Raw genomic sequence first — 72,089 nt, 5'->3', positions numbered from 1 at the left:
ATGGTTGTGAGACTTGGACTCTCACTTTGAGAGAGGAACAGAGATTAAGGGTGTTTGAGAATAAGGTTCTTAGGAAAATATGTGGGGCTAAGAGGGATGAAGTTATAGGAGAATGGAGAGAGTTACACAACGCAGAACTGCACGCATTGTATTCTTCATCTAACATAATTAAGAACATTAAATCGAGACGTTTGAGATGGGCAGGGCATGTAGCACGTATGGGCGAATTCAGAAATGCATATAGAATCCTGCGGGTTCCTTAAAAGCTATTTGTAAGTAAGTAACCACAACTAAAGAGGAATATTCATCTAGTCTCCTACAGTGAGGAACTTTCTCAGGACACGACAGGTCTGGAGTAGTGCTGCACTCTGCATGGAATAAGTAGTCGTTCTGAATGATTTATTGTTTTCAGGTGTTGTGGGAAGTTCTTCGGCACAGCTCTTTGTACAGCCATAATGATAAACACAGATCTACTTTAACTGAGTAAAGTTTCCATTTGCTCTTATTTGGAATTATCAAGTTGACATGTTCATTTTATTCTTCGAACTCAGTCTTTTTAAGGTTATAAATCAACATAATTTAAAAAATAATCATGGAAAAATATTCTAAATGTTATTTTTCAATAGCATACCTGTTGAACTGCGATCAACAGTTCTTCTGTAATCATTAGTCAATCCCAATATGGTAAGATATCACTGCAATCAACTGTTGTTTTATTTATTGTTTTAATTAGTCACTCTATGTTTATTTATAAGATTCTTGACGATTGGTTGACACTTGTTGCCTTTTCGAGTTTAGCTAATTCGTCACAATTTTTTTCGCCATCATTACAAATTGTCACATTGAATTAGTAGCATTTCTTCGTCGTACAAGACCTATTAACACGACACATGTGGCGTATTAGTTGCATAGTTAAGTTTTCACGAACTTCAAATCATATCCATTCTGTAGTACGATTGGAGTAATCGGAAGAGCCCTTTGTCATTCTGTTGTCTCGTATGATACTGTTACAAATTGCGCACTCGCCATGTGATACGTAATGCCAAACTACCGTACTATAGGCCTACATTGAGGGTTTTATGTTTGGTGAACATGAAACCATTAATTATGATGGCCTCTTTCGGTTTGTGTATATCTGACTTTACCATTCATAATTTTGAAAAGTGCGAGTTTTGGAGACAGTTAACTGCGAAACTTTTAACTATTTTGGAAATGACAAAGTCATCCAAAATTATAGAAAAGAACATATTATTGTATATCTTATTGTGCAATTGTGACATAAGGATATATTATGGAAGTACGTGGAAAGTTATGAAAATGATGAATGTTAAATTTGTGACGAATTATAGCAGTGACGAATACATAATTTCTGACGAGTTCCCCCAGTAACCAATAAAAGAGCCGTTGAGAGCAGAAGTGGTGTAAGTCAAAAATGGGTAATGAGCGTTAAAGTAAACATTCTGTAAAATACAGCGCAAAGTAGCAATTAATATTCAATTTATTTAAACTAAGTTATTAGTAGTCAGTGGATAGCACGAAAGACATATTAATTGCTACTTTGCGCTGAATTTTTCAGAATTTTTACTTTAAAACTCATTACCCAATTTTTACTTACGCCACTTCTGCTCTGAACTGCTCAAATTATGACGATTTCCTTGAATTCTGCCTTTTCAACAGAAATCAGGTTATGAATCTGTTCTTCGTATGACAGGAAATTTTCGTCATTTGTAAAATATGGCTGGAAAAATTGGAGTATCTCCAGAAAATTCGCCAAAACACTGTATATTTTCTATAATTGTGACGTCAGAGTGACCGGAACACTTGCTATTTGGCTAACGGTATAAATCCAGAATGACTCTCCTTCCGATACCGACTGTACTGACGAGCGATTTCAGGAAAGAAAGATAACATTTCGCTTGGAGCTCTTGAATTCAAATGCAGACACTGAGTATGAATTGACCAATCAGTGCAGTGTCTGACCTATCTAATCCTTTGCGGAAAGAATTCGACGAACAGTTCCCACACTGGAGTTTCATTGTGACCTGTAGCCACCCAGCTAGTCGTGCAACAGGTGTCAGAGTAAGTTCCTTCCCTGTACAGTAGGCCAAAAAACACTCTCCGGTGAAGTAGCTCTTAACATTTTCCTCTGACCGCTTTCATTGGTTTTTTCTAAGTGTGCTCTAACACTCAGTGTTAAATTATTGTGTGTTTTTGCCTAAATTAGACTAAATAATAAAATTGAATTAAATATTCCAGTTAAGGAAATGTGTAGAACAAGTAAAAGCTGCTAACTTATTACTTTAGCGGGTAAAACTCCGTTTACATTTCTAATTTCTATAGTTTAAGAAATATTCAAAATACTACACTTACACTGTATTTGAGCGATTAGGAAAGCCAATTAGTCTGTGCCCATTATAATATATACCGTAAAGTGGGGTGACTTTGAACGCCGAGGTGACTTTGAATAGTAATTTAGCTCCTTTCTAAATTAAATGCTGCACCCTATTGCGAAAAAACTGAACTAATTTATTGACAACTTAAACAGTTTTTTCGCAATTGGGTGCAGCATTTAACTTAGAAAGGCGCTAAATTACTGTTCAAAGTCACCCCACTTCACGGTACATAAACACTACTGTAGATTACTTATTTGGAGAAATAAAATTTAATTAATTAAATAACATAACATAATATAAACATTAACATCATAGATCCAAGCGCATAATCTTAATTCTGGTACAATTGAAAGAAAATATGTACAGTAATTACTTCTCCCTCATATGTTTTAAATTATTTAAGCAAAAGTAACGTATTTTGTAAACTATTAAAATCTTCAAAATTTTCCAAACCAATGATGCGCCATAAGGCTGTAATAGGCATAGCTAATAGAAATTTTGAAAACATAATATAAGTTATGTACTTCGCGTGTTAAATTTTATGTTACCTTGTTAACATGTTTCGGTCTGCTGTTGACCATCATCGAAACTGGTCGTTGCTGGTCTTGGTTCCTTTTGTTTTGTTTCCTGTGGGAGAGTGTTTGTACAGTGTAATGTGGAGTCAAAGTGTGTGTGTGTTCTGAAATTGATTTGTGTGTTGAGAATTTCATTTGGATGTGTTTTTGTGTATTTGTATATTTCGTATTGTTCTCAACACACATACAACACAAACAAACAAATACAACCACACAGGCGTTTACAAACTCAAATGTAACACTTGCAACAACTTCTGCATAGGACAGACAGGCAGATCATTTCAAACACGTTACAAACAAAAACATCACAGCCATAACAAAATTACAAAACACTTCCACATATGCAGAACACATCACAAATGCTAACCACACATACAGAGACATCCACACAGACATGGAAATTCTACACATCTAACCAAAAAGACAGAAACTAAACACACTAGAACAATTTGTACATCACTGCGAGTAGGAGAAGATTCATTTGATCGTACATTAGACATCTCAGAAAAAAGAATCTCCCTGAACATGGAATCGCATGGCGCAGAGCCACTGCTGGGACATCATTGAGCAATTACAAGGCAACGAACAAATACCTGGTTGGTTATTTAACGACGCTGTATCAACTACTAGGTTATTTAGCGTCGATGAGATTGGTGATAGCGAGATGATATTTGGCGAGATGAGGCCGAGGATTCGCCATAGATTACCTTGCATTCACATTACGGTTGGGGAAAACCTCGGAAAAAACCCAACCAGGTAATCAGCCCAAGCGGGGATCGAACCCGAGCCCGAACGCAACTTCAGACCGGCAGGCAAGCGCCTTAACCGACTGAGCCACGCCGGTAACAAATACCTGTAATCGAACCTCGGACTTCTTGAATGGGACGCGCACGTGCCATCCACATTGACATAACACAGATCCACGTGTAGAACAAATTTAACACTACCTCCATAAAAGAGTAGTAAGTTACCTAATAGTTAAATTGTGGTGAGAGGCACATTTCCAAGTGTGCATTGCACTACTGCAGAAATCTCCATCACCTATGAGTAACGGATGTCCCTTAAAGAGCTTCTGTCGAAGTCTCCCATTAGATTGAGCATTAGACTTCCACAGCAGAGAACAGAAATACAGGGACATCATTTTATTTTTACCAACATTTTTAACATTAACCTGGCTATACTCGGAAACACTGTTGCCCCCTTCCATTACAGAAGTTTGATGTTACTAGTGCAATATGTAAACAAATCATTTTACTAGGTATAGGAGGAGAGAAAAGAAGTGTATCCATTTATGTTGTAGGGAAATACGATATTACGATTTTCAATTTGATCATCACTTTTACGGAATTTATCAAAATACAGTAGAGTAGTAACATTTTTTTTTTCAAAAACTCAACTTTTCAGGCGGCTATGTTCGTTATGTAATGTCTACTTTATTTAGCATAATTAATTATTTATGTTAACATACAATATAGAGAGTGCACTTAAATTGAGGGGGTCATAAGTAAAGGGCTGTAAGTGCACTTAAGTTACTTTTGAGAAAATGGGGTTTAAATATTTAAGCTTTCGTAAAATCGGTGAAATTTGTATTTAAATTTTAATGTGTGATGCGATTAAAATATTCCTTTGCCACTAAAATTTTTGATACTTAAGCTTACACTGGATGAACTTAACTCATGTTATTATTGTCACTAGCATTCCTTTGCTTCTAGCCACCTCAATTCAAAAAAAGCTAATCTGAATTTTTAAACAAGTTGCTGAAAATGGTTGCCGTTCATTACAATGCAGGCTTTAATTCAGTACGTATATTAGTAAAAACATTTTGAAGCATATTCTCTGAAATTGAATTTATCGTTTCTTGAATACAATTTTTTAGTACGATATTATTAATATAGGTGCTTTCTTCTATAGAAAACGCGATCATATTTATGAAACACACTATACACTGCAGTGTTTACTTCACTGCTTGAAGACTTCGAATGCAACAGCGGCCGTAAGTTTGTGTGTCTGACGGGAGCAAGGACATTAGTGAAGGGGTGGGAGTGAAGTACATTCAGAAATGCAGGTACAATAAAAATGCAAGTAAAAATAAAATGATGTCCCTGTACAAAAAGAAATAGTTACTCTTACTTGCTGTAAAGCTGCAGCATTCAAAACTGAATAAATGATTGTTGTAAAATTGATTAATCCTCGGCCTTCAGTTGCTAGTGCTCGCTCAGCTGGCTTATCCGTGGCTCAGCGCTAGCACGTTAGTCTTCAATCCAGTCGGTCCGAGTTCGAGTTCCGGCCTTGTCGTGATGGAATTTGTGTTGGAGAAAGCAGATATTGTAGGGGGATTGTCTCGGTATATTTCCGTTTTCTTGTTTCATTCTACCAACATTGTACACCTCCTAATTTCATCAATCGTATGGTATCTTCGGGTAATACCTGTCTCAAAACAGACAGATAGAACTGCGGCTCCATTTAGCTGCTTGTGTATTTTTTAGTAGGTTATTTTACGATGCTTTATCAACATCTTAGGTTATTTAGCGTCTAAATGAGATGAAGGTGATAATGTCGGTGAAATGAGTCCGGGGTCCAGCACCGAAAGTTACCCAGCATTTTCTCATAGTGGGTTGAGGGAAAACCCCGGAAAAACCTCAACCAGGTAACTTGCCCCGACCGGGAATCGAACCCGGGCCACCTGGTTTCACGGCCAGACGCGCTGACCGTTACTCCACAGGTGTGGACCTGCTTGTGTATTTTAAGTTGTTTCATCACTAGTAACTACTGTAGTATTATTTTTTCTGTTTATCTTGATAAGATCAGTACGGCAGTTTTACCTTCCTGAGTATGATTTTTTTTTTGTACGTACAATGTTAAATTTTACCTCCATTTCACTTTTGCTGAGTCATGTGCACGTAAGACAAGCAGTTGTCTACCGATGTGGAGTAACGGTTAGCATGCCTGACTGTGAAACGAGCGGGTCCGATTTCCAATCCTGGTTAGGACGAGTCAACTAGTTGACGTTTCTCCGAGGTTTTCCCCGAATCCATAAAGAGCAAATGCTGAATAACTTTCGGGGCTGGATCCTGGACTCGTATCACTGGTACTATCACCCTCATTTCATTCATACGCTAGATAACCATCGCAGTTGATAAAGAATCGAAAAATAAACCATTTAAGAAACATTCACTTTTAACTGTTTGCGCCGATTATCAATAGGAATCGCAATCGATCAATAAAAGCCGTTGAAAGAATGGCAGACCGACTTTTAAGAATTTGCTGTTTTTGGTTAAAAACGTAGCCTACACAAATTAAATCACTTGCTTCAATGTCTATTTTATTAATAACAGTATGAGACAATTAAGAAATAAATACAATAATAAAGATTACGAAGCACCCGAGTATGAACCAGGGGTCTCTCGATATGTGGTCGAATGCATTACCACTGAGCTACGCTATTGATTGGTTTTAATGTAATAATATTTCAGTATTATAATGAGGTGGAATACAGCAGTGGAAAAGTCGCGGTAAGTGTCTTTAAACCAGCAGTCTGGATGAAGCGACACATGTGGTTTCAACATTATATTTTTCCAGCATGTTTCACACGTTCATGCTCCTCCAATTGGACAATACACTGGGATATTACCGGGATCTTGTAACACTTGTTAACTCTATGCCGGGTCTCCACTTAAGACATCACAGGACATCAAATTTAAAACGATGAACATCAATTTCTACTGAGGAATTTGACATCATGGCTGTGGTTTCCACGAAATTTTAAAACCGAGTCTCAGCAGATGCATACATCACAACCGAAGTTAAGTAATATCTTCTTCTTTCTACTACGTATTAAGCCTGGTGGCCTGTTACGGTCTCACTCCATTGTTTCAGCGGACGGCCCAAAGATCTTTTTCCTTAAAGGGCGGTAATTTAGTGCTTGGCATGGTATCCTTGTTGTAGGCATCCTGAGTATATGAGATTTCCATGTCTGTATATAATTTTCGATTTTCTCTAAAGTTGGGTTAATATTTCATTCTTTCAATATATCCTAATTTTTCTTCTTGTCTAATCTACAATAAGGTCCGAAAGTCTTGTCACCCTTCCCCCCTTATTTGTATGTTGATGTGCAACCATTTTGAACATGTCATAGCAGATGTGTGACAATGGTTGATACTTTACGTTCCAGCTTGTTTAGTGATCCAGAACATCAGTATGGGACCATCATTGTCGCGGCACAAAACGATGCGGAGCCATGTCCTGTGTTAAATTTTCCGCAGCAAAGGCGGTGTGATTTCCCTGAATGCCTCCCCAACAGCTTGCTTCAAATCTTGAGTTGTCTGGTATCTGTGTTTCGAGACATGCTGTTCTGGATCACTACACAAGCTGGAACGTAAAGTATCAACCATTGTCACACATCTGCTATGCCATGTTCAAAATGGATGTACATCAACATACAAATAAGGTGGGGTGACAAGACTTACGAACCTTACTGTAGTATAGCCAGCAGTTAGTAAAGTAATATAACTCTGTTAAAAATGATTTTCTAATCGTCCGTATTAGATGCAGAATTTCGAATGCTTAATATTCTGAAATGCGGAATTTAAGTAAGAAAAGCTACTGTTTATATCAAGTTATCTCATTTTATAGTACGCATTCCAGTATTGGTAGTACAAATTTTGATTAATGGCAATTTGTACAAAAATAAAGAAAATAGATATTACTCTGATAGGTAACACAGAGTCCTCCGTGTAGATAAAACCACGGAACGGACAGAAACTTTGCCTCTCACAGTGCGTCCGTCAGAATTAAGACGAATATTGGCTGTCTAGTTTGACGACAGCTGGATCCGGGACGGTCCGTACACTTAGGCACAGTTTGACCCATTGTGCGCCCTTATAGGCGATGATTGTCAGACAGGTGGCCCGGATGGTTTTCGTGAATCCGACGCTGACAGGAGGGCCACCCTGCCTCCGCCTCTGATAGAGCCAGGTTCCGTCAGCATACGGGTAGCTTGATGAGCCTCAAGCCATTCCTATACCAGCATCGGAAACTCGTACTATCCCCAAGACTTCACCCCAGTCTATTTCTGCTATTGCAGATGATAGATTAAATGAGGGGAGGTGGAGAGTGTCGGTGGAATGATAGAGGGAAACGGAAGTATCCCGAGAAAACCCTTTGCAACGTCTTTTGTACACCACAAATTTCATCACGACTGGCGGGGATCGAACCTGGTTTGAAGACCAGTGCGCTAGCAGTGTAGTCACAGACGAAGTGACTAAGATTAATATTATTTTGCTCAAAAAAGTTTTCAACATAAGCAAACATCAATATTTGTTTTCTGTGGATAATAGAAACACACAAGCCGAAAACAAAAGACACTCGTTATTGCCGCAACACTAAAATTGAGAAATTGGCAGCTGGTCTGGCCTGCGTATAGGGAATTATAAGTATGGACACTTCGCGTCGGTACCTTTGATGTAGCATGACTGATTTCAATGACCTTCAAACCAGCTTGAGCGTGAGATTCTGCTTTTTCCCTAGAGTTGGCGCTGACATCACACCAGCTAGCAGTCGATACAGCGGAAATGTAACACATACAATTAATACATCTAGGTACATTATGTGCTCAAAATAAAATGGATCGATGAAATAATAAATCCGTCATTATCTGTAATGCCTAGCTCTAAAGTTCCTTTATAATGAGAATTGAGACGTTCACCCCATCAACAATTTTAAAATATGTAATGATTTGATAGCAGTGAAAAAGGAAAAAAACAAAACTCCTATGAGAAGTAAAACCATAATATGCCTACGAATTTGATACATACATTATTCTATGTATTACATTATTTTATAATATAATTTATTATATACAAAACATAAGAATTATTATTATTATTATTATTATTATTATTATTATTATTATTATTATTATTATAGCTAGTTTATCACTGAGAAATAAGGAAAAGCTGTTAACTTGAATTTATTAGAAGCAAATCCATTACTGGATTATGCAACATGGTAGGCGATGTTTGGATCCTGTGTCTCAACTCTTATATTCATTTATTATAGAGGAACTTTTGCGTGTGCTCGATTACACAAACCTCTAGCGCTTGAAAGTGGAACTAAACGCCAACGAAGCGCATGGTCAAAGACAAAACAGTAAAATGCGCTCAGTGTACCATTCTATATAATTTCTATTCGCTGATCTGACTGCATACTGACTGGCGAGTATTTATGGAGAACTTTCTAATGAAGCAATTGATTATTTTTACAAATTGAAAGGCGTACTACCGACCAAATTTCCGCTAAACAATGTTGGTACACGTACCACAATTTGAGAAACCCTGGTTTAGAATACTTTCTCAAAATAGAATCTGATCACCTGTAAAAATCATAGGTTTTTTTTTTTTTAATTCTTTGTCTTGTATGTTGCCTTCAAATTTCTCTGCCTTAACAGTGATGGTTTTGACTATATAAATATAAGAATAGAGAAAAATTTAGTGGCATCCTCTGCATTCTCGTCCTCTTGTTTCGCCCAAAGAAAACTAATATTACTGTAGAATTAGTGATGGATATGGAGAAATGACAAAGTATGCTATAGGTACACGTAGGTTGATGAAATATGCGAACGTCATAAATTAAGTCAAAAGACCAGGTTGTACTTAGGAGGAATTTATAATGCAAAATATAAATTCCCCCTTCACGTAAAACTAGAATTAGTGTTCTTCGTCCTATTCTATCTTGTAATTTACAAGCGTTACGTCGCTTGATTCGTTCCTGGCGATAACAGAGAATTGTATGAGTTATATAAATGCATTTGTTTTTGCTACAGTTTAAAGATCTAAGCTTACCTCCCACTTGGAAATCACCTCAACACAAATTCTGCTCTGCGCCTACAACTTTTACCATGTTCACTGTGCCTTGCCGTCGTTTTTTAATGAAATATATCTCACCGCCCAGGTGGGGTATTTTCTCAGCTGTGATCCAGATGCGATATTCGTGCACGTAGATCGTTGGGCTGGACGTGAATTCACGACCTCCAGTACTCAGGGTCAAGGTCTCACGCTTCACCTCGGAGTTGAATTGACATCACAAACGCCTTAAGATTGAAAAGAACCTTTTAATGCCACATTCATCCACACCCCAAACAACATTTAGTTCGATTTTTTTTTAATTGAAATGTGTTAGCCTCAGATTAAGTTCAATACCCTCAAATTTGTAGATATAATTTGCAATTCATGAAGTGGTGGGGAGTTCTTACCTATGTAGTACGCAGACCCGCCTATTGAGAAACAAAATGTTATAATCCACTTTAAAGTTTACTTTCTCGCTATATAACGTGAGGCCAAGAAGCAAAGATACTCTAATTGGGTAAGTGGAATGCACACTCTGAGACAAAGACAGTCATACGTAAAGGAAATACCTATTCATTTCGAACTTAAAAGCGATTTTCGTATTAAAATGTCATGTATTTAATTTATTATCCACAGTGGCGAAAATGGAAGTGTTTCCGAGCGCACCTGGGGTCGATTCTCTGAACGAAAGAAGAGATTTATCCCACCGTAATACGAAATTGATGTTTGTCATTTGTCTTATGATTGTGCTGTGTTGTCTTAAGTTGTAGCCCTTAATGTTTATTAAAGACACTGTTATAAAAATAATATACCCTATAAGGCCCTATTATATATGTATGAAGGGTTCAGAACCATAGTAGGCCAAGCGTCATTCACTAAAACCGTAGAAAACAAGTGTTAAAATGAAGTTATTGCCATAATTCAATGGAAATATATAGCAAGTAATATAAAGTATACACATTAAAACTAAATGATATGTCAATCTTCATTAAACTATGGTATTCACTTAACTTTAACCCTCGCTTTCTCCGTTTTTAATAAATGTCGCTTGGTCCACTATGGCTCTGAACCCTTCATATTATATAGTTATTTAGTCGGCCTGGTGCTTAAATGCGACAGGCTCATGTCAGTAGATTTACTGGCATGTAAAAGAACTCCCACGGAACAAAATTCTGGCACACCGGCAACGCTGGTATAACCTCGGCAGTTGCGAGCATCGTTAAATAAAACATAACATTTTTATATAGTTATTTACGTATATTACACCAATTAGGTGTCATGTTAATTGAAGTTGCCTTCTGTGGTACATAAAATTTAAACTTTAGTACTCAGATGAAATAAAATAAATATGCATATGTGTACGAACATTAAAGTATTTTTCCGCCCAGTAACTTGTGGTCTAAGGTGCCATGTCTTAGTCTATCAATACGGAACGCGCTGGCTCGAGTCCTCATGCGAGAAGAAAATTTCTCATGATTTTATGATAGTGTATGGGGCCGTACTCACTCAGCAGCGTGATGCATTTGGGGAGCTACATTGAGTAGCGAAATCTGGTTTTTTATGCCGGCTCTAAACGCCGGGAAGGGGGAGGAATCATCGTGTGGACCACACATTACCCCGTATTGGTTAGATGATCGTTCGCCTCTGATGAGGCATGTGAGCGTGAGGCCAGAAGTACGCTGGTTGTCTTTAGCCCTCTATGGGTTTTAATTAATGAAATACCAAATATACATTATTTTAGTAAACGTTCAAATAAAAGTAAGTAAAAATATTAGCCACGTATTTTTAACTTACCTGTTTACATAAAAATTATTTCACTTTTGGATTTAGGTTAAGATTAGATATGGGATGAGACCTACTAAATCATTGCGTAATTCGGCCTATTAACTATTTATGCGCTCCTGGAATGTTAAACCAAATTCTTGCTCTTTGTAAAATAGTGTGTATTTTGAATTACAGTACATATATTTTATTTGTTGTTTTAGATGTGCTTCCTGGCCAGTCAATACAATTTAAAAACAATTTGTTGAAAAAAAGCAACAATTTAATCAGACTAATTCATATGGAAGCTCACATAAAAGAAAGACAGCTAGCTATTACATTAAGAAACTAATTCTTAAATATAGTTATACATTTCTGTTTATGGTATGTAATTTACTCACCACCACCACCACCACCACCACCACCACCACCACCACCACACTCAAGAGTTATTTTCATTTTGCTCCAATTCATGTGTAAAGTTAGTCTGTCCAAGTCTTCTTTGGAAGATCCATCTATCTTTCACCCTTTGGTTTGTAGTTTGTTGTAGTCAATTTCATTCCATTGTTGAAACCTGCTTTATCCATTGTCGTCTTTAGTACTGGATTTTGGTGAGATTAACCCCATTCCTCAAAATTTTATCAGAGTGTCTTCATTTATTGTTAAATTATTTGTAGTATATAATTTCCTACTAATCTCAGGAATTATGTTTCGGACGTTCCTTAACATATGTTTTTTTTTTCATAGTGCAAACCTCAGATCCGATATGGGTTGCCATTATTTTATATAATCTTTTAGTGTACCTTTCCTGGGTGTGTTGAGATATTGAATTCTTTCTTTAAATAGCTATCTTAAATATAACCTAGTGTGCAGTACATCCAACATATTTTAATTCATAATATGTAACATTGATTTATTATTAATATTTGTCATAACCTCTAAATGTTCTGTACAATAAAAGATATTACATTTTTATTTCATGGTTTCATATTAAATTTCACACCAGTTATTGCAATTTTTAGGCTATGATTTTAAAACAATTCTAACAAACCAATACATATTACCGCACTATATACTGTAAATAGTTTTCTTTAATCTCTCTGTTAATTCTCAACTTACATTGCTTGCAGATAATTATGTGTACAAAGAATTCATGAATAGCCATTTTATTACATGACATTAAGTGAAATATTCATGAAATGATTGTGCGAGAATTTATTGAGAAAACTATGCAATATAACGTAAGCGTCACAAAATATTTGGTAACTCCACATTTACCTTAGTAGGCCTACTCTTCCGAAAGTAGTAATGAAAGAATATTTTTATTATATACTAAAAGTCAATTTTTCAGTTTTATTTATTTATGCCTATTTATTTATTTATTTATTTATTTATTTATTTATTTATCTATTTATTTATTTACGTATTTATTTATATTTTTTAAATCGTAAAAATATTTTTTTCATATAGCAGAACGGGCAGTGTTTTACACATACTAATTTTCATTATTGTACAAGATACAGTAATGGAGGAAAAAAATCTTGAATATTTCCAAAAATGTTACTGCTGTAAGTTGTACCTAACCTCTTAAGCTGTAACTTTGCACCAGGACTAAGATCCAATCCTTGAAACTAGACGATGAATCTGATGGAAATGATGCAAGTGATTTACTTTTTGTTATTGGTGTACAGTTTATTGAATTATGAACAATGATTGTCCCATAAACCAAAATAACTCATTTTTACGTAGTAAATGTCTCATTAAAATGTCTTTATCAAAATTAATTAAATTTACTCGAATCTTAAAACCATCAGCTGTCAAAAGGCACTGTCAATATAAATTTAAATTGTCAATTAATTTAACACAATTTATTTATTTCTTCTTTTAATACTTCTGTCATCGATGTGAACATGTGTAATAGATTACTGGAATTTATTATTAATTTATGAATATAAATTAGAGAATGTATTAAAATTAGTAACATAAATAAATATGATGGAATCACTTTCATTATAATCTGAAAACGTACAGAATATAAGTTAATTGTAATTTCTAAGAAGGATCGTGTACGTTCACAAGGAGTAAACAAAACATATTTAGCATTAATTGGACTCTAGTACATTATAGAAAGACTATGAACGGTCGTTTCAAGTTATTGCAACAGTGATGGAATTCATAATTCAATCATAATTTTTACGAGGTCCCTACTGCTATCCGTTGCCGGATACACCACAACCTCTTTGGCTTATTGTAGCCACACTCAATAATGTTCATATAATATGTCCTCCTTTGCCGTCGCCCCCACCTTAAAGAGACACATTTTGTTCTCAAACCAAGAACCTGATGAAGCGAGAAACAGTTTAATGGTAATCTTAAGTCTTAAGAGTCCCTCAAAATACGACACTGGACATCTACGACTTTGATTCATTTTCCAAAGACCGTCATGCATACTAAGGTTTTATCTATACAACTCATCGCTCGCAGTTGGTTTCAACAACATAGAATACATACAATTGAGAATAATTTCATTGTGAATATTTATAACAAAATGTATAGTTGAATCGTAATTTTATAATATTATTACTGAGTAATTTTAATAATATGAAGTACATAATGTAGTGCTAAATTGTATTTAAATAATTATAACGACGACAACTTTTTTTCTCTTGATTTCTTACTAGCTCAAATGTCTCGTGAGATATGAAGTCCTCATTTACATAGATCCTCATTTTGTGCCGAAAGAAAATTACGTTGTTTGTTGCTAAGGGTGGTAATTGTTTCATTATGTGGTAATTATGAAATAATAATGTTAGTTCAGTCCAATTATAATAAGGGAAACGGGAGTACTTCGAAAATATCTTCCCTACCAATGTGGTTATTCATAACAAATGCCACTTTTCCTTGCCAGGATTTGAGCTCTGGACCTCGAGTGAAAATCTGGTGCTTTAGCCATTCATCTTCGGCAGTAGGATGAGTTATATTAATACGGAAGTCTGCCTAAAATAACTTATAAGAGACATTGGTATTGCGTAACATTATTGTGAACATGTAGAATATAATATTATTAAAATTTATAACTAATTTATAAATTAAAGAATGTATTAAAATTAGTAACATAAATAAATGTAATAGAAATCGAATCATTTCAGTATAATCTGAAAACGTACTGAATTTCTAAGAAGAATCGTGGAATTCACAATAATTAGAAGACATATAATTTTAGTAGTATGCCATTGTTCTCTTTATTAATGCATTGGCGAAATAATCTAATACAATGACACGGTGCAGTAATTAAAATGCAGGAATAGTGATAGAACAGTGTGAAATAATTTTAACAATGTGTTTGTGCTAATGCTCAAAAGAAGAGGAGTGTATAACACACACTTCTGCCTTTCAAGTAATAAAGCAGCATGTATATACATGAAAAAGTGAAACAAATAGCGAAAAAAATAAGAAATAAATTAAATTCGAGTAACAACAACAAAACAGAACAAGAAGGTAAGTCCACAGCTCATTGGTCCAGATGCTTCGCTTGGGATTGGCTGAAAAATCTTTTTTATTATCTATCTCTTTTCTTTTTATTATAGAATCTCTTTCATCGTCTGTCTTTTTCTCTACCGTTAAAGATATCTTATGCTATGGAGTTAGCCGGTTTGCAGCAGCAGGCGAAGTTGTCTTGGTTTGGAGTCATAGCAGAAGGGGTCTGAGTGACTGGCTAGCTGGCTGCTGATCAAGGGCAATCCACAGTCTTTTCAGTCCGTCTCTAGACAGCTAGTCGGTTACCTCGCGCGTGGACATTCACAAGGAGTAAACAAAACCAACAGTCACGTTGTTCTGCCGGTGAAGGCTACAAAGAGATCCTACACGTTTATTAGCGCCAGTCAAATGTTTCTGTTCTCGTTTGTTTCGGCTTTAGAACTAGTAACTACATTATTTATGCCTTATATTGTAACAAAAAGTAAGGCAGATTATATTATACTTACGTTGGTGTTTCCTTCGCGGAATTTTTGCCTTCTTGTTTCTATTTACACTAATATTTCTGTATAACAACAATAATTCAAGTGTCATTTCATAGTGTTACAGATCAAGACCTTCGTTTGTTTTATTTTTTCTTATACCTTCAGTTATTTTTACAAGATAACTAAATTGTTGCTCTTAGTGCGTTGTTCATATCGATATGATATCGCTTAATGGAGGACTACTGTTGCATCGGACAATGATTGATTTGTGCTTCAGAGCGATTTGATGGGAACGTTTTGGTCTTCGAATTTTGATGGATCGTCAGCTGTCACTTGTCTTCGAAACGTAATAGGTAAAGTGTCTTTATTTTTATCTTAATTTTGATCTTAGATTTGTCTTCTCGTCCATATATATATTTTTTGTGTTCCATCTATTTTATATCAAATTGTGTGCATACCATAACTTTACGCAGTTGTTTATTTGAACTAATTTACAGCTATTAAGTCATTCACATTAACTCGTGACTTTAATAAAGCAGGCAATTTACTTTTATTGACTCTTATTAATTGCCACAATTGATTCTTATGCGAATATTTATTATAAGGTAACAGTTTATTAAATAGCATTTATTAGTTAATTAAATAAATAGAACATGTTTACCAAAACACATATTTTCTATAAAAAATTACTAATCTTTATATTTCACTTTTCACTTTCTTTAAATTTAACTCGTATGAGAATAAAACTATATTTGATTAAATAGACTCTTTTTTTCAAGTCGGCTAACAAATCTAAGTAATTCGTAAGAAATTAAATTTAACTTTTATTTTAGATTTATGCATCATACTGTAAAAATAAGTGACGAAGACAAAGCCTGACGTGTCATCAATTGTGTTAACTTAGTTGAATGTACGAGACTTAGTTGATAACAGGAAAATGAATCAGAATCTGCAGTTAAAATTATTAAAATAGCTTTCATTACTTTGTAGTATATTTCTCTGTACGTTTTCGGTTAAATTTGTAATGACGCATTAGAGAAGTGAAATTCTTATTTCCCACGTAACTAACTCGCCTACAAAACGTAAAATAAAAAAAGTCATTCAGTGGTATTATACCATGAAATAATACCTTTAATCGAAATGTCAGTCATGGCGAGAAAACCAAAGTAAAACACGTGTACATGGCGTAGCAAACCTTCAGTACAATTAATAGTGTACAGTCTGCGTCAAGGAAAAATTTGGCCTACAATTCCACGATAATCAGTTTTCACATCGTCATCAGCAGTCGCATGTATTTGAAGACAGATTTAAATGTTGCAGTTAATTTAGATACTTGTGTAGTATGTGTACAACATATTGTTAAGCACATGGCATTTCTCAAAAGAAAATAACATTTAATTGAAACATTTCTTGTCATCAAAATGCCAGATGGTAGATATCTCAGTAGGAAGTCCGTTTAAATATCTCAGTTTGTCGTATAACGGGCTGCAAGGAGACATACAACATTTATAAACTAGTTATATTTATGCTGAAAATGTATTGCCTTCGGTATTCATTTGCCACTGTGCTATCTACAGTATATCATCCTTTTTTTCCAGCAAGATCCAGCTCTTGAAAATTTATTCGCCGTTCAAGATACTTAGTTGAAAGAAGAGAAGGCACGGCTTTTAAGTTTCATCATATACCTGTGAAAACGAATAAAGAAACTTAATAAATTCATCAGCTGCTTCAAAGTGTGAGATGGTTAGTGTTAAGAAGATATGTGCTATATACTCTTGCTTAACAAGTACAAAAGCATAGCAAGGAAATTTAGATTACTTTTTGTGAACTGCACGTACGATATAAACAAAAAGGAACTGTCTTAAATTGAGTTAGCATGCGAGTATGAACATGAAAAGTTTTTATAAAGCATTTTATTATTTTTTTTGTATACAAATGCGGACAGACTTCATGGTGACAGCAATTTTGATTAATACATTCAAACAATGGCATCAACAGTCAGCGACTTGAGAGCAAGATAGTGACAAAACGAAATTGTACACCCTGAACATCAACCTAACCTTCAGACTAAAACATTCATACAACAGATGGACTTGGCCTCTATTCCTGATGCATAATACAAGTAATGAAGGGAGCTTATCCAGCCTGGAACGATGATGGATGGATCTGCAAAATGAAAGGTAAGGATTATTTGCCAAGCTTCACTTCTAAGTCTGTAGAATTATATATCTCTTTTAGGAGAAGACAACATAACCAATTCTCTAATTCATATTTTAAAATTGGAGACCATTACTAAGTCGGAAATTGATTTCTGATTTTCTTTCTATTGCCGTAGGGCTAAATACTATTAAATGTTGTATGCAGTTAATGGCAAAGGGGACCACACGCGCTGTTGGTATGTTAACTCATGTGAAATTAAGTTTGAAGTGTACGATGTGCACTTATAAATATGGGCATCTGTGTGTAATTTATAACTCACTTTTAATTTAATTTTTATCTTCAGATTGTTCATAAACACCTTGACAGGAAAATTATATTGTCACTGCGAAATATCTTCATTTTGATTATAATGTTAGCAATTTTTGTCTTTCAAATAATTGACGTAGGTATTTAATTGATGTAAGGTAAAATATTCTATTTTAAATCATTTGTAAGGTTCTTTTAAAACATGTTTAATTAATACAATTATTCCCTTAACTGTATTGATCAACGAATAAACCTGAACGCTATAGGGAAGGATATAATATGCCTATACGTATACATATAGTTTTCATTGCGTTTCTGAATTTGTTCTTATTTAAAAAGTATTAAAAGCTAAATTTTATGAATAGTACTTAGAATATGAAATGAAACAGGTTTGTTATTAGCCACAGTCTAAAGAAATAACTAATAATATAACTACTCCTTTAGTATTTGTTTCTCCATTCGCATTTTGAACTCTTTTATATCATTTTATGCCAAGATACATTTCGAGCTATTATTTTCAGTTAATATCTCAGTAATATGTAATTCTACATCTCAAGAATGTATCAGTCTCCTTCTTACTTTTTTCGTATCTCTTATATTTCCATTTTTCTCTTCGAAATAACAGTTATTTAATTTGGACTGAATAATGACGCGACTACGAAAGTTGAGAAAATAGTAATTATATCTTACTGTAAGTATTAACCGCTATGTCTATACAGAATTTGGGACAATTTATTGTAAATTCTCACAAAAGAAACAAACAGTCATGAGTTCGTATATTTTACCATTGTAGCAAGATATTTTGGCTGCTGTATATGTCTTCATTATTTTAAAATTATTACTGTTAACTAATGCAGTATCGGTTCTGGGGCGGAAATAACATTTTGTGAGAAATATTTTTGAAATGTGTCTGTTGAGATAGGATATATATAATAATTTTGTACTTTATTGCCTGTATTATTGCATGAAGAGGGCGACTTAAAATTACGTCCAGTATTTTATTTTAGCTTCGAATTTAACGTCAGTATTTTAGGTGTAACTATCTAATTAGGAAGCCATTAGTTCAGCACGAATTAATGGACAAAATGCATGTTACATTTAACATTATCTGACTATTATACCCTGGTTGGCGATTTGGCATGTATTTTGTCTTTATTATATGCATAACTCTAGAAGAAAAGTTTTTTAGTCTAATTTTTCTGTTAATACAAAAAGGTGCATGATCTTGGTTCTACTCCTATTAAAATTAGAATTTATTTTAACATAAAAATTTGTTTCACTATAAGGTAACAGCTATAGGAATAAAATTATTTTAATAACGCATTCTAAAATGTAGCAACCCTAACCTTTTTTAATAATGTACCGACATAATGAATCTGTCTAAAGGGATAGACTTAGAAATTTACCCGGAAACTATTAAAATTATATTCATGAATTATTTATGCAGCAGGAAAAGAAATTATTCTGAAGTGCGCTTCTGTCTTATAATTTCGAAATTGCATTTTATAGTTCATCTAGTAATTGTTCATAAATATTCCAATATTTGTTTTTAATAAATATCCAATCTTAAGTAGAAACGAAATTCTACTGTAAATATAATTGTTTGACATGATATCCTCTTGTAGTTTTATCCCTATAAGTATTCGTTGAAAATAGTTTCAAACATAATATTTTTAACAATGAAATATTTTCAAACATTTTACATAAATAATGAAGAGTTCACTGCTTTATAACAATAAATTAGACACGGAAAACAAGAAGGTAATGTATCCATGTTATCAGTATTCACGGTAATATTAATATCCCTTTGTGGTATTAATGATTTTAATGTCTGACTTGTAAAATTGTAGTAACTTTCGAAAATAACTGGGTCACACGGTTTCTCTAGTTTTCTATATCTACTTTCATAATGCAAGGAGAATTACTGTTATCTCTTGTAGATTTGTTGATACGAGGTTGAATTTGACAGTATTGGTAACGAAACAATGTATTATAGGTTATGTTTTGCGCCATGAAATGTACATTGCATATTAAATATGAAAGTGTTAACTGTATAGGCCTATTAGCATAGTAAATTCGTTTCTCAAATGTTACGAAGTTCGACAAAAAGCATAATTGGCAATTACATCAGTTTTAATTAGTAAAATGTATTTTGTTTCGAAATAAAATTAAATACTTTCTAAAATATCCAGTCAACTAGTACTTTCCTTGAATTCTTCTATTATACTAGAGTTTAATTCATTTCTGAACTAAGATCGCATTTAAGGAGCAATTATTTCCATAATAGAATGGTAGTCGACGTTAATAACTATTGACATAGGCGATAAACGATCCGTAAAATTTCGCGTAGTTTCTCTCATTCATACTCTTAATATTTTTGCAAGTTTAACATTAAGCACGACTTAAGTGTACTTTACTTCTCTTTCGAAGGAAGACATGCAAAATTTTTAATCTCCTTAAAATTCATTCCTCTCTGTGCCGAATTTTAATTCGAAAACCTCGGGTTTAATGGTGAACGTAGTAACCACTTTGCCATAATGCAGCTTTCAACTTAATAATATATTATTTTATTTAGAAAAAAAAAGATTTAAAGTAGCTTAATCTGAATTAAATAGTGAAAATGAAATAGGTTTTCTCATATGGAGTTACTGTACATCGGTATTTACACGAATTCTGCAATATAGCGAATATCTGTATTTCACTGTAGTCAAACTCATAGACTTACTTATATAAATACTTTGTAACTAAATATTCATGTGAAGTGGAAATTTTCTAACAAAATTAACTTCAATAAAAGAACCAATATGCTTATTAATACAGTATATTTCAACATTACGATTCTTCTACTTCTCATATCTCAACACGTTTTGTATCAGAACTAGCATAATAGGCTATTGTGTAGTCACATGTTGTGAAACAAAATGTGTTTGTTTACTGAAGTAATCTGATATATCAAATGAGATTTAATTTCATAATAAAATAACATAATGTATGAGTATCAAAAGATACGGAAGATGACACTTTATAAAAACGTCCTTTTTTGGCATAACTGACAATATTAACGGAATTGATGACGTAAGTTTCAAACTTGTAAAAATTTTTTAGTAGAACATGTGATTAAAATTTACTGATTTTATATTCTAATTAATTTGTGCTTCCGCAGGCATTACAAACGTGATACGATGTAATGTAAACAGGATTCAAAATAATGTTTTCTGTTTATTTGTGAAATGCTCCTACAAGGATGGTATGAATTCTCTCTTTCAGATGTAACTTAGTCGCCAAGCATAGCAAAATAATGATTTTCCACCTCTCAGATTATCAATAAAGTTTTATATTTTAATAACGTATAATACTCGATAGAGTATCCTAGGTCTCTATTACAATTTACGCTAGGTATCGGTGTAAACAATTTTTGCAATTCTAAATTAGGTGATAACGCTATGATTACTTTACACCCGTAGGTGTTGATTATAGTCGTTAAACTTAAAAACACGAAATCTGTATTTTTCTGTATTGTACCGTAGTTTTTTCTCAATATTAGTATCTAGATATTATTCCAAAATTTGGTTTATACTTGCCACCTTGGTATATTTATGATCTATTCTGTATTCTGAAGAAATTTAATTTTGTGCGTGAAATAGAAATTATGTAAAAATTCTCATTTGCGCTGCCTTTGTAATATGGATAGACTTGTAAAATTATTAGAATCAAACTAATTTAAAAAGTATGTCATTTTCTGTATTACAGGCATGTTATCTACATTTTATATCGTAATATTATACAATTGTACCATAGGCCTATGTTGTTTCATCAGCTGAAGTAAACAAGTTAATTTATGTACAATTTACAGACCATTTTAATTACAATATATCATTTCTTTGAATCTCGCACATTAAAAAGCAATAAATGAAGTAGTAACGTTTCTTAAAAGACTGAATATTATTGTAATTTGAAATAAGTACAGTATATCTGCTATAGTTGTTATTTTACGGATTGTTTGAGGTAAATATATCGAGAATGTAATATGAATTACCCATACGAGTATAGATATTCCGGTACGATCGCCTTAATGGAAATATACTTTTAACAGTCGGATCTTAAATGGCGTGTAGCACAGGACCTCAGTAGGAATGAAAAATATTTAAATTATTATATTTTGAAGTTCTAATATTTTCAATATTTTGTCCCCAATTAGTCAGGCAATAGTGATTGTGATTACAAATGCAAGTTATTAAAGACTAAATTGGGACGAAACCTCCATACCATAGGTACTAGGTGCGTGTTAATTGCTTTTGTGCGAGATCGTGCGTATTTGCTTGTTTTCCGTACAGAACCAATACGCGGTAAGTGTGAAATACCACATTCAGTATTCCCAACGTAACACACATAACAATTTCCCTCTTCTTACCGCTTAAGCGCGACATTCATTTTACTGCTTTAGGCTTTTAACATATTATTTTTAGAGACGTTTAACATAGTAATAATTATAAATTGGAAACTTACCACTGCAATTTCACCTAAATTGCAATGTTAATTATTGTTTTTAAATATTTGCAAAAATTAAGTAAAGTCTACTGCTCCACGAAACTTATTGCATTCCTGATACAAGTAACATTAAGGAAGCCGTGAAAAAATCAACAAGATTCCAGATGCCAATGTTATTACTGCAATACGTTATATAAATAATATTGTTAAAATATTAAAATGAAAAATAAATCATTACATAACCTTACCGTTTGTTTTAAGTTCGCACTTATACACTGGGGGGGGGGAAGACAGACGTATATCACGGCCTGCTGGAGTATAGTAAACACAGAAAACATTTTATAGCAACAATGTTGAAGAAAGATATTTTGGTGTTCCGAAGTTGCCGTCATTAAACATAAACCAACATGGAGATTTCATTGCAACTAATTAGAAATTCGTCTTTCAGGTATGTAATAAACGATTTTCGCACAAAATAATGTACGATACACGAGCGGTATGTTTGTTTTCATGTTCTCGGAAATTAAAAAAGCTCAACTACGTTTCGCTTTTTCAATCTTTTCCTCGACCATGAAAACGTCAACATACCGCTCTTGTAACGTATATTACTATTCATTCGTCGTGTTCTCTGAAGGCAAGCGGTATCACATGCCATGCAGACTAAATTGTCAAAAATTGCTAACTACGATTGTGTATATTTTTTACCAAGACGGAATGACGCATTTGTAATAATAATAATAATAATAATAATAATAATAATAATAATAATATGCACAAGGGATATAAGAACTAGAACTGTAGGTAAATTCTTGAACATATTAAATTCGGGTCAATGACATTCACTGGCAATACCATTAATATTTCTGTAGACGTAACCATGTTGTCAAAATTATACATATAAGTCTGGCCCCCAAACATAATCTCATTATCAGACTTCAAGTAATATATCATTAAAATTCTGAAGAGATGTTCGATTATAATGAAACTGTGTTGTAGTCAACAATAAGATAGTGGAATATATTTCTCCTTCGGTTTAAGAAAAATGGTTCATGCTATAATAAATGACGGTGCAAATCCAAATAATTCAAAAGAAACGAAAATTAATAACATTTTGTTATGTCAACATTTAACTATTTAAATAAAAAGAAGAAACTGTTGGAAACTTCAGAAGTTTGGAACAGTGACAGTAATTGTTACATTAATGAAGGGTACCCTTCTGAACGCCTGTAAGAAATGGTAGTCTTAGAGGACAATCCGCAATTTTGTAACATTTCACCTCGTGCAATAGTTCATAGCAAATGAAAGAAAGAAATATCTCAATTATTAATGAAGTGGTAATTGTTCTTGTTTTAAAATAATAATAATAATAATAATAATAATAATAATAATAATAATAATAATAATGATGATGATGATGATGTGAAAGAAGGTGTACTTCATGACATTGCCTAGCGTACAGATGATACAAATACATTCTTTGTCATTGCTGCAAATTCTGAAGTCTATTCCTTGTTTTATTCAAATATTTGTCCATTACTACAACTTAGCGTGGTTATAAAACTGGACATGATAATACGTTTAAATTTTATACGGTAGGCCTATGTATACACTGATTCAATTGAATTATCAGCAAAGGGAATGAAAATATTTCAGGAAAACTCTTAATGTTACCTAAGTGTAAACGTGCTTTAAATAAATGTTTCATTATTGGTCATACTTCATGAAACAGGGTACGTGTGTTTACATTAATAAAGTATCACTGAATTCTAAAAAAATATATATTGAAACATTTCTTCGCGTAAAAGTTTTCTTTCTTTACCTTCATTCAAATTACCGCCGTGGAAACTTGATAATATACGGTGTTTTATTTTTAAGTGTGATTTTAACATGGATTTGTAATCAATTTATCACGTTTAAAACTATTCAAGAAGTAGCATGCGTTTTATAAAATTTTTAAATCACAATGGTACTTTTTTTTTGTTTATCAGTATTTGATCATTTTAGCATTTCAAGATATTAATTTTATTCTGTTTTAGTAAGCTTAAATTTGAGTGTGAAGGGTGATTTATAAACCACTTTCTTGAATAGTGAACATTGCATGCATTCCATGCAAAATTACTGAACTTAGTCCCATAAAATAACCTATTTTATTTATTTACCAGAACTTCCTCAAAATTGCCAGCCAGAAGGCTGCCAATAGACAAATCGTACAAAACAAAAAAAAAACAAATAGACAATGAAAGATAAGAGTAAGAAAAATGACAAATAAGTAAACAAACAAACAATGGCAGTTAACAGAATAAGATAAGTTACAAACAAATAAAGAAACAATGAAAGCTAATAAGAAAAAGAAAAATGATAATGGTGAGTCAGTTTCCATCATACTCTCTTTATATTAGTTGAAAATATATCAGATCCACAAATTCAGCAAATGCACTACGTAGAAATGTAGATTTCTCTCATATATTAGCGTGAAAAATTCTTTACAGGAGACAGTGGAGATTAATTTTAATGGACGTGAGTTTTATATAAATTGGGCATTTTTTCCCCAATAACTCACATTAACCACTATACATAAATAAAACACATCAATGCTAGTATTATTATTATTATTTTTTTTTTTTGCACACCCAATTGCAGAATTTAACTTGTGTATTCACTTTGGGAACAACACTCCATTTGCACAAAAAATGACAACTCCCTTTACCCGAATACCATCGAAATTATCTTAGAAGTGGTCAAATAAGTTTATAAGACTGTTACAACAGCAAATGGAAGAAATATTTAAATAATCATTATAATGGTGGTGTTTATTTGACTATTAAGGGTTAATGATAATATATTCATAATAGGATACATGACATTAATATCTTATTGAAGGCAGTCCAGAAGAGTGAAATTAATAATAATACTTTCAAGAGAATAAATGGCTTAACGCTTTAAACTGTGTAATTTTTTTGACATCACAATATTTACTGAACGGTTTCTTTAGTGGAAATAAAATTACTGTTACTAATAAGTAAGAACACTCAGTCATTTAAAAAATATATATCAGTATACACGTGTCTCTCTTAATAAATTATACCTATGTACGGTATGTGTACAGGATGAACTGTAAGTAAAGTCATTAATTTCAAGGGGTTATTCTTTAAGATATTTAAAATAAAAAGTTAAATAAAATTTTGCTCGTTTTGGCTTCCTTTTCAAAATAAAAATTGTTGTATATTAAACATTTCATAGCTTGTTTTTGAAAAGCCATTGACTGAACTTCCAATATGCTCAGTCATTTTAACAGAGCAGTGTATTATGATGACTATTACACTCTTACTGCGTCATACTACTTTTGACCAATAAAACGGTACAAAAGGACGTATTTCAATCAATCATGGCTGCTTATCGCACAATTTTATCGCGTCCCTAGCATTTGTTTAATTTTATCGCGTCCCTAGCATTTGTTTCTTTGTTTGCCAACATTTGAAACTGCGCTGGTCTGGACGTAAAATATATATATATATATATATATATATATATATATATATATATATATATATATATGTATAAAATTACAAACCACTCCAGCCGATGCACAGCAGTTTCAAATATGACTCGCATTGGCATTCAAGAACAAGAATTAATAAAAATCACTGATCATACCTATGCTTCTTCTGAAATCCGATTTACAAATAAATGAAGAGCACCATTCGGAAATCCTGAATAAGTTGAATACACCATGTAGGCCTAAATCAACGAGTTCCACTTCTATTACGCACACGTCCAATATAACATCAATTGAACCACCAACCACATTCAAATTTTAAAATTGTACATTCAATAATTATTCCTTTTAAAATTATTCATGTTTATCTTTTATGTCATCGTCGTTAATTAAAACTTTTCTAACACTTGTGTACAGTATATTAGTTAGGTTATGTTATAGCTTCTGCTATATGATATTATGGATAGTCACGTATCAGAGATTGTTTAATATTAAGATTTATTGAAAATCATCTGTCAAGTGACGTTGATTAGTGGGATTCGGATAATTGAAGTGGAATGTTGTATTTTAATAAAAATGAAACTGAATCAACAAAGCCTTCTTGACTAGTAACATTGCTATCGTGTATAATAGATCGAGAACTTCTCGACGAGAAGGCATTGCACACTACTGCCATCTAGCATGCATCTAGCGTAATATTTGTAATGTTGAGATGGTGCAATAATACATTTGAAGACAGTGAAGACAGTTGTATTTTCGTAAGTCAATTAATATTTTATTGTATTGCAGTGCTTCATTACTTCTAATCTTTATATAATTTCTTCTAATCGTGTAATAGTCAATTAAATCCCACTCGAGTTTTGATTTTCTCTAGATAAATCAAAACGTCTAGTGAGATTACTGTTGATAAATGATTTAAAGAATTTTAGTTTTATCCTTTAAATATACAGAAATTCGATCCGAACAAATATAACATTTCGTTCTGCAAAGGAATTTTACAATGTTACATCTGTTCGGATAAATTTCTGCACATTTAAAGGAAAACCTAAAATTCTTTCAATACATTGCTCTCTTAAATTGACTGAATATATTGGAAATTCTTTAAATAGCTTTCCAAAAATACGCTATGTAAATATTTATTATGAAACCATTTTTATTTCGAAAAGGAAGCAAAAACGAGCAAAACTGTATTAAACGTTTTTGTTTGAAATATCTCAAAGGATAACCCACTGAAATTAATGACATTACTTACGGCTCACCCTGTATATATGTACACCGATATTGTATTATACATGATAGATTTTTCTTTAACATTCCAGGACGCATTTCATAAGTACAGTTTCTTCTCTTGTTTCGTTGCTTAAGTTATTAATGGCTTAATGTGTAAGCAATTGTATGTACTACTAATTAAATGGAATTGAATGTAAGTCGTTTATGTTATTAATTTTCAAATTTATAATCTATTAATATTTATTCATGTATAATATTAATTAAGCGTGCCGCACATGTACGTTTTTGTACTAAGGCCAATAGTATAGCAGGAATATTAAATAGGCTAGACTACTTGAACTTTTCAATACACAGTAACCACTATTACATCGAAGAGCGGATTTAATTTTATGGCTTCTCATATCTATAAACTAACTATATGGTTTAACTTAGTGCTTGCCACAAGTGGATCAGGGAAATAACATAAAGTCGTAATTGTTTGGTGCTTATACTCTATTAATTTTGGTCTCCCCACCATTAATGTGTAGTTAAGCGTTCTATCTATTATTCCTCTTTTAGGGAAGGCACGGACTGGGACTACCCTCGCACGCAGGACGCTCAGGTGGGCCCATTGGTGGCTAAATGTTAAAGCGTTGGGTTAAATGCTAATGTTCTTCAGTTATGTTTCAAACGATATTGTTTTTACCTAAAATCTAATGTACCCGCATTTGATTCTGATCAGGAAAGTGGAAATTTGTTTTCATTTCATAATAATTTTGTGTCCGTCTCTTGTGTCTCGTGGATTTGCACCATGTTGGCTATATAATTATAGGCTGTTCACTTATATTAGATATCTGATTTTGGTTCATAACGTCTGTATGAATAGGATCGAAAAGGACAAATAATAATAATAATAATAATAATAATAATAATAATAATAATAATAATAATAATAATAATGGTAGCCGGTTAGTCCAGTTGGTAGAGCAACTGGCTACGGACTGGAAAGACTCTGGTTTAATCCCAGGTGCTGACGAAATTTTTCTCTATTAAAAGTTTCAGAATCGCTCCGAGGTTCACTGGTTTCCTATCCAATTGAGCACAAGGGCGTTTCCGGGGGTAAAAGGCGGTCGGATTGTGGTGCCGACCATGCCACCTCATCTTAGTGCCGAGATCAAGATAGCATAGAGCCCTAGAGTTTTACCTCCATGCTCTCAAAGAGCCTTCATGACATACTATATAGGATATACCTACCTATAATAATTATAGGGCCTAGTTATTCAATTCTGTAATTGTCATTCATAATATTTAATATGCAAGAATAAAGAAAAACTTTATTTGCTTTGACTAATAATATTACAAAAAAATGGGGGTAGAAGAGATGGAGTTGGAGATAGACTGATGGAGACATAAAACACAGATAGATTATTTATCGCGCTCATATGACATCACTTCAGCTTTATCTATAAAACTATAAACTGAAGACCTGAATTGACAAACATCGAAGTCCATCGAAGTAAATTTTTCATGATAGCATAAAAACTTGTCATATGAGAGTACTGAAATAAATATTTGTATGATTAAAAACACAGGCATAGAGTTTTAATTGGAATATTCTTTTTTATAGTAGCTATGGTAGCCTATGCAAAACATAACATGTCAGGTAAAAAGTTAAATTCGGTAAATATTGGCCTAGGGATGTTTGTCATTTCAGGCCTTCAATTGTAGACATATATTTGACTTCCGTAGACAATAATCTTCACAATAAAACACGAAGAATATAACAATTCGCAATTTTCATAAAGCAGCCTATAATGACGCATTTACTGCATAATTTAAGTGTGAGTTCAAAGCCTTTGAAGGAAGAGAACATAGCTACGTGGCTTGCTTACATGTGTCGATAAGGACATTACTCTCTCTGAAACATTCCAGAAACCCCAGTCACATACTGCATGCCCATATATTTGTCACTGTATCCACCAAACTACTACTATCTCTTACCTGCCGCCGCGTTCGTTTCTCTTTCATCCCCTATTCATTCTTGCATAGACTTCTTTAAATTACATAGATTTCTTGCGTTTAGATTACCGGTTGGTACTAAAACAAATTCAATATAGACTTTCTGCGACACTGTACAGTGAACTATATCTCTCTACTCATTCCAATCCTGTTCCCCTCGTAATTCAAGTTCAAAGATTTATCATTTACAGTTATAAAAAGAGCAAGTACCATGTTACTTACTGTGGAATCTACGATGTCCCCACCCATCTCGAAGGTAGCGTTAGATATATCTTCATGAGCAAGTAGAACAAAGAGAGAGGCTCTGTGTATAGGATCTGTACTCTGATTTTCTTGGTAAACTTTTAGAAGCCCATAGAACGGAATAATAATAGTAGTAGTAGTAGTAGTTGTAATAATAATGATAATAATAATAATAATAATAATAATAATAATGCTGCACTGAAATGTTTGTGTGTTTAAACAAAAATATGTAGTCACCATAAGCGACAGTAATCGGAAAATATTATGTTGAAATAAGTAAAGAAATTGGAACGGATATTATATCAAATTCTCTTGCACCAAAAAAGGAACTGAATTTTAAACACAGGACTTAAATTCTTTTAGGATTCACACTTCTTAATACTTACAATATTTTGAGAAATTTTAGGCTCAATACATCTTTAGTGGACTAAATCTGTAATTGGTAAAGTAGGCCTAAATGTAATTCTATAAGAATTATATAAAATGTAATAATAGTAATATATGTTTGTGTTTGTGAGTCCACACCTGTGGAGTAACGGTTAGCAAGTCTGGCCGTGAAACCAGGTGGCCCGGGTTCGATTCCCGTTCGGGACAAGTTACCTGGTTGAGGTTTTTTCCGGGGTTTTCCCTCAACCCAATATGAGCAAATGCTGGGTAACTTTCGGTGTTGGACCCCGGACTCATTTCACCGGCACTATCACCTTCATCTCATTCAGACGCTAAATAACCTAAGCTGTTGATAAAGCGTCGTAAAATAACCTACTAAAAAATATATGTTTGTGTTTTAAAGGATAATATACGGCTAACAGAAGCGATAGCAAACGGAAAATGTATCAAATTCAAATACAGTAGAACTCCAATTATCCGAACTCCAAATATACGGATCACATTTCAGGACAGTTGGAAATTGTTTATTCAAAGAAAGTTGCATATGTTTAGGTTTTTTATTTCGTGTACTGTACTATCATACATAAGTAAAGTTCTGTTCTATATGAAATATGGAGAGTTATTATAATTTTAATCCATTTAAAATTGTATTTTGTTCGAATATGGTAACTTTGTTCATTATAAACTGTAGGCCTATAGTCATTTTGCACTTTTAATACATGCAGTAGCTTACTACTGTTGTTTCTAGACTCTTTTCATTTCCGACCCAATTATCCGGATTCCTGCATGTCCGGATCATACACCCCCTATTAGTCCGGACAATTGGAGTTATACTGTGAGTGAAGAAATCGGGATGGGAAGTCAACAAGATATAATGAATATTAATTCAAAATTCACTTCTACACCAAAAGACTGCATTTAAGACGCATAGTTTAAATTATATTATTTAAGGATTTGCTCTCCTTAATACTTACCATATTTTGAGGAAATGTATGCTGAGTAAAACATTAGCCGACTAAATCTTTAATTATTGGAAAATGTCATTCAATAAGAATTGCATAAAATATAGCATAATAATAGTAATAATAATAATAATAATAATAATAATAATAATAATAATAATAACTTGGAAACACAAAGAAGTTGCAGAATTTTATATCATTTTCTTTCAGTGGAAGTAATATCAGGTAATTTTAAAAACACCGTCTAAAATTATACTCGTAACAAGTTTCCAGATGACGTGCAAAAGCAATATCTAATAGTGCAAATCGACGAGCCACTTTAAAAGGGGGAAAAAAAAAACTAAAAATTTAAATCTACATAAAGATTAATTTTTTGGCCCTACAGCATACAACTGTTTATACGTCAATTAATATCAATCAAAATTTAAAGTTTTGAGGAAAGTAAAATTTAAAGCTTCATGTTGCTGTGAGAAATCTAATTGACGTACACTAATTTGAAACTTATAGTAGGTCTTTGTAGTATAAAATATCGTTAACAGAATTTGGAGTAACATCAATATTATCCTTGGATTTTTCTCAGCAACATGAAGCTATAAAATGCAGGTTTATCAAAACTTGAGTGTTTGCCTTTTGAACTCACCCGTCGAAATATGCCACATTGGAAGAAATTTTACAGTTTTTTTTTCTGAAAATCTACTTGTTCTAAAAGTTCTAATAATAAACGTAAATAATGTACTAAGAAACTGATGAACGACTGGAGACCGTGAAATTAATAGGAATAAAGTAAAATATTAAAATAATAATAATAATAATAATAATAATAATAATAATAATAATAAATGTAAAGGATATCGAAACAAGACACATAATTTCTCACAAAACATATACAAGGTGAACCAATGAAACGGGTGATTTTAAAACTTTAATAATTATTGCACTGCTTACTTTGAAACGAAACTTTCTCTTTAAATTTAAAGTATACACAGTAGCATTTACCTATACCTAATGAAATTCTTATTTTCTAAACACTACATTCCGCAGGTGGGACACATTTCGTTGCACACATTCTTCAAGTCTAAGTTGTATGTTTCCAATTACACGACGAAACATGTCCACGGAATTTCAACAACTTCATGGCGAATTTTTGCTTTGAGTTCTTCGATGCTCTGTGGAATTGAATTTTTGAAGACCATATCCTTCAAATATCCACAAAAGAAATCGCTTGCTGTCAGATCTGGAGATCTCGCAGGCCATGAAATCTCTCCATATCTTGAGGCAATATGGTTTGGAAATAAACGTCTGATTGCATCCATCGAGCGTCTAGCCGTGTGACTGGTCGCACCATTCTGTTGAAACCACGAGTCTCTATTGATGAGAGGATTATTGGCAATTTGTGGAGACAAACATTCTTGAATCATTCGGACATATCGCTGTGATGTTACAGTAACAGATGTCCCATTATCGTCCTCAAAGAAATAATGACCGATGATTCCAAATGATGCTATTCCACACCAAACTGTGACTTTGACACGTGTAATGGTTCCTCATGCATTTCATAAGGGTTAGTTGGTGACCAATATCGAAAGTTGTGTTTATTGACGTATCCAGAGAGATGAAAATGAGCTTCATTACTCATCAGCGTATTGCAGACAATGTCTTCGTTAACATTTAGATCCAAGAATTGTTGGCAAAAAGTCATGCGGTTTACTTTATCAGCATCTTTTAATGTCTGCCATTGTGTAGCAATGGAACTATAATTATTTTTGTAATGTGTCTTAATAGCAAAAGCACGTTGTTCACCTGTCCAACGATCTATTATAAACAAATGCTATCGAATGAAGAATAGATTGTTGCATGTAACAATTAAAATACCCCGACAACAGCCGAAAAGACACGAATCTGAAAATCGTCCGTTTCATTGGTTCACCTTGTATAACAAACTAGACACAGCAATAAACAGATAAACAAAATACTACTTCATGATTGACATCTCTGTACCACTGAGAAGCACCTTCGAGAGAAATGCTCAGACACAATGGACAAATATTTACATTTAGAGAATGGAATCAAATATATGGCATGAAGAGAATGCTATTGTCATTCAAATGAACAATAATGTAACAATTATTATTTTATTTCAGTTTATTAGATTGTAAGACATATTGATTGCAGATTTTAGAAACCGAAGAATTTTTATATTGTGTTACATCTGAATACTGGTTGGAGGTTTTGCACAGCTACGTACAACTTTCCGTTTATGTTGCTCTCTGCTGCAGCTATGCAGATAACTCTGGAATACAAATTAGATATTTAAATCGAAGGTTGTAAAATTGGCACAATTCGTTTGATACACCAGTACGTTCATTCTTTCAGAAACTGTTCGTTTGATGGAGGAGAAATTTTATGCATTCACTCTCCAGCTAAGTTTTTCTGTCATTTGGCTGAATTGGACATAACTATAGCAAAATAATTGTTACTGGTTTTTGGTTTTGCTAATTTGAAGTAGGTACTAAATGCGTTACTTTGTTTCATTCTGCTTTATTGCAGTATACACCGAAATATTGTTAAGGATTTTAATACATCTGTTAGGTCCGTATTCACAGACATTCTTAGCACGGGCTTCCGGTGGATGATCAGCGAACTAACGTTTTTCGTATTCATAAATCAGTATTAACGATATGATATGAAATGAATCCCATACAAGTAATCAGTCGATAGCCGGGGCTAGTTTAGCACGCTCGTAGCGCGGGCTAGCGAAATGTCTATGAATAGCATCCATAGTGTTTTACTGGAACCTCAACGATGAACTTCTCTTTCCTAAAATAAAGCGCAACGCCTGTAATTTAGATTTGGCATGACGACGAATTTCACTATGACAACACAGAATATTACATGAACTTACAGTAGGTTTTCATCCTTTCCACACTAGCGGATTGGCTGAAGACAAATTTTGGTGAGTGAGGGAAGCAGAAACAGAATCTTTCGGATTTTTCTCAGCATTTAATCTTGCAAAAATACTCTGTAATGATTGAATACGCTCTATGTTCATTATATTTCCTATTATTTTCTTAATTATATTAATGTAAATTCTAGTGATGCACCAACTCTATTATTTTCAAAGTCATGAACGCAACGCCGTTTTTGAAAACCATAGTAGTGCAAAATCAAACTGAATTCGGATCTTGCACTTTGTTGCAGCTCCCGCGAAGGTTTGCTTACATAAATGCTAAAAACGTTACCAAATGTTTCATAATTTTGTCACTTGATGTTATGTTGCAATAATATATTTATTAGTATTTAAAATACGTCACAATATCACTAATTAAAATGGAGTCTAAATGTAAGCGTTGAATAATTGCCTAATGTTGTGCCCTGCTTTTCCTGTACTACAAATATTTGGAATTAGATCTCAGAAGAAAGAGCAGCAAAGAAATATAAAATAAAATGCTTCAATTTGATGTCTGTTGACACGAAATCTTTAATGAAATTTTCTAAGCGGTGTTCTATTTTAGGAGTTTTTGGAAAAGACCTATTCCCGCAACGTTTCACTGAATCCTAATCCGTTTCCAAATTATAGGTCTATGTTTTTAGTGCATATTACAAGGGAATTTGATTAACGTATAGCTTATTCTCAGTTCTCGTAACCGATATTAGTAACCGGGATAAATATCTAGCAAATAAACTGCATGTATGGGAATCGACGATAATGATTGTGAGACCTGAATATCCGAAAAACCCTTAATTTATATTTATCAGCATATTAATATTCATGTTAATTTTTCTGAAGTAAATATTTCAGTATGTATATATATGCATATATATGTATATATATATATATATATATATATATATATATATATATATCTATTTGAGTTCTACGAATTATTGTCCTTTTCATCAGAATTTAATCCAATATTTTTTCTTACCTCAGCACAATGTCAATGACACATCCAGGTAAAGCCATCTGATCTCACCGGCCACATCGGATTATCAGAATTAAGATGTCGTGTATGTTTTGTCAGTACTCTTATTTTTAACAATTCACTATCACAAATTTTGGAAATAGAAATTATTTTACTTCCGTTTATAAATCGACTATTCCTTGAAAGTGCATGACATACTGGCACTCCTCTTTATGAAGTAAATAGCGGCAGTATAAGCAAAATACACTCAACAGTTAATCTGCTTCTAAGTTATTCTTGATAATTTCCCACATCTCTGACCTTTATAATATTACACAGTGAACGTAGCGCTATTGAGATCAGAAGTAATAAAATAATGAACTACTTGTATCTATAAATTTCTCTAATATTATAATGGAAAAATAACAGATCTGACAGAAATGTGTAGGCAAATAAAGTAAAGCTGTCGTAGACGGCGTCATTATTTTCTTCTGGAAAATGACCGTTCTCATTTAAATTAAGGTAAAATAATTTTTGCAGAGTAGGAACTGGTCTTATTTTATCATATGATTAAGTTGAATATATCATAACAGATGTAAACATTGAAGTATCAAGTTACAATTTTCAATGAATATAAGTATGCTATTAATGAGTTTTTAATGTTAATGTTGTTGAGTGTTTTTGATACAATTTTATAGTTTTTTATGTCTTTGTTGTTAATTTTCATGTATAAATTGACTCTGTCAATTCAACAATTTGTGTTCACTGACTGTACCATATTCAATATACTCAACAAGAGAAGAGAAGGCCTGATGGCCTTAACTACACCAAAATAAATAAATAGATAAATAAGTAGATAAATAAATAAATAAATAAATGAGTAAATGAATAAATGAATCAAGGAAAAATGAATAAATTAATAAATGAATCAATACATAAATAAATAAATACATACATAAATAAATAAATAAACACGCTAGAAAACATTTAATTTATTTGGCTGTGAAAAGAACACTCATGTATCTTCAGCAGTATGATTTTTCATTTTTGAGGCAGTTGAAAGTTCATAGGCTGTGTAAAATCTGCATGTAAGTATGTATCATCTCAAAATTAATAGGCACTTTGTCGCTCATTATCGCGTAAATTAAAGTCCAAGTTGGTAGATAAAGTATGTTCAATAACTTCGGGTGCAGTTGCAGGACAAAGCTTTAAGCTGCGGTGCCATAAAAAGGAAATCACTATAAGAAATAGTCGCAATCTAACCTCTTTCATTTTAGGCACAGTTTTGGCAGGTTCTGTAATTTGAAGCAGTGAGGTTTTACATGCCAAGATTGTACAGGGAAATATATTAATCAAATAGAGGTGAGTACATAAAAGTTGCCTGGCCGCTAATCACGATCGGAGGTGACAGCGTCAACGGGTATTTACTCCGGCTTTCTTGGAAATTCAGTCCGCCTCAGAAAAAAATGAGTTTAGCGAGATGGCCTCCGCATGCAAGTGTCTTTATCTGCAGGTGTCATCGGTATGATGCTCAGCCAAAAAAATTCGTACAGCTGAGATGAAAGAAACGCGTCATAGTCTAGTGCTTAACATTAGAAATAAATCAATTTTTCATTTCAGTACGTGTGCATACATATCACAGATAAATATGTAAAACTAATAATATTTCGAATTTTGAACTGTAGTATTAGGCCTATGGGTAATATAAGGGCATAAAGGAATTTAAGAACGGATATCAGGTAAGGGTAAATGTGATCAAGGATGAGAATGGTGACTTGCTTGCAGACTCTCATTCAATCCTGAACAGATGGAAAAAACAATTTTGAGCAACTACTAAATGTACATAGGCCAAATAGAAATGCACAAGACGAAATTCAAATAGGAACTGCTGAGCCACTTACATCCGAACCCACACTTTTCGAAGACGAAATTGCAATAGAAACATTGAAAAAGTACAAGTCTCCAAGTATCGATTAAATTACAGCAGAATACAAGAGGGTGGAAGCGCATTATTTAGCGAAATTTATAAGCTTGTATTTGCTATTTGGGAAAAGGAAATTGTACCAGAACAATGGAAGGAGTCCATAAATTCTGCCTATCTTTAAGAAGGAGGACAAGACTAACTGTAGTAACTTTCGAGGAATATCACTTTTGTTGACGTCATACAAAATGTTGTCCAATATTCTTTTGATGAGATTGACTCCATATGTAGATTAAATTATTGGGGATCACCAGTGTGGTTTTAGGCGTAATAGATCGACTATTGATCAGATTTTTTGTATTCAATAACCATTGGAGAAAAAATGGGAGCATAAGGGTACAGTACATCAGTTATTCATAGCTTTCAAAAAGGCATATGATTCGATTAAGGGAGAAGTTTTATATGATATTCTCACTGATTTTTGTATTCCCAAGAAACTAGTTCGATTAATTAAAAATGTGTCTCAGCAGAGTCCGCATAGGTCAATTCCTGTGGGATGCTTTTTCAATAAATTCATTGTGGGCTAAAACAAGGAGATGCACTATCACCTTTACTTTTTAACTTCGCTCTAGAGTATCCCATTAGGAAAGTCCAGCATAATAGAGAGGGTTTAGAAATTAATGGGTTACATCAGCTGCTTGTCTGTGCGGATGACATGGATATGTTAGAAGAAATATCCACAAACGATTAGGAAAAACACGGGAATTTTACTTGAAGTAAGTAAAGAAATAGGTTTGGAAGTAAATCCCTGAAAGACAAAGTATATGATTATGTATCGTGACCAGAATATTGTACGAAATGGAAATATAGAAATTAGAAATTTATCCTTTGAAGAGGTGGAAAAATTTAAACATCTTCGAGCTACATTAACAAATATACTGTAAATGACAACACAGGTTAAGGGAAAACTCCGGAAAAAACCTCAACCAGGTAACTTGCCCCGACCGGGATTCTAACCCTACCTGGTTTCTTTCGCGCTGTTCTGCAGTTGGCTCCCAAACAAAATATCAACAACGTGAGTTGGTTCCCCGTGTTCAAATATAAACAACGTGAGTTGGTTCCCCGTGTTCAAATATCAACAATGTGAGTTGGTTCCCCATGTTCAAATATCAACAACGTGAGTTGGTTCCCCATGTTCAAATATCCAAGGCTGTGATTTTGTAGCAGGCTGTGTGGGACATGGATGTTAATCGATCATGTAGCAGAGTAGTTTTTATTGCCTATAACGTATTCCCTAATGCCAAATTGAAAGGTTGTAGGTTCCATCTTGCTCAGTCTTAGTGGAGAAAAATTCAATCCTTAGGTTTGAGTGCGGAATTTAAAAGTAAGGAATCTGAAATTGGTCAGCTTATAAAAACTATATTCGGACTGCCTTTATTGGCTCCTCAAGAAGTTGAAGATTGTTTTTTAATGACTTAATGGCTGTCAAACCTATAGACGATCGATTGGACCAGTTCTTTGATTACCTCCTCCATACTTATATTACACCAACAAGTGAGCATCCACCTCCAATATGGGCTGAGTTTATTTCTTCCTTATAGCGAACAACCAACTGTTGGGAATCTTTTCATAGTAAACTTAATGCGCACTTTCGTGCTCCACACCCAAATATATTTGCACTTGCAGATGCTCTGAAGGAGGTTCAGTGCGATACTTACATCAAGTTTAGGAGTAAAAATAAATGTAGGCCTAAGATAATGCAACAAAAGGAAACTTTTGTGAAAGATTGGATGGAAAAGCTTTCTGATGGCAGTGTAATTAGATATGCATTCCTGCGACACGTTTGTTTCAAATTTTTACCAGTACAGAAATAAAATTGTGAAGTTATTCGACGTAGCGTGTCCGCCAAGAACAAAACATTTTTAACCTACCTACTACTGTAGACAGTAGTTTACAGTCTATATAAAATGGGAAGGGAAATGTTTTCTGTCTTGATCTAGCGCGGGAACCAATTGCAGTACACAGGAGAAATCAATCTGGAACCAATTCGGGTATAGCTCTGGGACGAACTGGGAACTAATTCACAGATTTGGGAACCAATTCCAGTACAGACTGGTTTCGCGGCCAGACATGCTAACCGTTACTCCACAGGTGTGGACCTCCATCGTCATTAAATAACCAATTTAAAGGAAGTTTTATTGGAGTCATCGAACATAGGGAACTTGTATTTTCTAACCTTATTTTCCTTTTCTGCTAGATTTGATATCAAACCTTTACTTGTTTAAATGAGGATAGAAATTATCACATTTTATTTTAATTCCGTTATTTTACAGATGTTATATTTAATATTCTCCATAACGTTCTTTGAAACTAGTCTATTTTTTTTCTTATTTTAGACAATACAGTATATTAAAACCATTCTCCAATGTGACTCGCCGGTAAATGTTTCTAACGACATCTATAGCGGGCTCGGATCCGATTTCCAATAAAGTGGAGGTTTATCTCTCTTACACAGGAATTAAATATGTCCTTGTCCTGTGTTGTCTTGAGCAGTAGTCTTGTATCGTGTCATTATGGATCCCTGCCATTTGTGAATGTCAAAAATCTGTTCGTAGTCCTCACACGAATGAGTCCATGTTTTTCTTTTTAAATTTATTCTTCTCAAAGTTTTATAAACTGTAGATTCAAGTACCTAAAATCACGAAGTTCAATTTATTTCTTTGAAGTCTATTTCATTTGTTGGATAGAAGCTCCAATTATATAAGTACTAGTGGCTTGTGCAGCAAATACTGTTGCAAATTAAGTTCGTTAGACGTTCAAATAAAAATTTTTCAGATTTATTTTCAATGAAGAATACTTGTCTTTTTAATAGTTATTTGCTTCCATAATAATGAAACATACTCCCTCTGAATGGATTTTTTTAGGCCAAATACTTTTTCTTGAACCTATTCACCTTCAGTTTTTGAGTTTCAACGCGAAAACAGTATCAATGTCAGGACGATAGCAGTAGCTATTTCAGGTCATTGTGGATTGTAGGCAAAAGTTAAAAAAATGTCAGGTTTGCTAAGCTTTCGAACAATAGCATTTTCGTATAGCTCCTGCATGTAAAACTTGAAATGTAGAGCGTAAAATCATTTTATCCTACTATGAGATCTTGCTGAAATGATCTGGAGACTACAAAATTTTCTAGGCCTCTTATTTTATCAGTAAGTAATACCTTTTCATCTTTTCTTAGGAACTGTAATTTTTGCGCTCTCTCGAGCCAATACTGAAGACAATGACACATATCAATATCCACACTACACCGCCATTAAGTATATGAAAAAGACCCAACCCACTGGGTTAATAAGTATAAAAATATTTTATTTTTAATAACAATATTATTATCTTACTTAAGTTTTGTAGTTATATATAGCAGCCACTCAGTAAATTATAGAAATGAAGATCTAAATTAAGATATTCTCTACATTTACTTACATAACCACAAAACGTTTCACTTTCATGTCATCAATATAGCATCAATATTATGTACAATTAATGAAAAATAGATGCATCATGATATTAACTATAATAATATTTAATTTGTAATGGTAATAATGTCATCAAACCACCTCAAGTTTCGTAGATTTGAATATCCAATACACAGTTGTACTCAGAAAATTATACATTGCAGAATCAGTTTTTAATAATAAATTGAATTGTGCTCTAAATATGTTGGCAATCCTGCAGGTCATGCAGGTCATGGCCTTCGTGTAATAGCCTATTTGTTTATTGTAGTGTGTGTTTTGATCTGAAATTCAATCAAATCGGCCGTGATTCGATAAAATTAGTTCTCAAAACTGACAACAGATGAATTTTGGAAAATAGGAAAATTATGTAGGAAAATTGACATTCCACTGAAAACTACTACTTTTCCGAAAAACTTTGGATGCCAGGCATGAAAATGAGGGGTCACTCATTAAAATCCGTTCAGCCGTTTTCCCGTAATTTCCATTACCAGTTCAAATTATATATATATATATAGATTTTATATTGAAAGGGCTTAACAGTAATTTTTGGAAGAGTATCTAAAAAAAACAATAAGCCCTGACATATGACTTAAAACTTATTTTGAAATTTGGCGTCGCACTTCTCATAATTACTCAAAAAGTCAAATTTTACTCTCTGCAAATTTATAAATGCATATCACTAAAATCTGTCTTGAAGACTTGATAGTTTAAATAAATGTAACTAGATAATACCAACAATAAATAGCCTAAGAAGATATAAGAGCGAGGCGGTTCAAGTTACATGTTTTTAGTATTCTGTGCTGCTCTTCAAACTTTTTTATTTTTTCAATTAATACATATACATAACAATAATTTGAAGTTGGAGTGTGACGCGTATTTGGTTAGAATTCTTGTTACTATGCAGATTTAGTTGGAAGTTTGGACGACATTAAGATTGCAAAGCACAAAAAAAATAAAATAAAATTCTGACGTAACCTGTCTTATTAAGCAAACGAGTTGGGAAATAGTACCACAGTCAGATAGCATACATTAAGTATCTTTCATACAGTAGACGTTAAACGTATTAATGAAGTCAGAGAAGGAGTTAAACTTAAAAATCCCTTAGAGTTTTCATTTTGGGACTTTGTACGTCATCTGAGCTGTTTCAACTTACAGTGCTTAATATCATAGACCTATCCATTTTGTCCTAGCATTCAGGTTTCACGATCATACAGCAGTAGTGACACTCACGTCTTAGTAGTCAGTTTTACTTTATCAATTTTAATCTGAGTGCATTATAAGTACTGTTACATCAAATGTTCAAGCCGAAGTTCAATCAGCTCTTGGGTAGGAAGTTCTGGATTAGAAAATTACCGAAATCTATCAATATCTAAGAGTTAAAGCTATCCTTTGTATGACTTACTAATAATGTTGTAAAGCTGCGGTGGACTACGTAGAATGGCAGTGTAAAATGCTGCAGTTTCCCTAGCAGCATTCAGGTACATCAAGTTTCTGCTAATTGCATAATATACCCGTACAACAGGCGATATTATCGATCACTGCCACTACAACCAAATCTAAAGTGATGAAACAAAATAAATTATTATTGAAATGACTATGTCTCGCATTGATATTTGTTAAACCGGGACGGACTGTAAAGAAAACTAACGTAATGTTTTATATTGTTTTATCATTTTGCTGAAATTTGTAGGTTTGTTATTTTCTTACCAATTTCTTTTCTGTCATTTTATTTAAATCTATACTAATAATAAATCTGTAGCCGAAATTTTTCTGGTAATTTTCGATTTTCCAAAAATAATTGGTCCTGACATATTATATAATTAACCACCCTGAAACCGGAAATCGCATTTTTGAAATTTTTGTTTGTATGTCTGTCTGTATGTTTGTTACCTTTTCACGCGATAATGGCTGAACCGATTTATATGAAAATTGGAATATAAATTAAGTTCGTTGTAACTTAGATTTTAGGCTATATGACATTCAAAATACTTTATTTAAAAGGGGGGTTATAAGGGAGTTTGAATTCAATAAATCGAAATATCTCGCTTATTATTGATTTTTGTGAAAAATGTTACATAATAAACGTTTCTTTAAAAATGATTTCCGATAAGTTTTACTCTTTACAAAATTTTGATAGGACTGATATTTAATGAGATAAATGAGTTTTAAAATTAAAATAACGCCTTCTAAGACGGTGCAATGAAATAACAAATGACTTCGTCTATAAGGGGCCTTGGACAGCAACAATCGAAAAAGGGGCCTTGGACAGCAACAATCGAAAAAGGGGCCTTGGACAGCAACAATAGAAAGCTATTAAACTAAGCCTACAGACAATGTTTCTGTGTTTGTATGAAGTAAGCTAAATTAACCGATTTGTATAATTAATTATTATTTCACCATTGGAAAGTGCCGTTTCTCTAGATGGACATACCGCTATAATGTTATTACAGTAACGTCTTAGTAAATTGAGGACAGGTAAGATTAAAATAGCTTTCTATGCACAGAAAATTTGATAGGCTTTTTTTTTGTACATTCGTTTTCTGTATTTCTTGAAATAATATTTATGTACACACTCATTTTAATCTCAGAGAATTAACGAACAACGAGAGTATTGATTTAGTATGCAGTAATAGTACGTTAGCTTAGCAATCCATTATTTTATAATTCAAATTTTAACTATGCTCAATCGAATCGTGTTAAAATACATAAAATAGACTATATATGCAATAAATGCAATGCAAAAAAATTGGGTAATGAGCCAAGCAGAATATGTTGCGCTGTTGTAAAAGTTGTTGCTTCTTAGATTCAAGAGCCCCCACAACAAATTAAAAGCTTTCTTATCGGAGTACACCCGTTATCAACGCACTTTTTATATAATATATAATATAATATAATATAATATAATATAATATAATATAATATAATATAATATAATATAATATAATGTAATATAATATAATATAATATATACTAATAATAAATATGTAGCCGAAAATTTTCTGGTAATTTTCGCTTTTCCAAAAATAATTGGTGTTAACATGTATAATTATTCATCCTGAGACCGAAAATCGCTTTTTTGACATTTTTGTTTGTATGTCTGTCTGTCTGGATATTTGTTACCTTTTCACGCGATAATGGCTGAACGGATTTCGATGAAAATTGAAATATAAATTAAGTTCGTTGTAATTTAGATTTTAGGCTATATGGCATTCAAAATACTTCATTTAACGGGACCTGAATTAAATCGAAATATCTCGCTTATTATTGCTATTTTGTGAAAAATGTTACATAACAAAAGTTTCTTTAAAAATGATTTCCGATAAGTTTTATTCTATGCAAAATTTGGTAGGTCTGATAGACTTTTAAAATAACAATACAATACGTTTTCACCGCCGCCTCAGATTGTAGCTTTGTTGTTCCTGCAGTAATTCCCATGTGCAAAATATAAAATTTTTGAGTAGGAAGAAAAAACACATTTATTCATTCCATGGCAATGGTACATAGGGGATCGTGAATTCTTACATTTTCGAAAGAAATATAATTACATATCACTGTTTATGCAGTATCACTATTTAAGTTATTTGAAGGTTTCAGAACCATAGTGGGCCAAGCGCCATTTACTGAAGACTTAGAAAACAAGGGTTAAAATTAAGTTATTACCATAATTCAATGGAACCATATAGCAAGTAATATAAAGTTTACACATTAAAACTAAATGATATGTCAATCTTCATTAAACTATTGCGTGTAATAACAAATAAGAAGCATGTTAAAGGAATTGTCATTGCACCATATGAGTGCTCTCTGGACCAAAATGATCGCAATTTAATTATTTAAATACAATTTCAATTAAGTAACATATTAAACGATTTATCCTTCTAACAAACACGAATGTTCCCTGGATCAAACGTCCTATTTTAATTATGTAATTACTTTATATTTATTTCTAACAGGTGCAGCGGAGCGCACGGGTACGGCTAGTTATTGCATAAATTAAAATGTTGCATCCTATAGGATAATTTGTCATTTAAGGGCTAAGAGTTTGTATAGGAAAAAACAGGTTAGTGTTGCCTTATTAGGAACAGAGTTAATTAGAAATGAGGTATCAAAGTTAAAGTTTTAAATTTATAGAAATTATGTTTTAGGTCGTCAGAAAAGTATTGGATTATGCAATATTCCTTGTTAAAATAAATTTGATTTTATTTTCAATCTCAGGTCCATCATTTAAATTAATATTGAAATTAATTTCATTACAATTCGAATTTACTGTCTAGTTGATTTATTTTCTTATATTCTTGAAGTAATGACTTAAGTTGTGCAGAATTACTTTAACTTTGTTTTACCGTATATGCTTAAGCCAGTGTGTCAATAAATTCATGACTACTGATAGAAAAATGCCTGTAATCTGTACTGTTTAAGATAAGTGACTTAAATTAGGTCCACAAGTCTGGAACTACTAACTATACAGTAGGTATGTTTCACATTTTACACATAGGTCTAATTTACCATTCACAGCAGTTATTATTTCAGCGCTCAATAACCGGCTGAGAGCCATATTTGAGTGTCTTACAGAGGCTTTTTGTTGGTTTTTATATGATTCTGTAACCTTTAATTAAATCAAAAACTTAGATTTCTATACATGCATTTAAAGCGTTTCTGGCCAGTGCTACCAATTCTACAACGATTAATTAAATAAAAAACTTAGATTTCTATACATGCATTTAAAGCGTTTCTGACCAATGCTACCAATTCTACGACGATTTCTACCATAAAACACCTGATATTCGCATTCTACCAAAACTCCCGGACTATTATTATATTACAAGGTCGCAATCTACTTCCTTCGCAAGAGATTTAAAGGCATGCTTCTTCCGTCGTAGGTTTATGGCACATAAAATAACTTTGTCGCTTCACAATGAGATCACAGACATATTAATAAGTAAGTTATGAATTTGCATTTTTGATAACAAGAGGTCACTTTCCGTAATCGTAATAAATATAAATGCACCAAATATTTAACGCAGTTGTCGTAGGAAAACTTGACTCCGTTTTGTTAAGATCTACTGTATGTAATTGCCAATCTCCAAAGTTAAAGTTACTAAGGTAACCGTAATTTATATATCATTTTGTTCACCAATTCACGGACATAAGATCGTTCTTAGGCGCTTCGGGCATTGCGAGAATTCTAACCTCTCCCAACGAAATGTGCTGGAAAACTTACCTCATATTTTGAAAGTGTGCGCTCACAAAGTGATTAAGTCGTATGGAGATAATTGGGTAGGACCATAAACTGGAAAAGCTTATACGATTAGTTTTTGAACGTTGCCAAGAAACGGTCGTAAAGCATCCGTGACGTAAGAGATTACTAGTCATGTCAAAAGAAGGGGAACGTTGATGTGAAATATATAACTTTAAAGTAGTCTTTTTAAGAAAAAGAATCGCTCTCTTTCCTTTCTGCTATCTTCAAAATGAGGTTGAGGATATAAATTATGGCATTTTCTCACATTCTCGGTTGTAAGAATATCATCTCTAATCCTAACTAAAAGAAATAGCTTTACTAATAACATTATCTAAATATTGGTAAATTTTAAATACAGGTGTTAAATATGAGAACATTATTATGAATTTATACATGAGGACTTTTTAAAATCTATATAAAATTAAGGATTTCCTGGAATGGTTTTGAAAACTGCTTGATCAACTTCTCATTTTCCATGCAATAAGCTACAAAATCCTCCGCAGTCTATATGACGCCACGGAACGTAGAGAAACGTGTCTAGCACAGTGCGCCTGTTCTACGTTCCCAAGATGAAGGCATTTGTCGGACGTTGCATGCGTGCAATTCACCTTAGTGTATTATGACCTACTGCCCAATTTACATTACATTAAAATACGTTATTTTATGGGCACTCTATACATTGAAATTCTTTACGAGTAGGACTTCAAGATTTATTATTAGCAGAGTGCTAACTCTTTTTTACTAAAAGACTGTTTCTAATTACAGCTTTTACAAGATTCATGCAACTAAATCCTAACTCACAATTTATGGTATGCGATGGAATTGTATAAATCAGTTAGAAGAAATTGTTCACTTAACTTCTTAACTTACATGAATAGTACCAACTCTTTGAAATCCATTCCTGAACATCTATTGCTCAATATTTTCTTGAAAATTGCCCGTGCCATTAGCATTTCATTTAAATTCAGATTCGTTCATACACACCTTTGATTTCATTTTCTCCATTACCATCTTCGTTTTAATCATTGGCGTAGCTCAGTCGGTTAAGGCGTTACCCTGCCGATCCGGAGTTGCGCTCGGGCGCGAGTTCGATTCGCGCTTGGGCTGATACCTGGTTGGGTTTTTTCCGAGGTTTTACCCAACTGTAAGGCAAATGTCAGGTAATCTATGGCGAATCCTCGGACTCTTCTCGCCAAATATATCGCTATCACCAGTTTCATCGACGCTAAATAACCTCGTAGTTGATACAGCGTCGTTAAATAAGCAAGTAAAAAAGAATATTCGTTTCTGATGTCCAATGTGGTTGTCGCATTTTTGCATATTTACATTCAAAGTTTGTTGGATTTCTGTAAGTCGAGTAGCAAAATGCGACTGTGGCTTGAACCCTGATAGAAATATAGAATGACAGTTTTTGTATGATTTATTTCTACATAATAATTAATGAAGATTCGTTGTTCAAATGTGTACTGAATTTTCATGAATTAAACTAAACTGCTCTGAACGGAAGTCAGCTGTATACTAATGCTGTTACTTTAATGTCCCTTCAGCCTGTGTTATCTTCCCATACTACGAAAAACACAACCGTCCTATGCTCAATTTAGGGGAAATGCACATACAATTTCCTCGGCAATCGCGTTCTATCCATAACAGTAAAAGGTTCACGGCAGAATTATATCGAGCAAAACCCGGTTTGTGACGAATGCTATCTATAAACAGACACTTTGTTGGTTTGGAACTGAATAATCACTTGAATTTAAAAACACACAAAATATATTCATCTTAATTGAGCTCTGCCTGTTACGCATTAAGATACTTATCCTTTATAGGTGATAAAACGCCTATAAAATATCATATTTTGCTTACCTTCATTCTAAAATCGAATATGGATTAATATTCTGGACGAACACATGTAGCCTAACGCTAAACATATTTTTGTTTTATAAATATAGCACTAAGAATAGTGCATGCATAAAAGTTTATCACATAAAAAGATTTAAAAACTTATAAATTTTGAACTTGCTTTGTGAGTGCATTCCTTCCCTGACAACATTATATGTTAGAAATCAAGATATATTTATTACTAATTCATACATTCGTAATATTTTAATACATGATACAAATCAGATCTCCATCTACACTCTGTTAGTGTCGATGATATGTAAAGGAATTCACCATTTGTATATAATCTTCAAAGCATTGCCTGATTATCTCAACAATTTGAAGGGCTAAATGAAGGACAGAAAAGAATTAACAAAATTTTTCCGCATCCATGCCTTCTACTTAACTGATGAACTGTTAATGCTTGTAAATTACGTTAATCTGCTTACTATATTATGTTAATAATTGGTATGCATTATAATGATATTTTTATATGATTTTTTATTTGTTACATCCTATATCAGAGTTGCACTGTTCATGGAATTTCTTTGCAGTACAGTCAATGAAATTAAATTGTAATTCTGAGTATAAATATTCTTTTAACACGTAAAAATACCCAGAGAATCTGTTTACAAAGGTAATAGTACTTGTTTTCAGTTTTCTATTCTTGTTAAACTCTGCAGTTCGTTGCATTGGATTGCAATATCAATAAGAGAGTAACTTTGCTATCTAAATTAGTTATGTAAATTTCTGAGTTCTTTGAATTGAATGTTAGAGGTGTAATATATGTTGCATGTCACCACATTCTAATCAATTAGACAACGACGGTAATGTATACAACAACACGTACTTAACACAGCTTCCTCGGTTAATGCTACTTACATGTAAGAAGTGCATTTGCACTTGGTATATTCACAGGAAAGTTGTCTTCGGTTTTAGTTCTGCTGCAAATAAAGCTATCACAAAACGCAGCTGCTTTGATTATGTCATAACTATTACGGCAATAAAATATATTAAAGATAAAATTCTATATAGCGAATATTATCAAACAAAATTCAAGATTCATGCAGTTACATTCACAAGTTTATATACCTCACTCCATATCCTTCACACATATGTTGAACAGTAATGAGCTAGCTGTCCACGGTGGTCTTGTGGTTATATGCTTGCTGAGGTTCACGAGTTCACACTCGGCGGAAGGCGATGGAACTTTAAGAGTTATAAAAATACAGAGCATGACTAATTTGATATGATATGATATAATATTTATTCATCTATCATACATCTGTAAGACAGACCTGTTACAATTCTATATTACCCCAGATCTGCCTTACTTTACAATTTTAATCACCTATGCAAAGTCTCACAACCAAAAAAAATAAACAAAACAATAAAAACCACACACACATACACACTACAAGATCAATTTAATACACCATTACTTTTAACCTTCTCTTCCCATTTCATCTTCACTATTATAAAAAAATTTGCCCAATTTATTTAACTCCCTTATATTAGTTATATTACATATTTTCTTATATGTTACATAACTATTCACATTAAAAAAATTACTATTTATCCACTTTTTCCTTGTATGTCTGTTTCTTGACATTCTAATAATATATGGAACGCGTCTTCTCCCATGCCGCAAAGGGGGCAGATATCCTTCTCTATGGTACCCCTTTTGTTTTTCAATTTCCATATTCCTAGCCTCCACCAAGGTAAGCCCATCCTCACTTTCCTACTATTTATTCTGACATATTCTTCTTGTTCCCATGACGTTTTATTATCCTTATAGTTACTTAATTTTCTTAATTCGTTGAGATTTTGATATAATTCCTGTCTTGTGCTTTCATTACACCTCTCTTTTACGGTTTTACAAATTACATTTAAATTCATTACTCCAATTTCATTCTATAACCATCCTAGACCTAATCTACTCATAAAGTTCTTTAAATATTCTAGCTAATTTGATTTCAAATTCGTGTCCCGAAGAAACTGCAAACACTTCTTTTCAATGGCACTATCCTCCTTCTCCATAATATGATCTAAGAATTTTATTTTCCTTACTAGTATCATTTCCATAATACTATCTACCCCCAGTTCGAATCTGTATGACTAATTTAGAAAGGAAAGGAAAGTGTTCACCGTTGTGGAGCAATGATTAGAATACCTGACTATTAAACGAGCGGGCCCAGGTTCAAGTCCTGTTGGGACAAGTTATCTGTGTTTTTTTTCTGTGGTTTAGTGCAAGAACTCTGTAACCCCCACATAGCTTGTTCTGAGTAAATTTAAGTTAAAGAAAAATATTGTAAGCATTGTATGTAGGCCTATAGGCCTATAATGGGAACGCGGTATGTTGTCTCTCTTCTATCTCTGAAGTGGTTACTTAGACCTTCATGACAGTCACAGTAACAGGAGTGATAAATAAGAGGTTTAGATCCACATTAATAACATTCTCTTTTTTTTTTTAGGATTTCAGAATTATTGTACTGAACCGCAGAATTGCTGTGTATCTTTCGTCGTTGGACCTAGGACTCATTTCGCCATCAGTTATTTACATGTCATTATAATCATTACTATAGTCCGATGCACAGAGCAGCGTGCTTATACGAAGGCCTATAATCTTATAGAAAAAATTACCGGCTACCATACGCCAAGTCTTCTTCGGAAGATTTCTTTTGATTTCGTGATAGTTTGTCTTCGCCTGAAAGAAATTCTTGTGCACTACTCCGCTTTTTTTTCCTATATTTTGTCTGTTTGTTGTTTTTTATGTCTGATAATCACTGCTCAACAAAATTAAACATAGGCCTTACTTACTTACAAATGGCTTTTAAGGAACCCGAAGGTTCATTGCCGCCCTCACATAAGCCCGCCAGCGGTCCCTATCCTGTGCAAGATTAATCCAGTCTCTATTATCATACCCCACCTCCTTCAAATCCATTTTAATATTATCCTCCCATCTACGTCTCGGCCTCCCTAAAGGTCTTTTTCCCTCCGGTCTCCCAACTAACACTCTATATGCATTTCTGGATTCACCCATACGTGCTACATGCCCTGCCCATCTCAAACGTCTGGATTTAATATTCCTAATTATGTCAGGTGAAGAATACAATGCGTACAGTTCTGTGTTGTGTAACTTTCTCCATTCTCCTGTAACTTCATCCCGCTTAGCCCCAAATATTTTCCTAAGCACCTTATTCTCAAATACCCTTAACCTATGTTCCTCTCTCAGAGTGAGAGTCCAAGTTTCACAACCATACAGAACAACCGGTAATATAACTGTTTTATAAATTTTTGGACAGCAGACTGGATGATAAGAGCTTCTCAACCGAATAATAACACACATTTCCCATATTTATTCTGCGTTTAATTTCCTCCCGAGTGCCATTTATATTTGTTACTGTTGCTCCAAGATATTTGAATTTTTCCACCTCTTCGAAGGATAAATTTCAAAATTTTATATTTCCATTTCGTCAATATTCTGGTCACGAGACATGATCATATACTTTGTATTTTCGGGATTTACTTCCAAACTGATCGCTTTACTTGCTTCAAGTAAAATTTCCGTGTTTTCCCTAATCGTTTGTGTATTTTCTCCTAACATTTAAACATAGGCCTATATTTTGTTAAAAGATAAAGAATGGGCGATTCTTATAGAATTTTGCGTTCTGATTTCGGATCTGTTTTCACAATTTTTCTATCACCCAGGATGTTTTAGTAATTATATGAAATGTACTTCAGATTGTTCTAGTATTGATACCTTGTAAAAGTTTACCTAAAACCATATTTATTTACCTAAAATGTATGTGAAATAGATTTTAGACTATACTTCGCTTGAGAAACATCTCTTTTAAGTGTTCAGCTGTAGTTTGACAGAATATCTGGGCTCCAGTTTTCCTAGTAGCGCCTTTCCATTTCAGAAAAATCCTGATGAAAACGCTCCCTATTTTCATCACTCACTACCCGAAGATTTTGAGGAAATGAAAAATAGATGAGAATCCAAGAAGTTATTTTGAGAGATATGACACCCCATCACGTTATGGTTCTGAATCAGCTCTCTAACAAGTTCTCTGTAATCTTCTAAACTGTGCTTCCTAGAAAGTACCAGTCTGTTGAATGAACCTAGGTTCCCGGCATGTCATTGGAACTGGAAAAGGAATATGACGGGATCCTTTTAGCCAACCAGTTAGGCCAATAGAATTACATGGAGCATAACAGATTTCAGGGGCCCAGTTCATGTCCTCATTTATTTTGCAACCAAAAGAACACTCGTAAGCCCTTCTAACTAGAGTAGTAAAATTCACCTGTTTGCTTTGAAAGTTAATTAACCACAAACGCAACAAAAATAATTATTACACAGTATTTTGAGGTATGTTTCACTTTATAAGATACTTTTACCACACTTAAAATTAGGACGAAGAAAACACGGGTTATGAAACTTGTTTCATGAATGTAAATTTCAAATTAACTGAGAATTAATACTAAATCTCGCAGTCTTATGAGGAATAAAATTAATTTTTATGAATTCTGACTTCACAGGCAACAGTGATTAAAATTATAGGTCAATTGTTAAAGCAATGAAAATGAAATATTTGAAATATTTTCTTTCCATTAGCATGTTAAGGACTTTACATAGCAATAAAAATGAATCACTTTTTCTAAAATAAAAAAAAATTGTTGGTGTTAGAAAAATTCTGACTTCATTTTTGGAATCCGCAGGTGTTATTACATAAAAAACAGTAGAAATTATACATTTATCAAAATCGTTGTTGACCAGTGTAATAGAAGAAGTGTGACATATAATATATAACAAAGATATGTTCAAGGGATAGATTAGGTGCAGAATACATATCCTTTCCATAGTCGTGTGAACCAGAAGCTCTGTTGGTGAAGCTCTCGCCTGTGATGACTGCGGACGAATTCAAATTCTGGCGGAGTCGTATTTGTAGCGGACAAAGCCAAGGTTCCGCAAGATTTTTTCTCGGGATTTTCCCGATTCCCTCCATCATTCCATCACTCACCGTTTCGGGTCGCGTACCATAAGATCATTTCATTAATGCATTTCAGTATTATTATTTTCATCTGAAGTCTAACACGACATTTTCTCCAGATGGCAATGCTTCCTTCACCAGAAAATAAAAACAGCTTCCACCAGACATACATAGGCCTACCATACACACATAAGTGTTCTGCCCATGGGCAGGTCTTTCATTGCAAACTCAGCATTCAGTAGGTAATTAAATAGTCGATATTCTCTGCTGTGGAATTATTCATGAATAAGATATTCTCATGTTTTTGCGTATAAGCATACAAAGTGCGCTGAAGAATTCCATCCGTTTATAGCTCGTGAAAATAGTAATATGCGTTACAATAGCGGTATGTTGACGTTTTCATGGTCGAGGAAAAGATTGATAAAGCGAAACGTAGTTGAGCGTTTTTAATTTCCGAGAACATGAAAACAAACATACCGCTCGTATATCGTACATTATTTTGTGCGAAAATCGTTTATTACATACCTGAAAGACGAATTTCTAATTAGTTTCAATGAAATCTCCATGTTGGTTTCCGTTTAATGACGGCAACTTCGGAAAACCAAAATATCTTTCTTCAACATTGTTGCTATAAAATGTTTTCTGTGTTTACTATACTCCAGCAGGCCGTGATATACGTCTGTCTTCCCCCCCCCCCCCAGTCTATAAATGCGAACTTAAAACAAACGGTAAGGGTATGTAATGATTTATTTTTCATTTTAATATTTTAACAATATTATTTATATAACATATTTCAGTAATAACATCGGCATCTGGAATCTTGTTGATTTTTTCACGGCTTCCTTAATGTTACTTGTATCAGGAATGCAATAAGTTTCGTGGAGTAGTAGATTTTACTTAATTTTTGCAAATATTTAAAAACAATAATTAACATTGCAATTTAGGTGAAATTGCAGTGGTAAGTTTCCAATTTATAATTATTATTATGTTAAACGTCTCTAAAAATAATATGTTAAAAGCCTAAAGCAGTAAAATGAATGTCGCGCTTAAGCGGTAAGAAGAGGGAAATTGTTATGTGTGTTACGTTGGGAATACTGAATGTGGTATTTCACACTTACCGCGTATTGGTTCTGTGCGGAAAATAAGCAAATACGCACGATCTCGCACAAAAGTGCTTTATGCATCCTAATCCTCAGAAGGAAGAGATGAAATAAGTGATTGATTTTACGATTAGATTTCAGTCCCACCTAGGTGGTACCCGACGGAAAAATTGTCGTTTTACAGGTACTAGTAAGGGGCTCCACAAACAGTCGTAGATTTACCACTAGGCATACTGACTACACTTGATTAGCCAGCAGGTACCGGTTAGGGGCAATACAGTGAACATTACACGTACACTGTGTTTCTGGTTTGCTTTACCGCCCTACGGCATGTGGAGCGGCCGATGCTAGTGTACCGTCTACAGCGCACTTTGCTCTCCGATTCCCCTTAACGTAGGGCGTACCCAAGCCTGTTACGCAATTGTGCCATTACTGTGAGTACAGCTTCATTTGAGATACCGCATAGAATGACTCGCTGTTTGACTCTAGAATAAAAAGTGTTTATGTGCAGGACATATTATATGAATAGGCTCGCAGACTCTGTACGGAGTTCATTGCGAAATTTCCGAAAACTCCATCGATGACGAGGCAGGCAATATATAAGATAATGAATACGTACAGTACTCATGATTCAAACGTAACTGTTATTCATTCCAAATTCCATGAATTAGAGTACGCATTTAGGTGCACTAAAATTTAATATTGTTTATAGGCAGGCAGTACATGAACTGGTGAATAAATTTGAAAACACGGTGTCGGTATTGAACAAAAACACGCCCTAGAAACATACAAGTATTAATAGAGGTCAGGTTAGATGAAATTTTCACTATTCTCGAGCACACAAAAATCCCTAAAAAATCAGCGCAGCAGACTGGCGTGTCTAAAATTTGTAAGAAACTAAAACGTTTATTATATCTTAAGTCTTATCGCTATATCTCTGCATGGTCTGAAAGAAGGCCATTCACGTTTTCAACTGAATTATTGCATTTGGTTTTAGGAACCGAAATATAACACAGAGAAATTACAAGAATTTCAATTTAAAAATTAATTGGTGAGAGTGAAAGGGAACATTAACGCGATATTCCACTTGTGTGGGGCGACAATTTTCAGCATCTAGTATAAGATAAGTGTTTCTTTACAGTTTAATTGCGCTGTTACGGTACTAATTCTGGCGGCCGCAACCGCAGTTTTCGCCGAGGACCCGCGCGCTGGTACGTCGGTAAACCAAACAGATAACAACTCTGTAGATACAGGCCGTCCTCACTCGATATTACCGAAGCTCGTACATTTCGTCTTGGAACAATTGTTTATATGAAATGAAGTGAAGGAAAGAAAATGAAGTGCAATTTTGGTAGAATGAAGTGTGTAATGTCGCGATAAACGGGAGAACTCTGAAAAATATTCTCATCCCTCCCCCGAGCGTGTCTACCACAGTATCATTCAATAAACTTCAAGAACTGAACTTGACTTTGCGGAATGATAAGCTCGCGTTAATGATTCTCTTACATATCGTCAAAAAATAATGAGATGTGCAGACTTGAGAATACGACGTTCATAAGGTAAAAGAATTTATGTGATGTGTAGAGGTGAATAAAACTGAAAATAATGCAGGATGTTAGAAAAACAGAGAGAGTTAAAAGGCGTGGCATTGAGAAAAACTATAATACAGCAAATTTTATAGCCTAAAACATTTTATAGTACTACTTTAAAGGATTTCTTGGGGGAAAAAATTACATTTTCTTATTCTTGTCTTGAACACGGCATTACATCTTTTAGTACTAACGTACTCTCAGCATCGCTATCAAAATAGCATCAAGATGGTTACTCTATATAATATCCACATGCATTGTATTTGTCCTGTCTTCTTCCGCGCTGGAGTCGGAGAGATAAGTGAGATGTTGCAGTGGAGTTAGTGAGGTTAGGATGCTTCATCTTCTACATCGTAAATGTCACCGTTTTAGGAGAGGAAATACAGCTACATAGCTAGAACCGTGGCAGCTCCACTATAATACGGTCGCGTATCTTACGGTGCTGGGAGAGAAACTACCGAGCTACTCGTAGGGTTGTTGAACGATATGGAACAATATATCGACGAATTTCTTACATTCTGGCATCTACTAACTTGTTCGATTAGCTTACGTCATGCAGAGTTTATTGAACTACAAGATAGAGAACTGTGGGAACTGCACTATTACAAGGAGAAGAGAAACGAAAAATTTAACCAAGCACGTGGACAAATATTCATGTATGAGAAGACTATGGTACATGTTTGCTTTGTTTCGTGATTTTTAACGATTATAAATTTAATGTCCCTGTGAGAGCATAGAAGTCATTGTAATACTGTATAGTCGGTAAGAGGACGGTGGTGGAATAAAATAGAGGAAACCCGATGTATTCTTACATGTGCATGACTGTTTTGTCCACCACAAATTTCACGTTATTTCCCGCGATGCTAAGCCTTATTCTTCTGATAATAAGATGTCAGCGACAAATGTGGAATATATTTTTCTATAGACAAATTATTTTACTTTCAAATTATGCATTATTAACTATTCACTTAATATGCAGCAATAACACATTTGCAATTACAATAATATCTAATAAATATTTTAATAGAGTCTTGTTAGTAGAACAAATAATTACATTATCATGAAAATTATTGCTATAAAGTAATTTTAAATTTTTTTGGGTTTTCGCGATGAATGTTATCGGAATTAGTAAATTCGGATTCTACAAAAGGCCAAGACAAAATTGGAACTACAAGTGATATTTTAAATAGTGTTAAAGTTACGTTTTACTCATTATTACTTGTCTGTTCTCAAATTCGAATTCTGCAATGAAAGGACAAGACAAAATTGAAACTACAACAAGTGACATTTTTAGATCAGTAGCAGGTTTCGTACAAAAGAAATACATTAGGAATAAGTTAATAGAACAGTAAAACTGTTTAAAATGTAGATAATAATGCATGTTATATATTATGATGAGACTGGGTGACGCAAGAGTACTTAGGAACATTCAGTATAAGGTGATCAAAGCTCCGCTATACCGACATCGTTGATTGCTGTCGCACTCTGCAAGGCAGCCAAGATACACGAAAGTCATTTGTGCTTAGCACACAAAGAATATAGACCATGTGTCTGCGTTTGTTGTATCAATGCCTCAGCCGTTGGAAAACGTATGATGAAGTTTTTAAACCTGTGTTATTACAAGTCCAGAAAAAGGAGTAAAAATCGGGACGAAGACGCAGGTATCAGTTATAACGGTACAGTTTTGGAATGGATCACAAGATCCAGAACTGGAATTTTGCTTGATGATAATGACTGTCATTTATTTAACCATTCCAGACATTTGCAATTAACTGTCATTAATCGGATCTTGTTTCTCTTACTCTCGTTGCAACTTGCGTTTAGTTCAAGCGTTTTAAAATATTGCTAGTAATGTTAACAGAAAAAATAAGAGAAATGTGACATTGATATGTGACAGCAATAATGCTTAATATTTTTGTTGGTATCAGTTTAAACGTTTTGCAGTGTTCTTCTAACTTTAATATAACAGCTTGTTAGTAATGGTTAATTAAACTGCAATTACAGCAGACACAGCCAGTCGTCACGCGAAACGCAGCAACAGCACACACAGTAGCAGCTCCCTCGTCATCTGTTTGCTTTGTTTTTCTGTTAATTACTCTTAGTACCAATGTTGTCGAGACCCTTGTCGTACAGAATCGCGCGCGCTGCAATGCAAGCAGTTGTGTTCCAACCCTTCCCACTCAATTATTGCACAGTCAAACGAGTTACTTGCAGTTCTAGAAATTGCTGTTACCACGAAAGCCAAGTATTATTTTCATTATCCGAGTTGTAATAATAAGAGACATGGAGAAAGATCTCCATTCTTAGATATTTCAGGTTTTCATGATTCATGGTTTTGCAATTAGTGAGGTACAGTTTCTCCAACAATTCGGAGCTACTTGTAAGTTCAGTCCCGAGAATAGTATTGCTGTAGTCCTGAATGGATCGCCTACTGTCGAGTCCGTTAAATTAAGCTTGGCGTTTTTTTTTTATCTTTTGTTCGTACTGTACGAATCATGACAGAGAAAATATTATGATTCTAAAGACTCTATTCAGAGATTTTCTCGAAAAAATTTGTTTAGACATATTTCTGCCGGCCTGTTTTTCTGCGGTGATTTCTTCTAAGCTATTGGTCTGATTTTGTTAATATTCATTATCTACTAGTCAATTTTTGTTAGGCAACGATGTATATGGAATATAACATTTTTAGTTTAAAATTAATGGATTTTTATTTCAAATCAAAGACTGTCAATGACGCTCAAATTCAAGTATTGTCACAAGATGTTTTCTCTCTGATTAGTCATTCATTCATTCATTCATTCATTCATTCATTCATTCATTTGATGTTCTGTCCAAGGGCAGGTCTTTCACTGCAAACTCAGCTTCCTCCAGTATTTCCTATTTTCTACCTTCATCTTTGTTTCCTCATATGATCCATATATCTTAATGTCGTCTATCATCTGATATCTTCCACACCGAATTCTTCTCCCGTTCACCATTCCTTCCAGTGCATCCTTCAGTAGGAAGTTTCTTCTCAGCCAGTGTTCCGACCATTTCCTTTTCCTCTTCCTGATCAGTTTCAGCATCATTCTTTCTTCATCCACTCTTTCCAACACAGCTTCATTTCTTATTCTGTCTGTCCACTTCACACTTTCAAATTCTTCCCCATATCCACATTTCAAATGCTTCTATTCGCTTCTCTTCATTTCGTCGTAATGTCCAATGTTTCTGCTCCATACAATGTCACACTCCATACAAAGCACTTCACTGGTCTCTTCCTTAGTTCTTTCTCCAGAGGTCCGCAAAAGATGCTCCTTTTCTTATTAAAAGCTTCCTTGACCATTGCTATTCTTCTTTTGACTTCCTGGCAGCAGCTCATGTTACTGTTTATAGTACACCCCCAAGTATTTGAAGCTGTCTACTTGCTTTACTGCACGCTCGGGCTAGCGTCTCTTACCCGCGGACAAGACACAGCCTTAGCGTGCAATCGTCGCTGCTGGCGGGTATGCTGCCTCTTTATCCCTTGTGCACGATGGAGCAGAGTTCCTTACCCTTCATGCACTCTACCCAATTCAGCGAGTGCTGACGACCACTGTTATACTGCCTCATTCAGAATTTGCAAGTATATCTCCTGTTTTTTTTTCCTACGACAATGCTCTTTGTCTTATTTGTATTTATCTTCATCCAATACTGCTCACAGCTGTAATTTAGCTCCAGTAGCATATGCTTTAGTATCAATTCCTTTTCTGCTAACAACGCCATATCGTCAGCAAACTTTATCCTTGAAAAAAGTTTTCCTAAAATATTTTATTTATGTCAGAATTATCTCTACTTCCAGTTGAGAATATATTGAAGCCCATACTACTGAGCAGGTAGAAGGTGAAACAGTCTCTTGTCCCGCGTATTGTTAAGGGGATTACAGTTGACAGTAATAAAACATTTGTTACTCGTCAATGAATCTCTCGAAGACAGATTATTTAGAAAATAGTTTTCTTTATAATATATTTTAGCATTCAAGTCAATTTTAAGTCCAAATTTTCTTTAGACAAACAATATTAGAAGTAATTAGAAGTAAATGGCTCTTTTATTTAGACCTATTTTTATGCAGAATTAGATTATCTAGAGCCAAATATTCCGGCTTTTTCACATTGAATTTATAGACCTAATTAAAATTGGGCAAGCCCGTGGTAAAGGCACCACAGGGATTTTCTCCGGGTACTCCAGTTTCCCGTGCCATTCGAATAATCCTCGATCATCGTCATTAATAATTAAGAGTGTAATGCAGACCCACCGCCTCTGGTGCACTCTGAATAGTCCCTGACGAAATAAGTGGTCTACGCTTCTTGGCACTAGCGACATCTATGTTCCACGCTCTTAAAGTCGGGGCGATTAACGGCTAGTTAAGGACCCTGTCAGTGCACACTGAAAAAGTTAAGCGAAATATTTTACTTTTAGGAATATTTGTGTGTTTTTTTAAATGTCAGTCTTAGAAAATAAATTGAATTATAAACAGCAATGTCATTCACAACGTTATGAAGTAACTAAATTGTTACAAAACATGTAAAACGTATGAAACGGAAGCGCGTCACATTCGTGACACTCATTTTTTTTTCGTGGCTAACTCTAAAGGACCTTAGAGAATACGCCATTCTTCCAAGTTCAAAACGATACTACCCTCATTATGGAATCTGAAAATAGTTGTATTTTTTTACCTTTTATTTCTGTCGACTATATTCACGTTTTTATTGGATATCAATGGCTTCTGTGGGATTGTCAATTTATATTAAATGTGTATTTTTCTCTCTTTTTTTCTTTCTTATTTATTTTTGCTTTTGTGTTGTATTTATTGGTTTGAATTAAGTTACTGTATTTAGTAAACTGTCCTTCTAAATGTTATGTTATATTATTGTCTAAGACCACACCGTAAACAAGCCTGGCTCTTACGGTAGTGGCTAGAAACATTTTTGTTTCATAAATTTAATTTGTACTCACTAGCTAGCTAGTTAAATAAAGAAAATAAATAAAATATACTGTTTAGAATAAATTGACTCTTACATGGTTGCAAAACGCAATATTTTTATAATCTTCTATTTTTAGGACAGTAGTCGGCTAGTTGCGTTAGCCCTTGATGGGCTGTCGCGCAACGGAAAAAAAGTATAGATATTTATTTATTTTATAATAAAATTCCACTGTTAGAATCGCCAGTTTCTGATATATTATAAACTTTTAGTGATCTCTGGCACTGATCTTCATACAAAAGTTAGCAATGTAATTTATATAGTGTACAAAAAAGTAAGTGTGGGCAGAGACAAAGTTCATAGTTAGACCTATTGACATAATATCTATCCTACCTTACTACATAAAATTAATTTTACCCGTAATAACCTATTTATATTAATGTATGTATTTTTATTTTTGTGTACATTTGCAAGTAGCTATATTTTAGTGTATATTTTATACGTATTGAGCTCAACTTATGATTAATTTATTAGTGTTTTATGCAGTGGTGTATGATTATAGGTGAAATGAATGAGAACCAATGGTAATTACCCTACTGCTTAAATGATAATAATATCCACATTTATTGATGATGAATACTTTCTTTAATTGAAAAAAAATATTATTTCTAAATTTCCGTTTCTTAATAATTCTGCATCATTGATTTTAAATAATTTATATTTATTATAATGCAACGTAAAATGTCAGTTCACATTTCTTCGTAGTACTCTTACCTATGTTGTAATAAGAGGGTTGTAAGAATGCTCGTTATTGAAAGAGCCCCTTAATGAAACTCTCTTGCACCGTGCTGACTACTTGGCCCACGAATCTGACTAATGTGGATGAAGGATATGGTGCGATTTTTTTAAATAGATTTTCGTAGGGCTTTCATTTAACAAACCGACGTTTAAATCTCGAGACTGACAACTTGTACTTATATATCGACTATACGCTTCACTTGTAACTACAGTTACTTGTAAATCGTATTCAGTGTTCATATTGTTAAAATTATGAGCAAGAAATAACGTAAGAAAGATAATGAAACACTTCAGCACTTTCAACGCCTCGGGAATTCGGTTATAAAGAATAAGGCTAATAGCTTATCTGATTTTATTTTCGAATTAATTATTTTAATACCCACAGATTGTCTTGCTTTGTGATGGCGTTGTGTGTAGTAAAATAAAGTCTAGACTACATCCTCCACTAGCTTAAACACTTATTCTTATCCTATTATACGTGATGGTATCGAACCAACATAAAAACGGTAACAGTGTTTAATACGAGACCATCAAGTCGGGATCTTTCAGGTCCCCTTTACTTATAATTCGTTGTAGCATTAAGCAACATTGGAATGGTATTAAAAGAAGAATGGCTTAATGATTTCGTCGAAAATGGTCGAGATAATAAGAGAATTAGTCTTTTAACATCTATGAAACATCAGAAACAAAAACTGAATATATTTATTCTATCTTCATCCAATTTACAAACACTTTTCTCTCCTAGAATCGCCTCAAGTGAAAAGTAATATTACCGACAATCTCGGCTCTCCTGAACATGCAGAGTCATGGCTCTGTACTCTTTTCTTGAGACTTTGGCAATGTCATCACGGGCTGTTGAAGAGCTTCAATTCGAAATACTGCCATCTATTTTAATGTGAGAATATCAAGAAATCAGGATTTACGTAACTTCACTTACTTTAAAATCTTCCATTAGGCCTTATATTATTATTACAAACCATGATAATTACGTTTAGAAAATGAAGAAATAAGAAAGATGCTGAATATACATCTATGAAACAATTTGTGCGTGACAAAAATTTGAGGGATACTTATATGAAATCAAAGAACTAGAAATATTTTAGAAAAACTAAGAACTGAACCAGTTGTTCAATATAAAAATAATTGTAAAAGTAAATGGAGTTGAGGCAGGATCTGGAATTATTTGTCAAAAGGAACGAATGAATTAATATTGATGAGGACTTAATATTTCCGTCTGGTCAGTTTATTACTACTACCAATGAACACGATAACAAAATTGAAAAGTTCCCTGCATGAAAACTATGTTATTAACAGGAATCCTTCACTGATTAACTCCAGACGCCTTGTGTTGCGATCTGTCCTCTATGAATGTAAGCTTTAGATTGCTAAGAAAGAAGATACAGTGGTCACAGGATATCTTCAATCTTGAAGAGCTCTACGATACTATTTCGATTCCTGGAAGCTGTCTTGTGGGAGGAAGGGACTGATGTGGGGACATTACCTTTATGAAAATTATTCATATTGGCACTGCTGAAATTAGGAACATCCGCTCACTATCACTGTCACACTCAATTATTTCACTGGGATAGAGAGCGGTGAGCAGTTGATGTATTCAGTTTTAACATACACGAATAACAATCCGCATTACAGAATCATTTGTTTATATTTTTGTTTCTCCTTACTTCGCCCTCTCTGTAACGTAGGCCAGACTCAGATATATTGTGTCCCATGTAGTAAACCGAAGATAGTAGAAATGAATTACTTATGATGGAGTGTCCTAAGATTCTTTGATTTATAAGCGTTTAGAATTCATAGGAATAGATTATAATCGAGGGAGTAGAAAGTAGGTTTACGAAGTGATTTGGCCATGTTCATTAGCTATATGAGCGAAGAAAGATAACAAAATGCCACGTACCATCAGTTTACAACTATAGGACGCAAGATAGACATGCCAGGCCGGCAATGGGACGGAGGAACGCTCTCTGGAGGACACAGACCTCCTCATGCTCATTAATGGTCTTGCTCGGCAGTTGAAAAGAGTAAGATACCTAACATATTTTATCTGTACAAAGTTGCATTTATGAAAGCGATAGTTTCATCTTATAAATATGTTGTGTGTTTTCTGCGTCACGATTAAAGAAAAAACAGTTTACAGTAATAATATATGGGTTTCAATAACAACTGCTCAACTTTTACATAATAAACTCTTTGTTTTTCTCTACAAGAAGTGCAGAAAAGGGAATTAGCGTACTAGTGCCTTGTAAAATAAATATTGCCGCTTCTGTGTATTGTTATAGGTCTACGTAGGCCTAGTGTTATTTATTTCACCTCTATTCTTTTTTTTCCTTTGCCATTATGTCACATACGGACGAATGGCTGCACCCCAGTACAGGATCTTCGACGGACCTACTCTTAGTTGTATTAATATTTAAAGAATCGATGTTGTTACAATTAAATTAAATTTATTAACTGCACTCAATTTTTTTATTTTTAGCACGCAGAATATTTCTGCTTAGATGGAATGCTGCTTGAATCCTGATCATTGCTTCATAATTGTTTTCAGATATCACTTAATGTTATTTCTCATAAATATAATAAAAATATAATCTTAGATTAAACACAGAACGTGAATGTGAGGGGTAACTTTTAAATTCATGGAAATTATTTAGCTTTTACAGCTTGTCGTTTGTGGTATAGCAATTGGTAAGACTCAGGAGTCCCAATCAACCAAAAATCGGAATCCAAGACCTAAGATATCCTGAATGTGGTAGGCTATATTTATTCAAACTCCGCTTATATAGGTATATTATTAAAGATAATAAAATTTAAGAGTGTTGCTCTCGGAAATGTTTGGAGGTAGATACAAGTACGCGTTTATTATTAAATTTAGAACTAACGCTGTAAATATGACCCGGAAATATGTGGAATACCGAGATGCGTACAAGAAATCCCAAACTTGCTCGAGGTAATAAAGTTGTCTTGCAATTATAAAATTTCTTATGTACGAACCGACCTACTACTCAAGGCATGTAACTTATTCGCTCAAGTGACACTATTGCAGTACTGAATATTTCTGTAAGTGACGATTATGGGTGATATGTTCGTTTCGAAGCATTGAACAATTTTTCACATTTGATTCAAAGTACATAAATTTATGATATTTGATAATATTCACTAATAAACATAGTCAGATTTTGTTGGTAAACATTTTTCACATTTTTGGTGAAAATGGATAAAATATCGTACCCACGTTAAAACGTGACAGTAGTTTCGTAAAAATTTCGTGGTTATTTTTTTATTCCGCTATGTAATGCCATACACTCATACACAACCTTAATTAGCAATAATCCTATACACGGTATTGCATATTTTGCAACATTCATGACGAAATAAAGCTGTGTGTCTTTGTGTGTGTGTGTGTGTCTAATGCCTGCATGATTCGGGTTCCGCATATTGCGGATAGATGGTAGGACTGTGACCCATTTTCAATTTATACACTACTTCAGCGAGCCACGCTGTACATGATGTGTATCTGTGTGTCCTGTATTAGGGTGAGTGTAAGTGTCCGTGTAAATGTAGTGTAGAGAATGGGTGAGGAGGATGATGATGAGGAAGGGAGAAGGGGAAACCCGGTGCCGGCATGTAGCCTACTGCACCAAGGGGGTCGCCAGACTAACGTCCCCATCCGACGGACGAATCACTATCAACAGTGACGTATGCCTTCTCTTCATATGCACTGAGGAGAGATGTGTGCATATTGATGCACAATTTAGTGATTAGAAGATGTACACAGCAATCTCTCCTAGTCCCGAGGTGGAGACAGACGCGCTGCCACACGACGGACAAAATAAAGAGCTGTTATAATAATAAATCAGTCGTATCTTGAAAATAAACAATAAAAAATACTTAAAATACTCTGATCATTCATTAACGAAGTGGTTTCTTTTATAAAGACAATAAAATTGGCCTGTTTTGTTTAACATTGATTTTAATGTACAAATTGCAGTTACACCATGCCGTTGAGTGAAGCAAGTAGGAGTGATAAAAGAGAGACTAAAGGTTGTTTTTTACGGTGACAGCCACGCATGACAAATTGATATTTAGAGTTTAGGATTTGTTTAATGTCCCAGTGTTGTTTCTCTTTTAAAACAGACAAAGGCTTTAGTCCTGAGTCTTTCGACAAGGGAAAATGCTCGTTTAACGCGCCGTAACTCGGAAACCAGTAAAGATTTTGAGTAGCGTCAACTTTTAAAAGTAATTTCCATTATTTCTCAACATTTCTCTCGCTTTGATCTCCTACCTAAAGTGAAAAATAAAAATGTTTTCAGCTTACCAACTTTTCAACGTGTAAATGTGTATGTAAATGTCTACTTTTAACAGATCACTTTGAAGTTACTATTTTTTCTCTCTCTTTCTTTTCAAAAAAGATTTTGATTTCGAATTCTTTTCCTATGCTTTCCTTAGACATTGATCTATAAATCATAAAAATTCATTAACTATTGTAGGAGCTATGACGTGATAAATTTTAACGGAACCGGAAATTGGATATCTCCCCCCTCTCGCTCTGGTATTGCCGTCTCTCTCTTGCACGAGACGTCGTTTTCTCGCACAAGTCAGCGATATTACAACGCCGCTGCGTTGTTTAATTGGTTCTCGTCATATGCAGGAGATTTGCCGCTGAAAATAGTAAATTTTCCCTGAAGTATTCCAATCCAAAGATGGTGTTTATTTAAATGCAATAAATCTAGGACACTCAATTTATGACTTTTCTTTCCTTCAGAAAGAACCACAAAGTAACTTTTCATCTCTTTTTAAAGAGTACAGGGCAGGATTTGAACACATGATATTTTTGTCTGATAACGCCGATTATATGGAACCATTCGTCCATCTAAAACGTATATTTAGCAAAATTGCACAGGGCTTAGTAGGTCTAATGGTTGGAATGCAGTTAACTATTCGATTCTGAATTAGTTGGTTCATTCTACTATTTCAGCTTTTTAATATTGTTATTGTATTTTTTTCAGGTTTCATATCTACAGCCAGCAGCAAAGAATGGTGAGTTTTTTTTTAAGTATGGCTAGTATTATGTCTGAAATGAAATAGTTTTAAATTGCACAAGAGTAAATAGAGATTCGTTGCTTATTGGCTATTTAATTATTTTGACTGGAGTGTTGAACAGATGAAATATATTTAGATTAAAATAATTCGTTTTTAAAATGATATTTGGTTGCCAGAATACTTTGTTTATATCTTATTATAGAACATCATTAGTGATGACAAGTTAACAGTATAAGTTCTATATTTTATACCAGTAATGCTGACGTTTTCTGTATATTGAATGTCTGACTTAACATAATTATAACAGGTTGTTTCTTTTCGGTTATTCTTAGGGGCATTAATTAAAATAATTGAAATTCCACTTTTGTTTAGTTCAGGAGAGAAACAAAATCAACCAATCCTAAAAAGAGTGTCTTCATATTCGAGAGATAGTGAAGGGTCAGCAGGACCAAACAATGGTTACAATAAATCATACCATATCATTTGAGAGATATATAATCATATTGTTAATACTGTTTACATTGGTAGAACTTTTCGTGATTTTGTCCTGCTCCTTCAGCAAATTTTGGGTTTTACTTTAGGCTACAACAGACTCATTTTAAGAGATTTACTGTTCATAAGTTCGTTACAATATCTGTGTGGTTTGGTACACTGTTAAATGTTAGAACGAAATAAAATAGAAAGAAATATCCATTGGTTTGATTTTTAAATTCATAGAAATTAATATCAATAAAATTTGAAATGTAACACATGTAACGTTAAATAGTACAATACTAGGGCTATAAACACTTTTACTATTACTACATCCTACCATAAACCATTCATAGTCACTATACTAACTTGTTTCTAACATGTATTGGCTAATAGGATACCTGCACCGCAATAACGAAGAATAACCTGCCTTTAATATAAGGTATCCGAATGCTTAAGAGCAAGTATGATCTTAAGAATTAGCTATCGTGAATATTATAAAATGGAATGCACGTCTGTTGAATTATAATTTTTGAATATTCCTCTTTCAGACTCGCACTGTTAGTTTACATTCGTTGAAATTCTTTGTTTGTAAAATGTTGTCTAAATAATTGCATATATACCATGGAATCCTGTTAGGAGGAAAAATGTTGATCCATAAACAGAAAACGAAGCAAGAAATTCATTAATAAAACTATGTAACCGAACAGAAATCTTAATTGCAATTATATTGCCATCATTTTATTCTTTTAAGTACTACATATAAAGACTTCAAAGTAACAGCAGTTCACATTTCCAGTTAAGCCTGTGTAATTTCAAAAATACCTGAATACATTTTTATCAACATAATTAAAGGATAACGAATGGCTGGTTTTTATAGACTTTTTGGCGCTGATTTCAAATTTGTTTACAATTTTTCCCCATCACATAAGATTTTAGAGTAATTGTGACTTAAAAATATAACTAGAATATTTATGCAGGGTAATCCAAGAGGAACAGTAAATATTTTAGGGAATAATTGGACTATTCTGAGTAAAAAGTTCATATAAACATGTGTCCAAATTGCAATGGATATGGAAATACAGCTATTTGAATGTTACATATAACAAGTGATAAGAAGGAAAACACGTTTATTGCTTGTTTACACGTTATCAATAGAATTCAACAGTTCAATGTACTTTTCTGATCCGTTGACAACAGCATGTGTTGCTCTTCTGTGGTCATATCGTTCTTTTATGAGAGCAGTACTTTCCAAAATGGGAGCGACAAATTCGTTCCTTGTGTTTGTTTGGTTTTTGTACACTTCGCTTTCATCCACTTCCACAAAAATCGACAGGAGTAAGGTCTGGAGGCCTTGGTGGCCACCTCAGCCGTTCTATCGTACGGGTAATGTGAGATTTAGATATCATCTGATGACTAAAATGTATGGGGATCCGACATGCTGGAAGAACATGTCCTTTCTTGTAGCCAGGGAAACTAAAAACATCACTTTCTCTACATCCATTATGAACACATATTATCCATTTGTACGTATTCAGTAGTATTTAGTCACTTGTCGTTCCTTCATACCTTTTGTGAGGTTTGTTATGGGCAACATTCAAACAGCTGTATCTCCATTCTCATTGAAAATTGTACAATGCTTATATGAACTTTTACTCGTAATAATTCTTACCACCATCCCTTAAAATATTCACTATTCATCCTGAACTAGCCTATCATATATTTAGACCTATAAAATGTATGCTGATTAATTTTTATCTGTTAAAATATAAAAGTACGTTTTTTTCAAGTATATTTCTTACACTTATTTGAAATCCTCCCAGGGTTTTTTTAATTAACTGTAAGTTTTGACATTTAATTTAAATGTTTGTATTACATCAATACAATTTATGCTGATTGAATTTTCTGTCTGTTATATGATTTATATGGATTTTTTTTCCTGCTGATTTCATATGTTCACCAAAATTTTCCATCGCCTATTAATGATTGAGTAAACGCATGAGTGACTTTAAGCCTCAGCACTTTCAATTTCTTGAATCGAAGTTTTTTGGAAGTAGACCTATTTAGTGGAGTAGATCTAGGAAGCTCTACTCCATGAGGTGTCGGTCTAATTGCTAATAGTAGATGTAGACATATGCATAACAGTATGTTATAGACCTATAATGCAAATTTCCTTACTGTCCAAGATATAATATCGAAAACTCCACAATTCTTAGAGATGGTTGCAATTTTAAACTAAAATTACTGCATGTTACGTGTACTTTCGAAATAGACGTAGATAGGAGGATAATATTAAAATGGATTTGAGGGAAGTGGGATATGATGGTAGAGACTGACTTATTATTGCTCAGGGTAGGGACCGATGAAATACATAGCTTTATTTAAAAACGATGCACGCGAAGAATAATATTTATTAAATTGTTAAGATTAGGTCAAAAAAATCTTCGTCTCTTAGATATTTTATTCTGTGCACTTTCAGTCTCTCTAAACGATCATACAATATGGAATGACCAACAAAATTGGCATTTGTTAAATTATCTGTAAAACTTCATGCACTTTGTCGATGGATTTAGTGAGCACATAAGCTAAATTTGTTAATTTATATAAGTTTAGGCACATTCATTCCAGTCACACAAAAGAAATGTATGCTCGTAACTGCCAGACTGAGTATGGAATTTAAGTCCACTCCGCAGGGTCTGGATGAGTCCAATCGCCTTACTTTCGTCCTACATTGTCATACTATCTCCGACATGACCTTAGTGTGAGATCCGCAAAGGAAACTCTCAACATAGCTGGCAAGTGTAGTGCCGTTTGCTGGTAGGGAAATAAAATGAGCGAATTCTATTTCTATTTCTTGCATTTCATGTTAGTGATGAGTTATAAAAAAGCAGAGGTCCGAGAAATATTTTGAGAAAAAATCTTCACCAAAGTGTTGGTGAATTATGCTTGGCCCCTTCGAAATTGCAACGAGTAACTTCAGTAGTCCTTTAATGGTGCGACAGAATTAGTATTTATTTCATAACCTTACAATCTTGTATACATCATTTATTTTTAATACATTGAACGTGGTCACAAGTTACATATAAATGAATTACCTTAATATTCAACAAGTTTTTTAGGAAGCTGTTAATATAAGGCGTATATAACAGACAAGAGAATTACTGCTAGTGAACTAAAGTGAATTTGCACAGAGGTTCAAGAAGGTCGGCAGCCTCGCCTGTTAAAGCTGCGGCCACAATTCGTCGAGAGCTTCCAGGCGCCAAAAACGAAGATGAAGTGCGACAGTAATTTCGACGACGAGACAGATTCATTAAGGCTTTGTATCAGTGAAATCTAATATATTTTATGTTCTGGCTGCAACGAAATGAATTACTAGGAGACATCTATACTTGGACAAACGTAAACTGGTAGACATTCATGAAAATTAACTTCCGCCCACCTGTATATGACGTCATATCCTATAAATAACAACCTGAACGACCAATTTCGAAAAGTAAATAAGCTGCTGATAAATGTCCTTGATACATATAAGTTACATTTCATAAATTAGTTTCAAAGTTATTGATGATTTCAACATTTTCACATTATGTAAGAAGTTCAGCATTGAATTGTGTATAATCGCAGATAGGATATTACTTTTCGTCTTATAGGAACTTTTAATTTGTGAGGAGCAATGCCTGTGAGATAAAATTTCTGCATGTATGACTTGAGGCTTTCCCGGCGTTTGATGTAGAATAACTCTTCTCGGGTTCTCAGCCAGGTGAGTTGGAGATTAGTTTCCAAGCTTTCAATTCAATTCCCTGAAGAAGATGGCAAAGCTAGCCGTCGAAAGCTTGGAAGCTAATCTCCAACTCACCTGGCTGAGAACCCGAGAAGAATTATTCTAAAATTCTGTTGTTACACAGAATATCACTTGCTGCTCATTCCTCGATTTAACTCACACTTTTGTATTTTTTGTATGAAAGTTTATTCTTATTTGAAGAAGTAGGTAGTAGAAAATTAAAATGTATACTCGTAGGCCTGTACTGTTTCTTGAACTGAGACTTTGGACAATTTTATTCTTTATAAAATAATTGTCTACCTCTCTCTGTCGAGTATATTCCTTTTCGCCTGAAACAGTTTCGTTCCTACTTTACCATTGCACTCGATATTCTGATCTTTTCGGTCTTAACACTTGCTAAATCCAATTACTTTTGTAGATTATTATTTAATTTCGTCATTCAAGTGTTATTAGCACCTATGTACACATGCGCTGTGTATCATTAACAATAGAAGTGATTTGTGCATACTGCGCATGCGTTACACTGGTTTCTACACTATAGATACAACACATCAGTTGTATCAGATGAGGTATGTAATGAGTGTTTCTAGTTTGCCTTATACGAGCGCTCATTCTTACTTTAATTCACTGACGTTACCAACCGCTCAAGATGTGTATGACCTTGCAACTCCATTGCAAATTGGAGAGAGCATACAATTTTATGGGTTCCGCAGCGGTTATTTTCTTCAAAGTTAGTGATATGTTCACCTGTTTATAGACTGTTTCCACTAATATGACATGCGGTATATGTTCCGGGAATATTAATATTATTTTAATAAGAATCTATGAAACTGACATCAATAAAATTATTGTGCCACAAATGAACACCAGTGTACCTTCATGAAAGCTGGCCTTTCAAACTAATAATATTCTTTTTAAATGATATTGAGTTCATTGATATTTATAACAAAGGTAAGAGGAAAGATAAGACAAAATAAAAAAAGCTAGGCATGAATTCGCATCCTGGCAAGCGATCTCTGTTCTGATGGAATTTCTGTGTGAGCTCTAAGTTTGTTAACCATTTTTCTCACTACGAAGTAGTTCGTCTCGATGTAGGACTTAGATGAATTTGAAGGGAGGCTTCGCCGAGCATAGTTTACGAAGCATAGCCTCCTTAATATCAGGGTGATCGGGTTTCAGAATCGAGACTTAAGTAATGTTCGAACTTCAAGAATAATAATTGACTTTCTAATGTTATTCCTGTGAATTCATGGTTCTTGTCATCGAGGTACCGCGAATGAAAATAAATCATTTCCTGAATTTGGAAAAATAAATGCATGGAAAAAAGAAAATATAATTTAATTTTTACCGAGCGAGGTGACTCAGGCAGTTCCGTTTGAAACTTGCATTCAGGAGGTCTCAGGTTCAAATCTCGTGGCTGAAGAATCTGAGTTTTTTTTTATAGTTTCCCTCAGTCATAAAGGTAAATACCTTATTATTAATTTTTTATTTTTTCAGATAAATCAGTTCAAGATTATAAATTTATTTTAAAGTTTCGGCACCATAAGATATTCGTTGTAACATTTTGAATATCTGATGATACCTTATAGGCGAAAACGTTAATATATTTTCTTCAGTAAGATGTATTAACAAATAATAGTTTGCAAAAATGATAAATCATATGATTGAAAACTTTAAAATAAATTTATAAACAAAGGCAAATGCTGGGTTGGAAATTTACATACCATGATTCATCACCGCATTAATCAGCATTATCATAGTCATTATAATTGAAATCTGTTACATGAATTCAAGTCATCTATAATACACAACAATAGAAACTGAAAACTCGACAACGGCCTGCTGATATATCTCAAAGATCCTACACACGCGATATGACCGCACATGTTAAAGGATGTATAAATAAACTTTCCAAAAAATTAATTTGTAACAATTAAATTTGTGACCCTTTTCTTCTAGGGCTCCTCCCGAAATTGGGTTTTTGGCCTTAGAAAACGGTGACAAATCCATATTAGAATGTGTAATTTGTCAAAACTTGGGACTTGGCTATTTGTGTGACTGCACAGAAAAATGATTCACTTTTATTAGACTTAATAACTGAATCAAATATTG

The 72,089-nt window shown here is 33.6% G+C and overlaps 1 long non-coding RNA gene across 1 annotated transcript; it reads left to right on the top strand.

The window, feature by feature from the left end:
• Window positions 1–15,340: 15,340 nt before the first annotated feature.
• LOC138705656 (uncharacterized) lies at window positions 15,341–65,725 on the top strand. Its single transcript, XR_011333714.1, has 3 exons — window positions 15,341–15,883; window positions 17,129–17,710; window positions 65,692–65,725. It is a non-coding gene; the product is annotated as an uncharacterized lncRNA (long non-coding RNA).
• The last annotated feature ends 6,364 nt before the right edge of the window (window positions 65,726–72,089 follow it).

This window comes from Periplaneta americana, chromosome 9, assembly GCF_040183065.1.
Source record: "Periplaneta americana isolate PAMFEO1 chromosome 9, P.americana_PAMFEO1_priV1, whole genome shotgun sequence".
Lineage (NCBI taxonomy): Eukaryota > Metazoa > Arthropoda > Insecta > Blattodea > Blattidae > Periplaneta > Periplaneta americana.
Note: the sequence above shows the minus strand (reverse complement) of the source record. Positions and strands in the feature narration are given on the sequence as shown.